The sequence below is a fragment of the Acinonyx jubatus genome, chromosome B3, assembly GCF_027475565.1.
Source record: "Acinonyx jubatus isolate Ajub_Pintada_27869175 chromosome B3, VMU_Ajub_asm_v1.0, whole genome shotgun sequence".
NCBI classification, from domain to species: Eukaryota; Metazoa; Chordata; class Mammalia; order Carnivora; family Felidae; genus Acinonyx; species Acinonyx jubatus.
The window spans coordinates 103,758,080-103,830,168 of record NC_069386.1 but is presented as its reverse complement, the minus strand read 5'-3'; the positions used below and the strand labels follow the sequence as shown (position 1 = coordinate 103,830,168).

Genomic DNA, 72,089 nt, shown 5'->3' with positions numbered 1-72,089 from the left:
TGGCTCAGGTCATGATCTCATGGTGCGTGAGATAGAGATAGCCCTGCATCAGGCTCTGCGCCTGGCATGGAGCCTCCTGGGGTTTCTCTCTGTCCCTCTCCTCTTGCCCCTCCCCTGCTCATGTGTCCTTGTGCATGTACACACTCTCTCCCTCAAATAAATAAATAAATAAATAAATAAATAAATAAATAAATAAATAAAAGAGTAATAGTAGTGACCTGTTCAAGAGGTCAGTGCCTTAATTCTCTAAACGCTCCTGAGAAACTGCAAATACAGAGTCAGGGAGAAAGTGGAAAGTGATACAATGAGGGGAATAATTCAAAGATTTTTTTTCTGTGCTTCCTGATTCCTTATGAAATGTCAGAATAAATCTGGTACTAATATATCAAAACTAGACATGGATAGCAGAGGTGTAAAGGAAGGAGGGAGAAAAGGAATAAAGGAAGGACATTATAAACTGCCTATAAACATAGAAGCCCAAATCTAAATAAAATATTATTAAATGAAATCTAGCAGAGTTATAAAAGAATACATTATGACTAAAAGCATGTACTAACATTGAATAGGAAATCACTAAAAACATAATAAATTTAATATAAATATATATAATAATATAATAATAAAGGTGAAAGCATATATTAATTATTTTAATTAGTACAAAAATAGGTGAAATAATTTTAGGGTAATATTTTGTAAGTTAGAAATAGGAACAGAATGTTTAAATTTGATAAAACAAGTAACTATAACAAACTCCAGCAGCTTCATGTTTAATAGTGAAATATTGGCGGTATTCTATTTCAAATACCTCTAAAAGCAAGGTAAGAATGCCATTATGGGAGTCACAGATAAATCTAATAGCAAAATTAAAATCCTAAAATTTCAGATATTGTAGTGGTTGGATACAAAGTACAAAATATGTTTGATTTGTTTAATGAGACAAAAAAAAATAGAGACAGGTAGGAATACAAGATTATCAAGAAACACCAAACAAATTTAAAGAGGATAAAATAGAACTTCCAGAAAGGGAAAATATAATTCTCAAAATTAAAAATTCAAAACATTAGAAAAGAATATGGAGTCAAAAAGAAAATAAGGAAAGGTATGTCTTATTGTATTACTCAAAACACAGCAAAAAAGACAAAATAGCAGAGAATGTAAAATAGGAGTTAAGAGAAGTCAGAGGAGTGAAATAATAGGTCAATAATATTGGTCATTTAAAAAAAATTAATGAATTTCCCAGAATTGGTAAGAGAAACAACTATGAAGATTCAGGAGGCAAAACCCAAGCAAAATAAAAACAAAAGTTACATCTAGACTGTTAAATTAAAACTGAAAAAGAGCAGAGATCAAAAGAAGCTCATAGAATCAGAGAAAGTAGTTTCTGATGCCAGAGAGAAAAGATAAATTACCTACAATAGTATAGGCAATTAGAATGACAGAAAATGCCTTAAAAGCAGCTGAAGGAAGCTACAAAATAGTGAAATAATTTAGTCTCCCATGTTCTGAAAGAAAACAATTGTCAACCTAGTATTGCATACTCTGCTAAAATACATTTCAAGAAAGAAGATGAGATGAATACACACTTAGGCCAAAACAAAACGAATAAAAAAAGAGTGCTTTCACTAGCAGACTCTCACCAGAGAAATGTATTAAAGATGTATTTCATAGAAGAATTAAACTGGACCACTTTCTTATACCATACACAAAAATAAATTCAAAATGGATGAAAGACCTAAACGTGAGATAGGAAACCATCAAAATCCAGGAGACAACAAGCAGCAACCTCTTTGACCTTGGCCACAGCAACTTCTAACTAGACATGTCTCCAGAGGGGAGGGAAATAAAAGCAAAAATGAACTACTGAGACCTCATCAAGATAAGCTTCTGCACAACAAGGGAAACAATCAAGGAAACTAAAAGGCAAATGGCAGAATGGGAGAAGATATGAGCAAGAAAAAAAGGGGGGGGTTAATATCCAAAATCTATAAAGAACTTATCAAACTCAACACCCAAAAAACAAAGAATCCGGTAAAGAAATGGGCAGAAGACATGAATAAAGCACTTTCCAATGAAGACATCCAGGTGGCTAACAGACACATGACAAGATGGTCAACATCACTCATCATCAGGGGAATACAAATCAAAACTACAGTGACATACAACATCACGCCTGTCAGAATGGCTAAAATTAACAACTCAGGAAACAACAGATGCTGGCAAGGATATGGAGAAAGAGGAACCCTGTCGTATTGTAGGTGGGAATGCAAACTGGTGCAGCCACTCTGGAAAACAGTGTGGAGGTTCCTCAAAAAATTAAAAATATAACTACCCTACAACCCAGCAATTGGGTGACCTACTAGGTATTTATCTAAAGGATACAAAAATGCTGATTTGAAGGGCACATGTACACCAATGTTTATAGCAGTGCTATCAACAATAGCCAAATATTGGAAAGAACCCAAATGTCCATCAAATGATGAATGAATAAAGAAGATGTGGCATATATATATATGTATATACATATATATATATATATACATATACATATATATATATGCCATGGTATACTACTCAGGAATCAAAAAGAATGAAATCTTACCACTTGCAACAATGTGGATGGAACTAGAGTGTATTATGCTAAGCAAAATAAATCAGGCAGAGAAAGACAAAACATGATATGATTTCATTCATGTGTGGAATTTAAGAAACACAACAGATGACCATAGGGGAAGGGAAGGAAAAATAAGATAAAAACAGAGAGGGAGGCAAACCTTAAGAGACTCTTTTTTTTTTTAATTTTTTTTTTTTTTACATTTTATTTTTGAGAAACAGTGAGATAAAGTGTGAGCGGGGGAGGGGCAGAAAGAGAAGAAGACACAGAATCTGAAGCAGGCTCCAGGCTGTGAGCAGTCAGCACAGAGACCAACGCGGGGCTTGAACCCACAAACTGTGAGATCATGACCTGAGCCGAAGTCGGACGCTCAACCGACTGAGCCACCCAGGCGCCCCCTTAAGAGACTCTTAAATACAGACAATAAACTGAGGGTTGATGGAGGGGTTGTCTGTGGGGTGGGGGGGGGGATGGACAAAATGGGTGATGGGCATTAAGGAGGGCACTTGTTGGAATGAACACTGGGTGTCATATGTAAGGGATGAATCACTGGGTTCTACTCCTGAAACCAATACTACACTGTATGTTAACTAACTTGAATTTAGGTAAATAAATTTAAAAAATAAATACAATGACATTTAATATTCATACAACAACAAAAAGATGTATTTCACTAGGAAAATTATCCCTGAAAGAACCCCTGAGATGAAGAAAGAATTAATAAAGAAACCAATAAAATGTGAGCAAGTCAAAACAGAAACTACATGTATAATAATACATATGGGAGTTTTAAAAATGAGACTGAACAAGAACACTCTGCGATGACATGTTAGATGAGAACAGGGTGATGGTAACCAGAGGTACAATACCCCAAGAGACAGACTGTAAGCATTAAGAGAAGGGAAGCAAATGAAATGAGCACAACTATCCAGATGGTTTGGAAGTAATTTCTAGAATGGGACATAGAGAGGGGGATCCCCAAAGAGCATGACGATGTTGCTGAGTTGAGGAGACAGAGATTGGATTTCTGTAAAGCTGAGGTGGCTACAGTTTGTGGGCAGAGTTTCACGGTGGAGGAAGCTACACAGAGAATGAGTTCTAGATATCTACACTGAATCTTTGGCTGGCTGAAAAACATTCTGCACATGAAACAGATGCAACTTTGTAAGGCTGGTCAAAAACAATTTTCTGAGCGTGGCAGACAGACTCTCAAAGTGGCCGCCATGGTCTAGTGTTCATGCCCTGAGTGATCCCTTCCCTTTGACAGTGGGTAGGACCTGTGATTTACTTCTAGTGACACATAATGTATCAAAAGTGGTAGGACATCCATGATCCCAATTATGTGATTAAGATCAAATGAGATTGTGTGTTGCTTCTGCTAGTCTCTCTCTACCTTGTTGGCCTTGAAGAAGGAAGCTGCCATGTTGTGAACTGCCATGGGCAGGGACCTGGAGATAGCCTTGGCAGACAGCCACTGTGAAACTGGGATCCTTGGTCTGACAGCTGAAGGAACTATATGTAGCTAAAAGCTACATGAGTTTGCAAACAGGTTTGTCCCCAGTTGAGCATTGGATGAGACCACACCCCTGTCTGACACCTTGACTGTAGTCTTGCAAAGGACTCCTCTAAGCTGTGCTGAGACTCCTGACTTACAGAAACAGATAATAAATATGTTTTAAGTTTGTGTTACTGTTGTTCTGAAGCAACAGTTAACTAATGTATTGGAAAAAACCAATTACTGTGGCCTGTAAACTGGAACATTCCTAGAGTTCACACTAGGTTAGGAACTGTTTGAGTTTCTCAGCTGGGGTGAACAAGGCTTCGTTGTGTGTTCAGGGCATTCAGTAGAGAACCCAAAAAGGCTGGGACTAAGGAGTGCAGCACAATTTGCTCCTGAGAAAGGGCTACTTTAAGCCTAAAAGGACCTTAAGACAAATCTTGAAAGGATTAAAGTAATGTGTAAGTAACTTATTTAATTGCCTGTCACAGAACGCTAAGGAATTTAAAGGAATATAATAAAACAAAGCATCTCAAAACAATTTGCAATATCTATCATCTGATTTCTAAAAATCAATGGACATACAAAGAAGCAGGAAAATGCAACCCATTACCAAAAGAAAAACTACTTAAGAGAAACCAACCCATAAATAGTAATTCCGTTAAACTGATGGAGTTTGCAGACAAGGAACTTAAACGGGCTAATATAAATATGCCCAAAGATGTAAGGAATCATTAACATAATGAGGAGAGAAATGGAACATGTAAGAAGTAACCAAATGAAATTTCTAGAAATGAAAAATACAATATCCAAAAAAAGAATATTTCACTAGATGAGATTTTCAGAAGAAAAGATTAATAAACTTAAAGATACAGAAGTAGATTTTATCCAAACTATCATAAGCAATGCAAACCAGAAGACTGTGGAACACTTTTAAGGTGCTGGACTAGAATTATATATCCAATGAAAATGTCTTTTTTAAAAAGGCAAAACAAAAACTTTTCCAGACAAATAGAACCTGAGAGGATATATCACCAGATTTTTGTGATTCTTCATATGCTGAGTACTTCTGGATTGTATCATCTACATTTTCACTATTATGTTATGAGACTCTGAGGCTAATTTAAATCGTATGTTGGATGCTGATATTTTCATGTTAGCAGGCAATCCACCTGTTTAGATTCAGGCTGCGAGTTCCAACTCACATTCTATGGAATGTGTTCACCTCCCATGGCTTCTGCAGTATCATTTGGACCTGTCCCACATGTCCATCCCTCGGGGGTCAGTCTGAGACCCGGACTCAGGCCTACCCACTAGCTCAGTGCTCAAAGTCTTTGATGTGCAAATTAGTATCAGATCCAGGCATGTGCATGTCCGGGTGAGTCCAGATCTTCAGCAGTTTGATAGGCTCACTTTCCCAAACAGCTTCCTCTCTGTGATCTCCCTTTCCTATTCCTGGGGGCTCCCCTTGTTGGTCTTCTAGCCAGAAACCAGCTACTACTTTCATGATTGCACCGTATCTGGGGCCAGACGGTGGGGGAGAGAGAAAGAAGGAAGAAAAGGTGAAGGATTTGGCTCTGGCCTTGAAACTACGACTTCAGGGAACAGAATTTCCCTCAGGACTTTGCCTCTTGTGGCTTCCTTGTTGCTTCCACTGTTGCTTTTGTCACCACCCTAGGATTGCCTGACAGCTTGGGTGCAAGACAATGAAGAAAAGGAATAAATGGGAGAATTTCCACACGTTCTCTGAGCCATAAGAGCTCCCTTCCTGCTCCTGAGCCAGAACTAGAGGGTGTCTCCAAGAGCTCCCTGACTATTCACTTCTGACTTTTGAGTGCATTAAGGTTAGTCTGGGGGTGGGGGGATACCAGAGTGGGGAAAATGGTTAATTCGCTGCCAGTACAGTGCTTCAAATTCTGGTGTTCTTCCTCAATATCTTGCTGCTACTATTTACTTTTCAGATTCTTCAAATACCTGATCTATATATTCTCTCTAGATTTTATAGTTACATTCCGGGGGGCAGAAAGCGTGCAGTGTGCTTACTCTACCTTACCCATTACGGGAGCTCGGTCAATCGACTTTGGACAAAGTTGCCATGGCAATCTATGAAAAAACAGATAGTCTTTTCAACAAGTGATTTTGATACAACAGGTTGTGCGCATTAAGCACACCACCACCAAATCTTGATGCATACCTCACACAATTCACCAAAAATAACTTGAAATGTATCATATAGATACATATAAAAACCAAACTATAAAACTTCTGGAAATCTTTGTGACTTTAGTGTAGCCGAAAACTTCTTAAATAGAACACAAAAAGCACAACCCTTAAGAGAAAAAATTATAGACTAGAATTTATAAAAAAAAAATACAATTCTCTTCAAAAGAAACCACCAATAAAATGAAAATCAATCCACAATCTAGGAGCAAATATTGGCAATTCATATGCCTGACAAAGTGCTTTTCCCCAAAATGTATACCAAACACTTATAACTCTGCATTAACAAGACAAATGAAAACAAGGGCAAAAGATTTGAACAGACACTCACAAGAGATGATATAAAAATGGCCAATAATCTCATAAAAATGCTCAAGATAAATAGTCATTAGGGAAGTGCAAATTAAAATCACATTGAGATATCATTAGATGGGCTAAGAGACTTTACAACATCATTTTTTTGGTGGGGTGTAGAGCAATTGAATTTTCACTTTTGCTGAATGGAGTGTACAATGACATAACCACTCTGGAGAACCACTCTGTTTGGCAGTTTCCTATAGAGTCATACATACTCACCCGCATAGTTCATTTCACATAGTAATTTCCATAGTAATTCTTTCCCTAGGCATTTACCAAAACAAAATAAAAACATGTTTCCTCACAAATACTTACATAAAAAAATATTTGTAGCAGCTTCATTTATGATAGACAAACCTAAAAACAACTCAAGGCTCATCACTGTGAATGGGTTAACAAATTTTGGTATAGATATATAATAGAATACTACTCAGCAATAAAAAGAAAAGACATACTGATAAATGCAGTAATGTAGCCTAATGTCAACAGTATGGAGGTTTCTCAAAAAATTAAAATTAGAAATACCATATGATCCAATAATTCCACTATTGTTTACCCAGAGAAAATAAAAACACTAATTGGAAAAGATATACACATCCCTATATTTATTGCAACGTTGTTAATAATAGCCAAGATACGGAAGCAACCTGTGTCCACCAATAGACAAATGGATAAGGAAGATGTGGTTGGTATGTATGTACATATGTATGTATATATGTATGTATGTATCTATCCATCCATCTATCAGCTACATTATAGAATACTACACAGCCATAAAAAGGATGTCTTGTGTTATTTGAGAAAACATGGACAGATCTAGAGGGTGTTATGCCAAGTGAAATAAATTAGATTAAGAAAGACAAATACCGTATGATTTTACTCATAAATGGAATATATAATAAAACAAAAAACAAATGAACAAATAAAGAATAGAATCAGACTATGAACGCAGAGAATAAACTTATGGTTGCCAAAGGGGAGGGGGTGGGAGGTTGGGAAAATAGGTGAAGAGGCGTGGAAGATACAGGATTACAGTTACAGAATAAATAAGTCACAGGAATGAAATGCACAGCATAAGAAATATAGTCAATAATATTGTAATAGTGATGCATCCAGACTGTAGCTACTTGTGAACATAATGTATAAACTTCTCAAGTCACTGTTATACACCTGAAATTATGTAACATTGTATGCCAACTATACTAAAAAAACAAACTCAACCCCCCAACAAAATAAAACGAAACAAAATCATGCCAAATAGAAGAAGCCAGCCGTAAAAGACTGCATTACATGATTCCTTTATACTAAGTGATTCCAGTTTGTCTTTAAGAATAGTCAATATCATCACATAATAGTTCTCCCCAAATTCAAAGAAATTTCAGTCAAAACCCCAGCAGAATCCACCATAAATTTGACAATCTGACCTTGAAATTTAAACCCAAGAATAGGAAAGTTTATTCCAGGACTTTTTGCAAGGCTATTGTAATTTAAATAGGAGGGAATAGAATCAAAAGCCAGAAACAAATTTATGTCCAAATGAGAACCCAGAATACGATAGAGGTAACACTAAAAGTAATGAGAAATAATGAATTAGTCAATAAATTGTTCTGGAACAATGGACTCTTTATAGAGAAAAAATACGTTCAGCTAGATCCTACTTTACACATACACAGACACACACATGCATACACAATCCAGGTTAATAATTTAATTAGAAATTAACTATTTAAATGTAAAAACAAAACCCAAAATTTTAAGACTTTTAGAAGAACGTTTAAGAAGATGTTTTTGTGGGGCGCCTGGGTGGCGCAGTCGGTTAAGCGTCCGACTTCAGCCAGGTCACGATCTCGCGGTCTGTGAGTTCGAGCCCCGCGTCAGGCTCTGGGCTGATGGCTCAGAGCCTGGAGCCTGTTTCCGATTCTGTGTCTCCCTCTCTCTCTGCCCCTCCCCCGTTCGTGCTCTGTCTCTCTCTGTCCCAAAAATAAATAAATGTTGAAAAAAAAAATTAAAAAAAAAAAAAGAAGATGTTTTGTGACATTAAAGTCGGGAAAGACATAAACTGTACAAACGGTAAAGAAAAAGAGTGATAAGAATGCCTACATTAAAATTATATTTACTCTACCACAAAAGATAGCATAAGGAAAGATTTAAGGGGAATGTGCCCAGAATTTAGACCATAACAATCTCTGGAAAAAGTGGAAGGGAACTAAGCCGTATTTCCTGCCAAAGTCTGATCTCCTTTTCGGAACATCTGTCTGCACTTAATATGGAATACTGAAAAGGATCGTTTCAATCAGAATATTTTTAGTTTTTATACTCATGTGGTGATTGCGTTGTAATTTATTCCTTCTCTGACTTCCACCTTCTTCCACCTTCCTATTATCTGCTGCTTTCTTTCCTCTTTCCAGCCTGCATGATTTCTTATTCCTACTCTTCCCTGTCTGGCCCGCAGCTACGATATAGTTTCCTGTTTGGGTAAACTATATGTAGTCTCAACGGAGGAAGTTATTGCACAGAATCTCACATCCAATGGCTTCTCCGCATAGGTAGCAGTCTTATGACTCTGAAAAAACCGTATCTTCATCTCTTACCTGCACGAAGAGTTCCACATCTTCTTGAGTCAAACTAGAACGATTTTCCAGAAACGCAATTTTTGTTTTAACTGCCAGCTGGTGCTGCTGTACTTCCAAGTCTTTCTCCAAGGCTTAAAATATCATCGCCCCAAGCACGAGGTACAGTATATAGGTGAGCAACAGTGTGCCCTTCTGGAATCTGGTGTTTATCTCCTCTTTCTATACTGGAATGAGGGTCAGAGAATTCAAATCACTTTCATGTAAAGTGTAATGTCCTCTCAAAAGAAACCCAATATAACAAAGCAAAACAAAATTCTCAGGCACAGAATGTGAACTCCCTTTTATTAACCTACCTTTAAACAACTAGACAAAAGAGACCAATCCTAAATAGTCATGGTAACAGAAAAATAACTCCACTTTGTTCCTGACTAGAAATCTGCTTACTTAAAAAAAAAAAAAAAAAAAAAAAAGCTGAATTGTGCTATTTGGGGAGATAGGGAAATATGGCAGGGTTGAAGTTCGCCAAATGACTCAGTTATTCAGTCAATTTCCTTAGAGGACATTTTACTATGGAGTATGTCCAGCGAACGTTTTTAAAAGAGTACAACGTTGATGCTTTAATTGATAACATGGATTACGTTAGATCATTCACACTGTACCAGTTACTAGCAGTAACTTACGTATCCTTGCTGTGTTACCTTCCTCTGTAAAATGGAGATAATAATAGCTACTTGATAGGGTTGTTACAATGGTTAAACGAGGTAAGACATGTAAACCCTTAGAATGAAGCCTAGCAAATAGGAAATCTTAGCTAGTGGTTGAAGCCGGGGTGATGTTTGTAGTAGCAGCAACAGTGTGGCAGGAGTATCTAGTCTGTATCCGGATTCCTTTACCCCGAGCTCTGCAAGCACGAAGCAGAAAGGAACGGTATCATTGCCGGCAAGATCAAGGAGACTCTTAGCTGAATAAGGCCAGATTCTGATAGTAAGAAAGGTGAAGCCCCTGTGTTCACGTGCCTCTGGGACATTGCTTTGAGACAGGCATTCGTAGCTTTGAAGAAGCAGTGTTCTCCACTCAAATCTGCCTCTTCCACTTTAGAGAATGGGGCAAACCTCAGTAGCACGGACCCTCATCACTCGGCTGGCCTTTCTTTGCCAATGGGGTTTTAAAAATAAAGCTCCTGGGGCGCCTGGGTGGCTCAGTCGGTTAAGCGACCAGCTTTGGCTCAGGGCATGATCTCGCGGTTTGTGAGTTTGAGGCCTGTGTTGGGCTCTGTGCTGACAGCTCAGAGCCTGGAGCCTGCTTCAGATTCTGTGTCTCCTGCTCTCTCTCTGCCCCTCCCCTGCTCATGCTCTGTCTCTCTCTGTTTCTCAATAATAAATAAATGTCAAAAAAAATGTTTTTAATGAAAGCATGTGACTATATATTTTATATGTGATATCCAGAACTCTTAAGAAAACATGACAATCACAAGCACATTTAAAGCCCATATGCTTAAAACATCTGATATGTACCCTAATAGCAACATTACACAAGTAAACATATCAGAGTCAGTTATTAATATACATTTCCAATGTCAAATAATACATTTAAGCATACTGCATGTAAATAATTCAGAATGACAATAAATCAGTATGATCTCGTCTAAGCAGTCCTTTCACTTTTCCATTTCCACCAGAATAATAATATGCTTTTATGATCTTCTATTTCCATGTTTAAACTAACAATAAATACTGTGACTAAAAAAAAAAAAAAAAGAAAGAAAAAATATCTGAGTTAAATCTACTCTGAGTTTTCCTTAGGTCTGCCTGGCTTCAGTAAAATATTAAGAAGAAGGAGAAATCAAATAATTATGACCTAAAACTACAACAATGTTAATGTCAGTTGTATTGCAATAAAAAAAAAATACTTTCAGGAGCCATTACTTAGAAGAGCATTAAAAACGAATGCATCGGGGCGCCTGGGTGGCTCAGTCGGTTGAGCGTCCAACTTCAGCTCAGGTCACGATCTCACGGTCCGTGAGTTCGAGCCCCGCGTCGGGCTCTGGGCTGATGGCTCAGAGCCTGGAGCCTGCTTCTGATTCTGTGTCTCCCTCTCTCTCTGTCCCTCCCCCGTTCATGCTCTGTCTCTCTCTGTCTCAAAAATAAATAAAAACGTTAAAAAAAATAAAAAAAAAAAAACAAACGAATGCATCTGCTTTAGCCATGTTTTGCACCAGGGCTTTCATTGATCTCTTGGGATAACACACTGGCCTGGAAGATTTTAAACCTTTCATTAGTACCACTTGGAGGTGTATTCTCCGGTCATACTACCAAGCCAAGGCTGATCCCCACCATCTCTGTCACCCAAGACCAGGCCCCCACTCTAGTGAGGCAATTTCAAAGTAATCCTACCGCTAGATCGAAAGTTTTGCGATTCAACTTGTAGGCTGGATTGCTGAAAAGGGACATTTTGAGCCTGTCTAAATGAGCCTTTCACTCCACAGTTCCACCTAGAACCTTGGGGACAGCTAGTTCTAACACAGTCGCCTCCCTATTATTACCACATCCTTCCTGTTGGCCATGCCCAGGAATGTGATTCACAGACATTCTACACCCACACTCCCCTCACCTGCTACATCTTTGCTGTGGCCTCATTTGGCTCACGCTTCCTGTTCTATCAGGCCAGGATAGATCCCTTTCTTGGCAATGATGTGGCTCCCATTGGGAACCTCTTTACATTCACTCCTTCAGACCACTTCAACTCTTGTCCCTTCAGACTCATGCTCAATACTGTCAGGCCTCTGTTTTACCTGTGTTCTTTCTACCTTTGTCTGCATGCTGAAATGTTCTTCAGTCTTCCAGACTTGGATACCTGACATCATCTGTGATGACCTCTCTGATCCTAAGTAGAGAGAAGTTTCTCTACTGTTAATTCAATTATAGCATATATTCAAGCTCTGTCCCCTACAAAAGGTGTAGGTAGACTTTACCTTATTCAAGTTATACCCCCTTTGAATACCTAATAGGGTTTTACACACCCAGAAATGCTTCTTGGATGCAACTGAATAATTTCCATACAGCTTGTATTATTGACAAACTTTGTATTTTCCTCTCTAGATTATAATATCCAGAGACAATATAAACTATTGAAAAAATCATAGGCTTTGGAGTTTGGCAGCATTGGGTTTGATTCCTGGCTTAGTCATTATGTAGTTTGTGACCTTGGATAGCTAATGCCTCTGAATCTATTTTCTCATCTGTAATGTAGATTTCATCATGCCCTTGCATTATCATTTTGGATTTGAGTTTCTGTGCAGACTGCCTGACACAAGATAGCGTCTCAATAAACAGCTTTTATGACTATATAACTAGGTGTAATAATTGTCTTTGCAGAAAGAATCTGCATGGCACATTTGATGGTGACTTCCCTCTAGTGTTATTTAAAAAAAAATGTTTGTTGAGAGAATGGAAATGTGGTAATGAACAAACTTGGGGATGGGGTCTCGACCCAAAGTTTCTGGGAATAAGTCTGTGAGAAACATGAATGGGTCATTTCTCCTTTTCTTGAACCCCAAAGAACCAAGTGGGATTCTTCTTCCACTAATTTATTCCTGGCTGTTGTGAACTAGGAATGAGACAGCTGTTTGAGTGTGTGAACCAAGAATGTGTCTCCCAAACTCTGAGGGAAACATTGGAACTGTTCCAGGTTTTTGTGGACATGAGTGACTTTAAACTTGGACCAACCTTTATGGCTATCCCAAACTGTGTAGAAGGAGGTCACGGTGTCCCTGTATTCAAATGTCCTAGTGGCAGATCACTATTGAACTGGCAGTGTCACCTGCATTGTAATGCTGGGACACACTGAAGGGTAAGATGGGTCAGCTTACTACAGAGGGAAGCTCCCAGATGCTAAATAACAAGTTGGAACTCTAGGGAAGAAAATTATCAATGTTATGCTTTTTACTTCAAAATAGTAACCTAAAGAAGAGGAGGAAAGGGAGGAGGAGGGGGAGGAAGAAGTACAGAGGAAGAAGGAGGAAGAGGATGAAAAAAGGAAGCTCTGCTGTTCTAGACACTTATCATGATTGAATCTTTCTGATCCATTTTAACACCATATAAAGTAATTTTAATTCTGCTGTTTTTATAGATGAAGAAACTGAAGCTTGGACAATTTAAGAAATTTGTCTAAGATCATACAGCCATTGTGACCTCAATAAGGTGAGATTCAAAATAATGTCTAAATAGCCCCAAACTTATGGGTGCCCTTCAATACTATTCATTCATGTATTAAATATCAGTTGAGTACCTATTTATTATCTCTTCTGGCACTGAGGATATAACAGTGGACAAAATAGACAATAACTCCTGTCTTCCTGGAACTTGCATCCTAGTGGGAGGGTTCAAATAACCAATCAATCAATCGGTAAGATACACAGAAAGTGAGATGATGAAGAATGCTCTAGAGGAGAGTAGAATCACGAAGGGAGTGGTGGAAGTGAGGGGCCAGGGGGCCGCCACTTTTTTAGAAAATTGCTTGTTTTTTAAAATTCCAATATAATGTGCATTGTTATATTAATTTCAGGTATACAATATAGTGATTCAACAATTCTATTCATTACCCATCCTCCCACCCACTTCCCTTCTGGTAGCCACCCGTTTGTTCTCTATTATGTAAGAGTCTGGGTTTTTGTTGTTGTTGTTTATTTCTTTTTCTCTTTGATTGTTTCGTTTCTTAAATTCCATGTTTGAGTGAAATTACGTAGTATTTGTCTTTCTTTGACTTGTTTCACTTAGTATTATACCCTCTAGATCCATCCATGTTGTTGTAATGGAGATTTCATTCTTTTTAAGGCTGAGTATTATTCCATTGTGTGTGTGTGTGTGTGTGTGTGCGTGTGTGCATATTCATATATATACTCACATCTTCTTTATCCATTCACCTACAGACGAACATGGGCTGCTTCCATAATTTGGCTATTATAAATAATGCTGTAATACACAATAAACATGGGGGTGCATATATGTTTTTGAATTAGTATTTTCATATTCTTTAGGTAAATACCCAGTAGTGGAATTACTGGATCATATGGTAGTTCTATTTTTAATTTTTTGACTAATCTCCATACCTTCTTCCACAGGGGCTGCACCAGTTTACATTCCCACGACCAGTGCAAGAGGATTCGCTTTTCTCCACATCCTTGCCAATGCTTGTTGTTTCTTGTGTCTTTTGTTTTAACCATTCTGACAGGTGTGAGGTGGTATCTCATTGTGGTTTTGATTTGTATTTCTCTGATGATGAGTGATGTTGAAAATCTTTTCATGTATCTGTGAGCCATCTGGATGTCTTCTTTGGAGAAATGTCTAGGTCTTCTCCCCATTTGTTTTTTGGGTGTTGAGTTATAGAAGTTCTTTATATATTTTGGATACCAATCTTTTAACAGATATGCCATTGGCAAATACCTTCTCCCATTCAGAATGTTGGCTTTTTGTTCTGTTGATTGCTTTCTTTTCTGTGCAGAAGCTTTTTATTTTGATGTAGTCCCAAGAGACATCAGGAGATCTGTCTAGAAAGATGTTGCTATGGTGGGGACTGCCATTTTAAATGGCACAACTAGGGAATACCTCACTGACAAGATAAACGTTGGGCAAAGACCTAAAGGATTAAGGAGGAGAGTTGTGAGGATCTAGGAGTAGGCTTTCCAGGCAGTGGCAGTGACAAATGCAAAAGCCCTGAAACTAGAATATTAGTTCATTTTTATGTGTGTGAAGAACATCGGGGAAGCCAGGGTAGCTGGAGCAGATTTATTGGGGGAAGAGTGGGCACTCCACAAAATCAGAGTGCTGTTGCAAACAAGAAAGAATGGATGCTATGTGATTGAAAACAGCATTAGCGCATACAGGATATGTGGAGGAAATTCATAAAAGAAATAAATGCATAGATAATGTCTGTGATTTAACCCCAGGAGTTGAACTCCTTAACTCCAAGGAGTTGAACAGGAGATGGGATGGAGCTTAGACTTACCATTTAATATGCTTCTCTACTTTTTTTTTAATACCAAGTCTATATTTCATTTTTAAAGTTTATTTAAACAAAGGAATGAGTACTCATAGAAATGTACCTAGGTATGGGCACAAGAATACTTATTTCTTCACTTATAATAAGTAGGGAACTGCTTTTAGAAAATGGACTATGCATAGAAGGCAATATAAAGATAATGATAAAATAGATCTACATACTGGTGTGGAAAGAGGCCTACAGTCTAGAACTCAAAACACTGGAGCAAGAAATATATCTTATGGATGTAATTGAGTAAACGTGTCTGTTTATTTATGTGCCACTGTACAAAATTCCTCCAAAAAGTTGTTCCTGCAATAATAGCAAAACACAATGGAAACTATCTGTTCAAATTATGGAACAGGATAAAAAAAGCTAGCACTCTAATGCTAACCTATTAAACAGTCATTTAAAATTACTGCATAGATCTGTATTTAGCATGAATGATGTGAAGTATATTCTAAATTGATAAAAAGCAAGTTTTAAAATTGCAGATGTGGGAGAATACACTTTTTCTTTTTAAAGAGAGAGAGAGAGAACAAGCAGGGGAGAGGGGCAGAGGGAGAGAAAGAAAATCTTAAGCAGGCCCCATGCTCAGCACGGAGCCTGACGTGAGGCTCAATCCCACAACCCTGGGATCAGGACCTGGGCTGAAATCAAGAGTTTGAAGTTCAACCTACTGAGTCACCCAGGTGCCCCAGGAGGATTCACTTTTTATAAAATATCCTAGAATATAAGCTCCATGAAAGGAAGGACTTTCATTTTAGAACTGTATTTTCTATACCTGGTTCCTACAGCACGGCTTACACACAACAAATACCTGTTAAAGGTTTAAAGAATAAATAAAAATGTGCACCCACACACAAAAACACAAAACCACAGGACCTGTCACAATATGTTAACAGAATTTATCTTAAACTAATAGCATTTACGTGGTTTTTACTTTTCTTCAGACTTATCTACTTTTCCTAACTTTAAACATTAACATATATCACGTAACCAAAATACCACTCTCACTTAATGTTTATTTAGAGGATTCAAAGTCTCAATACATTTCAAGGCTAAGAGTTTAGAAAACACCTAATGTTGAGAATAACTATGATTCATCATTTTCTGCTCAGGACTCAAACAGGGTTGGTTCACTCAGCAGGACCACTGACTTCTATTGCATAGAAATAGTAGACTTCTACCATTTCAAGGCGTTGAGAAGGGGAGACTGAACAAATAAAAGGTAAAACCCAAGCAGAGTTTCTAAGCCAAAATAATTTCATGGTGCTGCTGGATCCTAGAAGGCATGCAAGGTATAGATAGCCCCAATCATTGGGGAACTTGATGAGTATGGTTATTCTTGTTTTACTTTTTGAGGCTGTGCTTGCAAATTAGACAACTGCCTCTTGTGGACTCTCCAGTTAGGGTTCCCCAGGCGTGGGTGTGATGTGCACACGTACAATCAATTACACATTTTCTCGTGAAAAATGATGCCTTCGTGAAAAAAGCAAGAACAAAATATGGACTTGCCAGTCTGCCTGAGCAGGAATAAGGCAGAGGCTTTGCATTTCCACTGGGACCAGGGAAAGAGCAGTTGGAGCTGGACCAAAGTGAGTTGGCTGTTTCTTTAATAGAACGTTTAAAAAAAAAAATCTAGACAGACCTACCTTCATCATGAGGCTATAGGGATACCTCTGTTGTTGTTGTTGATGTTTTGTTTTGTTTTTGTTTTATTTTGTTTTTTACCTCACAGAATTCGTAAGAAATTTAAGAAGACTTTTCCTGGACTTGTATAACTTCTACAGCCTGAAGAGCTGTGAACTAAAATCATATGAACCCCAGGCTTTCTGGAGCTGTTTCTTCCTTTTTTAAAAAATCTTATTTTAGCTATGTGCCTTTAATTGAATTTGTTGTACACTGTGTTTGATCTTTTTGTTGTTCTATTATTTCCTTTTATTCTTTTTTTTTAAATGTGTATTTATTTTTGAGACAGAGAGAGAACACAAGCAGGAGAGGGGCAGAGAGACAGGGAGACAGAGACTCTGAAGAAGTAGGCTCTGTGCTGTCAGCACAGATGTGGGGCTCAAACTCACGAGCCACGAGATCATGACCTGAGCCAGAGTTGGACCCTTAACCAACTGAGCCACCCAGGTGCCCTTCCAACTCCACTTTTTCGGTCTGTGGTCATGGACAAGTTGCTTAACCTCTTGGAGCCTTAGTTTCCTCATATGTAAAATGGATATAATAGTAACACCTCTCTCCTAGGCTTGTTGTGAAAAACAAATTATGCAAAGGCTTGAAATAGGATTTTTGTGTTATTTTCACATTCTCAAATGTAAGTAAAACACTCATCTCTGAAGACATCATTAAACGTCAGTCACTTTTTGCATCTCTGATCATTTCTGGGAATCCTTTCCTAGGATGGGAATTCCTGGTTAATGTCTATTTGTGTTTGATACCTTAGCAGAGTTTTATAAAAATAAAAAAAAGCAGGGAATTCAGGCCTCAAGAGACAATAGTGAGAGGAATATATGCTATGGAAAAAAATTAGTATTTTTCATTTTGGTTGGTCTTTTGGTCACTCTCCCAGCATTATAGAGTAGATTCACCCACTTCCTCTAAAGTTGAAGTCTTCCTAAAGAAGAAGTCTTCCTGTCCTTAAATTGAAGTAATTCGGTCCGTTCACAGGTCAAAATTAGCTAGTAACATATCAACATGTCTATTCTGGGGACCACTCAGATGACCTACTAGAATCATATTTTCTTTTTCAGTTAAGGATTCTCATTTTGCTTTTTGAAGAGAAAAGTGATTTAAACAAAAATCTAGGCTTTTTCCTCCATACAACTTTTGAAAACTCATAGGAGCACAAGGAGTAGGTAAGAGAGTCCTTTCTGGAAGGAGCCTTATTGCAGCCCCCAGGCATAATTTTATTAAGCAGTTTAACTAACTACTTAATTAGGCAATTAAGTAGTTTCATCAACCAATTGTCAATTTCCTCAGGTACACTTTCATTTATCCTATGTTTTGATTGAAAATGTTAGTATATCTTTAGCTGCTTGCTTTCCACAACATCGAAGAAAGGCCATAGGCTTTGTCCTGAATTCTTAATTACTAATCCTAGAATTCTCTACCCATCATAGCAGACAAAGAGAAAATAAGGAAAGGAAGAAAGCATCTTCTGGTTTTTCCCTACTTGGAAAATCCTTTCACAAGACCCACTTCTACATAAATCTTTGAATCTTTAAACTACATATAAACGTTATTTTGGATTAAATTGCATTAAACTCATGAAAAAATATTTCATTGACTCCCAGCAGTTTTAAATGTAGATTCTGTGGTGGGTTTATATCTTGAGACAACGCTTCATTCAAGGACACTCAAGAACTTCCATCTATGCTGCGTTTGCTGCCCTCCTGTGGCTGTCCTGGATCCTAACAACCTGCAAAGCCTTTTTTGTCCCTCTGCCCGTCTCCCCCTTTGTCAATGGCTTTCTCTGCCAGTGAGCCTCCTCCTGACTGACTCTCCTCTACGGTATCTGAAGGAATTCAGTCCTTCAATGACTCATCCAGATTCATGGCTCCATTTTGACCCAAGACTGTAATGTTATCCTCTGCTAGACTCCTATCTCCTTTCCGGCCCGGATTCTCCCACGTGTGACTAAATGCTTGCATCCTCTTTGATGGAGAGTATACATTGTTAGTAATGGTGCATTCGGTGAGGTGATCATTTGTTTCAAAATGATATTTTCAGTCCTTGCTTATCATCTGGCCCTTCATCGGCCAGCTTATCAGGCTGGACACATTTTTTAGCAAAGCTTGGCTTGTTCACTGAGCATTTAATAGGCATTTCTGGGGCTACTTATTCTAGGGGGGTCTTTTCCCAGAAGCCCTTTTCCTATGTTTTTGTCTTTCCCACCATCCAGTTAAATATGCCTTTTCCTGGGCATAGAAACCTAAGGAAGGTTTCTAATTCAGAGTCACTTGCCAAAATGAAATGCCTGATGCAGTTTATGGGAAATTAATCATTTAGCTTTTCCTGGCACTTTCTCAAGTTTTTGGAAATGATTTCCTCTTCTCTCCCAATGGAAACAGCTTTTTAAAATTAAAATTGAAAAATATTTACGAGGGAAGATGCCAATTTCATTAAAAGCTAAAGACAACATTAAAAATGGGCTCATAAATGGGGTGACACAGAGATCTCAGGATAAGGACAGTTGCCTACTCATTGTCTCTTAACTAAACACACCAGTACTAAAAATGCAGGTAAACTGGATACATGACACAATACTAGTGAGTTAGCAATTCAAATGGATACTAAATTCTAGTATTCTCTACCTCTGTGAGCAGGTCACTTAAGCTATCCGTGCCTCAGTTCACTCACCTTTAAAGTGGAGATAATAAGGGGCGCCTGGGTGGCTCAGTCGTGTGGGCATCTGACTTCGGCTCAGGTCATGATCACAAGGTTTGTGGGTTTGAGCCCCACATCAGGCTCTGTGCTGACAGCTCAGAGCCTGGAGCCTGCTTCGGATTCTGTGTCTCCCCCGCTCTCTGCCCCTACCCTGCTCACTGTCTGTCTTTCTCTCTAAAAAGTAAGTAAACATTAAAAAAAAAATTAAAATGGAGGTAATAATACATACTTTTAAGGGCTGTTATAACAAATATGTGGTATTTTTGCAAACTATAAATTGGGATACAAATATCAAATAGTATTGTTTACACCCCATCATTTTGGAGATAAAATTAAAAGAAAAGCTACATCAAAACAGCCAACCAACAAAGATCCTCCTCTAATAGGTTCTTTTCAAAACTTAAGCAACTAGGAACTGATAATTCATACAAATACATCTTATTCCAGACAGTTTCCTGTATTTTTCTGCCATAAATGCAAGAATATTTGTAGTGTGCACAACTGATGGTCTCTTACATTGAAGGAAAACTTCTAAGTACGAGTAGACTTTAGGTTGAAATTCACAAAGCAATGAAATAGGATTTTAGGGAGAAAATAGGGTAATGCCTAGTTAGATACTGTCACAAGAGTCTCTGGCCAGTCTGAGTCTAGTTGATTTTAAGGCAAAAGATTGACTTGATCATCGTACTGGAGAAGTGATCGTCTTACTAGAGGAAATATGATCTAAAAGGCGAGAGCATCATCTCAGAATTAATAAACTTCTCTACATGACCTGGAGAACACAATCGGGAATTGCCTTCCCAATTCCTATGCTATTCGCTTCCATGTGCAACCACCTTGTGTTGTCAGACTTCATTCTGCACAACTGCTAACTTCCGCTCACTCACTTGGGTCTTACGAAGCCTAAACTGTCATTGTAAGAGTTCGATTCTATAATGGCTCGATTTAAACACTGCAGTTATTTTTGGCACAGTAGCCTTGCCAGATAATATTTTAAAAGAAGCAGAGCCCCTTTTACAACCAATCCCACATGGAATTCCAATTTATAAAAGAGTTCAAAGGAAGCTGCTCCAGTTGAAATAGGAGTTGAGGAAGAGTCTAGATCTCTCTGAGATTCTCCCTCAGCTCTCTCTCCCATCTTCCAACAGTGGCTCCCACGCAAACTTCAAGGATCTTTAAGACTCTAGGAAACACAGGTTGGAAACATTGTCTATGCTACAGTCGGGTGGTTTTCTAAATAAGAAATTAGGATAATTTCTAAAATTAGGATAAACTCTAAAATAAAGGAAGGCATCATGAGAGAAACCAAATCAGTCTCTAGAAAGGAGAATGCTTGAGAAGGGGAACAAGGGAACTTTCTAAAGTAATAGTAGTGCTCTGTACCTTGACCAGGTGTAAGTGTAAGCATTTCTCAAAATTGAACTGCACACTTAGGATCTCACAATATGCCTCAATAAAAGAACAAGGCTAGAGCCAGGCTGCAGCTATTAAGTCCCAGATAAATGCTGATTCGTGTTCACTTAACTAAAAAGATGCTCTGTCATTTCAATGGGTTTCATCTATAACGGTCAAGTTCATGTTTATGGAGCACCACAAATTTTTGGCTAGTTAATACTATAATTCCAAATCAAGTAACACAGTCCAGTGCATCAGCTCAGGGGTTGCAGTTATGTACCAGTATTTAATCTCGAGTCTTTATTTCTATTTGATCAAGATAAAGAAGGATGTTACAAGCCCTTATTAAATTTATTAATGCTTTGCATCACGTAATTATGGTGAGAGCTAATACTGGAGCACCCTAGAGAGCATTCCTAGAAAAATGATTCCATAAAAACAGCCTAGTTTCAGGTTAAAGTGAAGCATTAATTCTCAAGTGGTATTAGGTTAGGAGTTTCATTCCAAAACAGTGGTCCGTATTCATGTTGGTTCTTATACACATTTGTGAATCTGATGAGATGGAAACCTTTCTCCCTCAGTTACGTGCACGCATGTGTACACACACACGCACACACACGCACACACACACACGCACACACACACACACACTAAATGTTGGATACATTTCAGAAACTTACATTCCCTGAAGCCTATTCATGAATTCAAAGAATTCCTTCACTGAATATTTTCTCAGCTTCAGAAAGTCTCATTGGAGAATAATCACTATAGTTTGGTAGAATAACAAAAAAGTTGTCCAGGGGGCAGTGATTTGATGCTCTGTTCCTGAGTGGGTTTATTGTTGTTGTTATTATTGCTGAGAAATTTATTTTCTACAAATTGGCTCGTGTCTATTAAAGGAATACCTAAGATGTGTGCAGCATTGTTTGATTTTCAGACACTGGCATAAATGCCGTATGATTTACCTTGGGGATTTTACATAATAGACATCTATTGAATCAAATCTTAAACCCATACGATTTTCCCAACAATGCTAGAAGATTTCAGTCTCATTCATGGATAGGAAACCTTAGGTACAGAGATATCCAAGCTGATATCCAAGCTGAATTAGTGAGTCAATACAAGATTAAAAAAAAAAAAAAAAGACTGAATCCTTGCTCTGGTACTGGCCCCTTTTCTTTTGGCTATGTTGCCAACCAAATGTTTTAAATAAATAAATAGCAACAACAATAATAGAATAGTTACCATTTGTTGAGCAGTTTCAAGCATTAAGCTACAAAATGCTCAAAAAATCCCCTCGGAGCAATAATTTTGAAATCAGAATTTTAAATGTGGATTCACACTGAATGATGATCTTTAAAAAATAATGTGAACATATTCTTCATCATCTGGTGATTATCTTAACACTGAGTGTCGCTACTTCATCTTAGTGTTTGAGCTCACGCTTATCCCCGCCACTGTGCTCATGCCGTGTGGAAACTAAATAATTTCATGGCATCCTACACAAAGAAAGGTTTCTGGCAGTCCAACTGGAGAAATGTAATGACAGATCTGTGTTCACGGAGCACAGAGTAGCTTGAGAAATGTGCTCAAAAAAATCCTTGTTGTTGATTGAATAGTTTTGAAAATAATATTTAACTTTTCTTCCCGAATGCCAATTTAGCAGCAAATGTTATAGTAAGTGTAAGGAAATTCTGTTCCCACTTCCAGAACTAAATGGATTAAATTCCTATTTAATGTGGATTTCAATTCCCTAAAAATATTAACCTTGATGCTAATCTTTAGCAATTAATAAAAATTGGCATGTAAGAATTTCTTGCTTACAGAATTTTGACAAATTACAACATTTGACTAACTCGCACTATCAAACAAATCCTTGGAGTTTTAAATTTCAGTTTGTACAGCATATTTATGCAAGTAAGCCTTTTCTGCACTGGAAACAAGTGAAGCCAGAATGTTGCAAGTTATAGAACCTGACACGAAGCCTCATCATTTTAAAATTAAATTCAACATTAGTGTCAGTGAACCTTATCTGTCATGTTAAATGAATACTATTAACTTATATTGTGTTTTTATTTGCTTTATGTGTTTGTTATGATTTTAATATTTATTGTTGAATAGGCCTGTAAGCGTAAATTACTTATTTCTAGTTTTAGGTTTTTATGCTTGAGTAATACCACAATTAAAATTCTAAATCAATATTTGAGAGGTCTAAGACTAGATTTCCTTTACAAGGGCTCTACATATTACTCAAGTCTGAGAAACATAGGTCCAGGTTAGCACTGGTTAATTTATCAGTATTGTTGAGATATATTTTTGCCACGTAGGTATCTAATTTCTCAAGTTTATGTACAAGGGTACCATGAGAAAGTTTGTCAGGTATCTTGATGAAACCAATACATTTTTGGTGCCCTTTTAAGCATTTTGGGTACATTTCTGGCACTCAGGTGATCTTTTCATTTAGTGATGCTATAAAAAATAATAAATTTTGGAATAAAGCTTGGGGGCTTGGGGGATAACTCGGTCTCTCTAGAGACTCAGGGAAAGCCATATTTGTTTCATGTGATTCACTCTGAAACCCATTCTTCACCACAGAGAAGACAGAAGACAAAATGGAACATAAGGAGCTTTGATTTGGGGTAGGAAAGGGCCACAGAGAGAGATGATCTCAACACTGGGTTAGGGGGTCCACTCTCTCTTTCTCTCCGTCTCTTCCTCTGGTAGGAAGCATGATGCGGCCATGTCAGAATGGCTAAAATTAACAACTCAGGAAGCAACAGATGCTGGCAAGGATGTGGAGAAAGGGCAACACTTTTGCACTGCTGGTGGGAATGCAAACTGGTGCAGCCACTCTGGAAAACAGTATGGAGGTTCTTCAAAAAGTTCAAAATATAGCTACCCTATGACCCAGCAATTGCACTACTAGGTATTTATTGAAAGGATACAAAAATGTTGATTCGAAGGGGCACATGCACTGTTTATAGCAGTGTTATCAACAGTAGCCAAATTATGGAGAGAGCCCAAATGTCCATCGACTGATGAATGGAGAAAGAAGATGTGGTATATATATACAACGGAGTATGACTCGGCAATCAAAAAGAAGGAAACCTTGCCATTTGCAACAACATGGATGGAACTAGCGTGTATAATGCTAAGCGAAATTAGTCAGTCAGAGAAAGACAGATATCACATGATTTCATTCATATGTGGAATTTAAGAAACAAAACAGATGAACATAGGGGAAGGGAAGGAAAAATAAAATAAGGTAAAAACAGAGAGGGAAGCAGGGTGCCTAGGAGGCTCAGTCAGTTAGGCATCTGACTTCAGCTCAGGTCATGATCCCACCGTTCATGATTTTGAGCCCCACATCAGTATCTGTGCTGACAGCTCAGAGCCTGGAGCTTGCTTCAGATTCTGTGTCCCTTTATCCCTCTGTCCCTTGCCCACTCATACTCTGTCTGTCTCTCTCAAAATATAAACATTAAATTAAACAGAGATGGAGGCAAACCATAAGAGACTCTTAATTATAGAGAACAAACTGAGGGTTTCTGGAGGGGTGTGGGGTGGGGGCATGGGCTAAATGAGTGATGGGCATTAAGGAGGGCATTTGTTGGGATGAGCACTGGGTGTTACATGTAAGTGATGAATCACTAAATTCTACTCCTGAAACCAATACTACATTATATGTTAACTAACTTGAATCCGAATTAAAAAAAAATAGAATAAAATAAAATAACCTGGAATCTTAATAGCCAGTTAAACTTATTGCTAACATTTTGTTGTGTATCCCTCATAGGTATAATTTAAACAACAAAAAAGACCTCTCATAGTCTTTAGTAACCATTATTTTAGGATTGTATAATATTGTGCAGTAACAAGTATCACATTTATTTACCTCATAGGGGTGCTCAATATCTTCCCATTTTTTTCCTTTTCTTCCTTCTCCTTCAACTCTTCTTCCTCTTCTTCTTCCTCCTTTTTCCTACTTATAAAGAGATCTGTATTAAGCACCCTTGTAAATAAATCTTTGCACTCGCCCATGATTATTTCCTCAGAGTCCATTTCTAGGAATAAATAATTGTGGCTCAAAAAAAAAAAAAAGAGTATGTTGCCTCTGCTGTAGGCCAATATCTGCCTGTATCTTAATCACCAACTACAAGTAGCTGTAGTGTTCTGCCTCCTTCTGGAAAGCGGTCACATCTACCCATTCTAGGTCCTGAAATGGGGATTCTATTACAGGTTCAGATTCTAGTCTCTGCCAGTCTCTGGGCACAGGCCCCATGGACATGAAACTTCACCTCTGTTTTCTGGTCTCCTTTGAGGCTATGAGTCCCCAGGGAAACTATCATGCATGGTGGCATAGTATAACTGACCCATTGACTTTAATTCTTCCCAGCTCCTATCCCAGCCTGTGCTATACTGTGGCTACTCTAAACCTCAGAACTAACAAAATTCCCATATTTGGTCTCTCCTAGCCATAAGACCTGCGAGGGCAAGAACCTTGTTCCTTTTGCTTATCTTATTATTTTGAGCATCCAGCTTGGTACCCAGCATATAGTTGGCTTTCAATAAATACTTATTAAATGAATGAGTAAATGAATGCACGTCTTGAAACATGTCCGAACTTACCAATTAAACAGAGACCTGAAGCATTTTTTTCCCACTTCAGAAACACAGATGATTTTTTTAATGCCCAGGTTATTTCATTTGTGTGGTCTCTGAATCCAACAACTCTTCGCTTGTGGTCATTCTAGCTTCTAAAGGACTAAAACAAAGGCTTTCCTCACACCTTTCTCAGTCGTGGAGCAGGAGGAAATGCAATACTCCCAGGGCCTGGAAGCCGGCACCCTGTCTGTTCCAGGAGGTTAAAGAGAGGGGGTTCCAGCTGTCCAAATAGTGGAGGCAGAGACCTCTCCTTTACCTCAACACTGGAGGGAATTTTACTTTATTCTGCTCAGAAGTCCAGAAGTCCAATGTGAACACAAAATAGGATTTAAAAATCTGTTCCCAGGAAGACTTGTGTAGTTACAGTAACCATACCACTTGTTCTCACTCTCTGCTTCCATAGAGCTACCCCCCAACCCCTTGCCCATTGTCACACTTGAGCAAAATGTACCCATGTACTGAAGTAATCTTATTTTTGCCTTTGCTTGAAAATGCATCCGTAATTTTGCTCATTTTCATTCTCATTTCAAATAAATTTTCCAGAATGAAAGGGCGTGATTATGATCTAACTCTCAAATCTCTACTGGAAATTCAGATTACTCACCAGGAATCCAGGACCTTCTCACACCAGAAAAATCTAATTTCTTGCTATAAAAAGCCACATTGTCGGCTGGCTCAGTCAGTTAAGCATCCAACTTTGACTCAGGTCAGGATCTTGTGGTTCGTGAGTTCAAGCCCTGCATGGGGCTCTGTGCTGAGCCTGCTTCAGATTCTGTATGTCTCCCTCCCCTGCTGGCTCTCTCTCTCTCAAAAATAAATAAACGTTAAAATAAATAAATAAAAGGCTACACCGTCATTAAAAAGTGACATATTTGAGGAAAGTTTGCCTAACCAGAAATAGAGTGATTAATCACACCTAGCCAACATCTCATCTTAACATAAAAATTATGTCAAATTTTCAGTATCCCATTGTGCGTCAGGATGTTAATAGTATTTTCAAATAAAAGGCCACAGCCATATTCCTGGTCCTGCACACCACTTTTCATCAAGCAGTAGAGTCTACTTTCCTTCCTCTTGAAGTTGAGGTGACCACTGTGAATGTCGCCTAAACAAAGACAACACGGCAGAGGTAACACTGCAAACTTCCAAGGTAAGATCACAGGAGTTCTCTCTGGCTCTCAGTCTTGGGACATTCACTCTTCCAACCCAAGGATGACATTGTGAGGAAGCTCAGGCCACAAGGGGAGGTCACATGTAAGTGCTCTCGCTTGACGGCCCCCCAGTCAGACTCAACTGACGGCAGCATCACCACCAGAGCTAAGAGTGAGCAAGCCTTGAGCCTGCAGGTGATTACAGGCCTTGTTTTCAAACCGCCCCACCTGAAGCCTGAATGAAGCAGGAGCAAGCTATTTCCACTGCGCCCCGCCTAAACGACAGGGCAAAATAATAATTGTGGTTATTTCCGGCCACAACACCTTGGGTTGTTTGTTACACAATAGACAACCAGACCAGTCAAATACTATATTATCTCAATCCTGTGTTCATTTAATCCTCCTAACAACTGAAAGGTAGGTATGATTAACTCCATACTGCCAGCGAATAAACAGGCATTGTGCTAAGCTCTGGAAATACATTAGTGAAGATGGCTGACATGTTTCCTGCCGTCACAAGCTTGCAGGGCACACTGACTATGTTCCTTTCCTTTAGAACCATAAGCCATTGGGGGCGCTCCTGACCCTTCACCCCTTCACTATACATACGAGAACAGAAATCATGTGTTTCCCTAAACATTGTCTTAATCATAATACTCTCCCACAGGAATAAATTAGATCATGTGTTTCTCTTGGCTTCAGATGCAGCCTGTGTGTGTGTGTGTGTGTGTGTGTGTGTGGTGTCCTTGCATTAGAATTTTACAGACTGAGTCTTAAATGATAATGGTTGGCTTCCTATTTTTCATTTGATCCTCTTAAATATGTTTTAAACTTTCTTATTATTCAATACGAATAAATACACAAATAAAACTATATTTATAAAATCTACAATATAAAACCTAAATACATGCTTATTGAAGGAAAGTTAGAAAATACAATTAATACAAAACTAAAATTATACAAAAGTGACAATATGGACATAGGCATCCAGAAATTTGTTATGCCTACCTACGTATATCTCTGTCAAATGGTGGAATATTGCCGAGGGACACAAGACTTGTAATTTCTTGCATTTTAACCTCATTCACATTAGTACTAGAAATGAAATGATGGACGCTTAAAATCAATGCAAGTAAGGGGCGCCTGGGTGGCTCAGTCGGTTGAGCGTCCGACTTCGGCTTAGGTCATGATCTCATGGTCCGTGAGTTCCAGCCCCGCGTCGGGCTCTGGGCTGATGGCTCAGAGCCTGGAGCCTGTTTCAGATTCTGTGTCTCCCTCTCTCTCTGACCCTCCCCCATTCGTGCTCTGTCTCTCTCTGTCTCAAAAATAAATAAATGTTAAAAAAAAATGTTTTTTAAATCAATGCAAGTAAAATCAACTTGACTTTGAAAAGTGTGATGAGTCTAAAGAGGACTCCCTTCAATTATTTTTTATTTTCTTTCACTTCAGGAAAGTAAGATAATTCAAATAGAGTATCCCTAATGTTACAGGACTCCTCAACCTCTTGGCTTATGTGTATTCCTGTATATTTACAATTATCTCAGATTTCCAAGTTCATTAACACATCTGCTGTGACTTTGAAGCCTTGGCTATGGAAGTTGTACTTTACCCATTAGCAACATCCCACATTCTCAGATGGCAACCTCTGGATTCCGTTTTAGCTGATTGTGGCAATCTGGGTTTCATTATTTAAGAGAGATAAGATGACAGATTGGGCTGGTTCCCACTATCTCAGAATAGCAGCCTTAAGTATTTGGAAAATGTGAACGCAAAAATATTTAGGGATTTGAAGAGCGAATGCTGTTTGCTGTCTGAAAGAGAAAAAGCAGAAGATTATCACCCACACAGTGTTGATATTGGGTTTTATCTTCCTGAAACAAGCAGACTATGGGTGAAAGAGTCTGGTGCCATTTTCCGTGAGACTGGGACTTAACTCATATCTCCAGCATCTCCCATTTGTTTCCAGCTTCATGTTTAGTTAATAACAGTAGAATCTGGGTACCAACATGTTTTTAGTAAATACTGTCCAGATCTGCCAGCGATTTCAGCTGCTCATGGCCATGTAGAAATAGAAAGCAGGAAAAGCAATGAAGAGGAAAAGAGCTTTCAATGAGGGAATGTTCAGAAAGGTTTCATAGGTTACAGTTCAACTGTGAATTTCAACTTACTGCACCTGTTCTCTTACAGTATTCACACATTAATGAAGAAATGATCCTGGAAAAGAAATCATTTTGGATTATCTTTTTTTTTTAATCACATGGAGGGTTATTTTTATTTTTATTTTTTTAATGTTTATTTATTTATTTAGAGACAAAGAGAGAGAAAGCGGGAGCAGAGGAGGGGCAGAGAGAGAGAGAGAGAGAGAGAGAGAGAGAGAGAAGAAGAGGGAATCCCAAGCAGGCTCCACACTGTCAGCACAGAGCCTGACACGGGCCTCAATGTCGCCAACTGGGAGATCATGACCTAAGCTAAAATCAAGAGTCAGACACTCACCCGACTGAGCCACCCAGGCAAACCTGAGTGATATTTTTAATATCCAATGGCTCATATCTTACAATCTTTATTTCTAAAAAGAATTCTATTTTCAACTACTAAACATGGCTCTACACTTAAGGGACTGTCTTCCTTCAGCAGTGAAGGGAAGCCATGCACGTTAGGTCTTAGCTCTAGCAAAGATCAGTCCTCAGGAAGCCTGCATTCTTGCCATCCCTCATATGATACTCCGCATTTAAATTAGACCACCCAAATGGAATAGAAATGTGACCAGCAGTCATAAGCGTAGTAGAAAATATAAAGCCAAAATTGAATGACCCAAGAGATAGTTGCCGTTTATACTCTCTGCTTCCTCATGGTGTTACATGTGCATAAATAAAAGTACCAAAGATAGGAACAGAAGGCCAGATTGAACAGCTGGCAAATGTATGACAAATCTATAGTCAACTCACCTTCTGATTTCATTTCAGTTCTTTGCACCGAACGGTTCCAGTTCTATAGCAATTCATAAGCTTATGGGAGAGTCATTATCTTGCTCTGCAACACTAACTCATTTTGGGGTGAAATAGGCAGTGAGATTGTAGGTTACAACAGTTGAACAAAGGAAAGCCAATTCAATATTATTTTTATCTGACTGGGCATTTTAATGTCACTGGGAACAAAAGAGTTCTCCTCTTCCCTTTTCTTAACTGTGACCATCAAGGAAGACTTAGAAATGCTATTATAATTATGGCTTACATTTCATAATTTCTTGATTCCCTGGAGTATATAGAAAATGAAAAGATAATGTTTTACCTTGAAAGGCTGAAATGGAAAAACCTCCTGTTCGTGAAATCTCTCTGGAATGGAGTGATTTGTGTGATTGCAATCACAGAGCCAGCTAAAATAGCATACGAATTCTCCAATGTCTTCCTTCTGTCAAAAAGAACATTTCGTTGAAACTACCTTTATAGCCTGGAATGGCTGTCTGCTTTCCAAAAAAGAGTTCTAAATGGCTATTAAGCAACCAGTAACTCTGCCTAAATGTGGAGCAATTAGAACCATTTTCAAAGTTTTGAAAGATTGTTCTAACCTCACCCCTTCCTTTGCCAAGACTTAGATGGAATCAAGAAAATAAGGGGCTTGGGGATGAATAAGACTGAAGACGTAAACGAGTCAGCGCGATGTTTGAAAGGGAAGTGTGTCCACACCTTTGGAGCAATTTTTGAATTTTTAATTATTATGATTAACTCTGGAAAATGGGATGTCATACATCACAGAACATTTCCTCCATTAAAAAAACAAAAACCCTCATCGCATCAACCTCAACCCACATCATTACGCGTCTATGCAAGGCCCATCCTTTTTAAATCATTTTTCTCCACTTTCATTCTCTGTAGTGCGGTCATCTTCTCCAATGTGCTTGATATGTGTTCATATGGATGAATAGACACTTATAAATATACTTTGTGTGTGTTAATTTACATAATGGTATTGTGGTATAGATACTCTGCAACAAAAACAACATTTTGCTTTTAAGATCTACCTCTGTGGCTCTATGCATATCAGATGCTTTGTCTCTATCACTGCGTAGTAGTCCGTGGTGTGCAGTCACTGATTTCTTTATCATTTTATCTTTTATCTTTATCATTTTCTCTTTACCATTCTCCACTATGGCCTCAATCTCCACCACAATAAGCAACACTTGATGAATATCCTTGTACAGTCTTTCATGGATCTGTAAGAGAGTTTTTCTTTTTCTTTTTTTAACTATTGCTATTTTTTAAGTATGTTTATTTATTTTGAGAGAGAGCGTGCAAGTAGGGGAGGAGCAGAGAGAGAGGGAGAGAGAGAATCCCTAGCAGGCTCTGCCCTGTCAGTGCAGAACCCAATGCAGGCTCAAACTCACCAACTGCAAGATCATGACCTGAGCTGAAGGCGGACACTTAACTGAGCCACCCAGGTACCCCGAGAATTTTGCGAAAGTATGGATCCAGTGGGGCAACTGGGTGGCTCAGCTGGTTAAGCATCTGACGTCGGCTCAGGTCATGGTCTCGCGGTTCGTGAGTTCAAGCCCCACATCGGGCTCTGTGCTGACAGCTCAGAGCCTGGAGCCTGCTTCAGATTCTGTGTCTCCCTCTTTCTCTGTTCCCCCACCTCTCACTCTCTCTCTTCCTCTCTCTCAAAAGTCAGTAAACATAAAAAAATTAAAAACTTAAAGTATGGATCCAGGAGTAGGATTCCATAATTATATATGCCAAGCTAATTTTACTAAGTACCTCGGCCCTACCCCTCTTGCTTCTCCAGGATAGCCAGGCCAGTTTCCTCTTCCACCGACGGTACACAGTTTGCCTCCTCACATTCTCATTAATATTTGATGTCCTTCTAATTTTTGATAATTTAATGGGAATAAGGTAGCACCTTGCTGTTTTAACAATGCTGAGATTTTCCAGGGAGGTTGAGTTCATCTTGCTTGTGTGAGGATAGTTACATTAAGTACGGGCTTGCTGTTGCTTCAAAGTTTGAGAATGGGAAAGAGAGTCTGTATGAGTGTTGAGCCGAAGGAGGTGCTCCAGACAGATGTGGATGCCCAGCTTAGACTGTTCCATCAGTCCTCCCAATGATTCTGTAAACTGCACATACCATTTAATAAACCCCTTTCTGCTTAAAATAGTTAGAAGGCATTTTCTTGTTGGCAACTAAGAAGGCTGGTTTATATAGTAATCGGTACCATAAGTGGTTGCAAACCCTCAAGGAATAAAATGGGAATCAAGGATAGGTTATTCAGATAGGTTAAGTGTGAAAGCAGTGAGGGTCTGCTTCCCATTATAATATAGGTCACTACAGAATTTTATCTGTGGATTTTCATTTTTCCATATACATTTTGGAATAGATTTGATGATAGTATCAAAAATACTCTTGGATTTTTAGTAAAATCATATTGAATTTATAGAACAATTTGGGGATAATTGACATTATTACAATATTTTGTCCATCAGTGAACATCGTATGGTTTTCTATTTGGGTTTTATTTTATGACCTATAATAATATTTTTAAAAGTTCTCCATAAAAGCTTTGTGGATTTTTGTTGGATTATTTTCATTTCTGGGTGATGTCCATTTCTCCTCTAGTCCAATAATAATCCTGTTTGATATACAGGAAATTATGAACCCTATTTTGTTAACCATTATAACCACATTATATGACAACTGTAAAATAGAAAGGGAATGACAAAGAAAAAAATTTAAAAACTTATGATGTATAAATATCTACTTACAGATTTTTTAATACTCTTCTGGATGATGCCTGGATTTCTAATGCATTTTCTAGTTGGTTGTTGCCTGTATAAAGAAATAGTATGAGCTAAGGATACTATCTACACTCTCTTATTCAATCAGCTTCCCAGTTTATTCAGCTTTTTAAAATGTAGATTGATCTTTTCATTTTCAAATAATGACTTTCTTTTCTTCCCTTCTAACCTTTAAACTCATTTATTTCATTGCCCTATTTCCCTAAAACTCTAATGCTGTGTTGAACGGGGTCAATGATAGAGAAAGTCTAGTCTTGTCTCCAGTCTTAAAGGGAATGCATAATAAAAGAAGGATGAATAACTTTGCAATCTGGCCTCTCCATTTGCCACCCTTTTCCAAGAATTGTCTCCCTCAGTTGTAACCAGCTGTCCTTGGAGTGTGCAGTGCTAGAGAAGGAGGGAAGGTGGGGAAGCCCAGGCCCTGTTTAGTTGTTTGCACTCATTTTATTCCTCCCCATCTCTCCTCAGCTCAAAGATCACCCTTGCATTAATCTCACTGATCTGGGCTTCTAATCTGCTGCCTCAAGTTTAGACGGAGAAGGCAAGAGCCAATCAATGCTCTCTTTCTATACCCATGCTATCTTCCATCGCCTCTTCCCTTCCGAGGCTCTTACTTCAGCTAGGACTCAGAACGGAGTCAACTTCTGTCTCTCCAGGGACTTTTCAGTTTTTCCAATATTTTCTTAGATCCACCATTTTCTTTCTCCCTTCTGTGACATCTTCAGGATTGGGTTTAGAGTAGGGCTCCAGAAATTCCTTCAGGTAACATCTTAAATTTTTGCTATCCTGGAATGTTGTCTAAAAATGAAAAGATAAGAGATAAAACTTGGTTGACAATGCAATAAGGAGGTAGCCACAACCTGCATGCCTACTGCATTATCTGTGAAATGCTATGAAAGTTGGCCTCAGGTGCCTGGGTAGCTTAGTTAAGTGTCCAACTCTTGATTTCAGCTCAGGTCATGACCTCACAGTTCGTGGGTTCAAGCCCTGCATCGGGCTCCGCACTGACAGCTCAGAGCCTGCTTGGGATTCTCTCTCTCCCTCTATCTGTCTCTGCTCCTCTCCACACCCCCCGCCCCATCAAAATAAATAAATTAATTAAAAAAAAATAAAGTTGACCTAAGACTAGAAAGGAGACTAGAACTGACCCAGACCTCTGTATACCTCAAACTAAAAATAGATTTCCCTAAAATCTTGAGGGTTTTCATAAAATCTAGTGTCACAGTGCTGAAAGACACATCTTGATCCTTTGCACAGAGTGAGAATAACAGAGAAAGTGGCTGCAGCTGAAGAAGATGTACTCATATTGTATTTCCATGTGTCTAAATTCTAATTTTCAGTCTATGGGGTTAGATGTTGTGAAATTGGGTAAGAGAAAGAGGGAAGGTGACAATGGGCAGATCATACACAAAAAACTTTGGCCAGAGGTCTTTGCCCTTGAACACCAAAAACTGAGAGAGACATTTCCCAGGGCAAAAGAAACAAACAAACAGATAAGATGGCATTTGTGATAAACCTAAAAGAGCTTTGGACTGCCCATCTTGGGCCTCCTCCTTCTTCCCCACAATATTCTCTAGTAGGAAATTAGCACTCCTCCAAGATAAGCAATCATCAGACAAGTACTGATACTGGACCTGTGCACAGATATTAGATCTAAGTGGAAAAGAGGAAAGGAACATAAACAAAAGACAAATTAAAAACTCACATCACAAAGAAGATTTATTTTTTAAAAATATTTACTTATTTTGAGAGAGAGAGAGAGAGAGAGAAAGAGAGGGAGAGAGAGACGGCGAGGGGTAGACAGAGAGGGAGAGAGAGAATCCCAAGCAGGCTCCGCACGGTCAGCACAGAACCCGACAGGGGGCTCAGACTCATGAGCCATGACCTGAGCCAACGTCAAGAGTCGGGCACTTAACTGACTGAGCCACCCCGGCGCCCCATAAAGAAGCTTTTAAAATGAAAATCTAAATGAGGAAAGAGTTCATTATCTCAAAGCAATTACAAATCATGTTCACTCCACACAGGAACTGCTGCTGTTGGAGTCCCTCATTTTATGTGACTCCAGGTCTTTTCTCATACCTACTCCAGGGGAAATACCTTCCTCGTCTAGCTCTTGGTGAGAGTCTCATCCACCTCCCAATCTCGGCCTTTCTAGTCTTCCCAGGCTGGTTTGTTTTTCCCATGTATGAGCCAGTCACCACACACTTGAAAGGTCCCAGTGATGCTCACCTCCCACAGCCTCCATCAAATCTCTTTTGGAAGCAGAAAAATTACCAAGTAAATATACTGTATGAAAGAAAAACATAAATGTTGTAAAATTTGATTTTATGTAAGCAAAAGATAACATTAATTGCATGGATTCAAAAACCAGAAGGATGTTTATATAACTATAGGCAAAAAATTATTATTTTCAGTAGCATTTATTTTTATTGTTTATTGTTTATTTATTTTTTTTTCAACTTTTTTTTTTTATTTTATTTTTGGGACAGAGAGAGACAGAGCATGAACGGGGGAGGGACAGAGAGAGAGGGAGACACAGAATCGGAAACAGGCTCCAGGCTCTGAGCCATCAGCCCAGAGCCTGACGCAGGGCTCGAACTCACGGACCGCGAGATCGTGACCTGGCTGAAGTCGGACGCTTAACCGACTGTGCCACCCAGGCGCCCCTATTGTTTATTTATTTTTGAGAGAGAGAAAGACAGAGACAGAGACAGAGCATGAGAGAGGGAAGGGCAGAGAGAGAGGGAAACACAGAATCTAAAGCAGACTCCAGGCTCTGAGCTGTTAGCACAAAGCCCGACATGGGGCTCGAACTCACACACTGTGAGATCATGCCCTGAGCCAAGGTCGGGGCTTAACCAACCGAGCCACCCAGGCGCCCCTCATTTAGTTTTCTTTTTAAAAACTTGTGTTAAAATTTACATAAAATTTTACCATTTTAACCATTTTAAGGGTACAGTTCATTGGCATTAAGCACAATCCCATTTATGTGCAGTCATTACCACTGTCCATCTCCAGAACTTTTTCTTCTTTCCAAACAGAAACTCTACCCATTAAATAATTACACCTAATTTCCTCTTCCCCTCAACATTTTTTGTGTCAATGAATTTGACTACTTTAGGCCCCTCATATAAATAGAAGCATTTAGCATTGTTAAAATGAAATAAATCACATTTTAGGGGTGCCTGGGGGGCTCAGTTGGTTGAGTGTGTGACTCTTGATTTTGTCTCAGGTCATGATCCCAGGGTCATGGGATTAAGCCCTGGGTTGTGGGATCAAGCCCTGGGTCAGGCTCTATTCGGAGTGTGGAGCCTGCTTAAGATTCTCTCTCTCTCTCTCTCTCTCTCTCTCTCTCTCTCTCTCTCTCTCTCTTTCTCTGCCCCTCTCCCCTGCTTGTGCTCTCTCTCTCTAAAAAAAACTAAAAGAAAATGTAATTTAATTTAATTTAAAAATCACGTTTTATTTTTCTATTAACCTCTACTTTGCACACTCACCATTCTTGTTGTTCTCCAGACTGATTAGAAAGAGGTTTGTTTTAAGTCCCAATTGTAACCATGTTACAGGGGGCTTTTCTTGGTACCAATAAGCAAGTCTCTCTGAGCTTTAAATATACTAATACTAGAGAAAATTTATTCTGGATGGAGAAATAAAACTGAAAGAGAAAGTTGAGAGAGTTCTACAGAGAGGAAAGAATCACAGAAAACACCCAGCTAACAGAAGTCAGTGTCTCTCAGTGGATTGTGTAGGTTTAATTTAGTCATTAAGTAAGTGTACCAGCTGCCTTGAAACCACAGGGCTGGACATATCTGTCCTGGACTGGAATAGAAGGCAAGGTATCTGGCTTTCGTTCATCACAGGAGCTCATTCATAATTCAGAAAAAGAAAACATAGTCAGGCGTTTGTTCTTATTCTTGGTTAGGAAACTGTCAAATGCTGCAATTGTGAAGAAATAGTAAGATGATGGACGCCTGGGTGCCTCAGTCAGGTAAGCGTCCAACTCCTGATTTTGGCTCAGGTCATGATCTCAGTTCAGGTCGTGATCTCACATTTTATAAGATTGAGCCCCAAGTCCAGTTCTGCGCTGACAGCACAGAGTCTGCTTGTGATTCTCTCTCTGCCCCTCCCCCACCCCTGTGTGAGCGTGTGCACACACTCTCTCTCAAAATAGATCAGCGTTAAAAAAAAAAAAGAAATAGTAAGATGATCTTTCTGACTTCTAAAATTGATTCACTGGCTTTTCATAATAGATAAAGACTTCACATTTCAATTTTTTTATGTCTATTTATTTTTTGAGAGAGAGACAAAGTGTGAGTGGAGAAGGGGCAGAGAGAAAGAGGGAAACACAGAATCCGAAGCAGCTCCAGGCTCTCAGCTGTCAGCACAGAGCCTGACACGGGGCTCAAACTCACAAACCACAAGATCGTGACCTAAGCCAAAGTCAGATGCTTAACCGACTGAGCCACCCAGGTGCCCCAAGACTTCACATTTAAATGGTATTCCAAGATGGCCTTTTATAACTGAGCTTTGTTTAGGTAAAATTCTGAAAGGCATCATTCACTAATCATCAATCATTTCATGATTCTCTCTGATGTTTCAGACACTGTGCTGGGCACTGGGGTAAGAAATACTACACTCAAATGCTTCATGAGAAAACAGTTGATAAGTGGGTAGGTAGGTTAAGTAGTTAGCTACATAGATGAAGATCAGGGTGAAGAAAAGAAGAGAGAGAGAGAAACAGAAAGAATAAAAAAACAATGTGGCAAACTAAGAAATCTGGGTAAAGGGCAAATAAAATTTCTTTGTACTATTTTTACAACTTTAAGTTCGAAATTACTTTTTAAAGGTGCTACAAAAAGTAAGAAAATAGAACATATAAGTGGTTATAACTAGTTCATTTAAAAAGTCACGTTATAAAAGGGACTTCCAACGTCATTTTTAAAAGGAATGATTCCTCATCACACTAATAGATATTTAGAGGAAAATGGAGCTCCACAGTTATAAGTTCGCAAAATATATACCATGCACCTCTCCCAGTCGAATGTACATTTTAGCATACTCAAAGATCAGAGAAGTCCCGTAGGAAATAAAGCCAACTGCTGTATAATGTTTAATACAAAATATCCCAACGCATTTGACCATTGACTCCCCACCTCTTTTTTTTAGTGACATCTACTAAAATAGAGATTTCAGAAATGCCATTGTGAGATAAGGAACATTATCTCAATGTGTGCAAACTCACTTAGAAGAAGGAGTCTGCTTGCAATGCATTATATGTTCCTGAGTTTACACAGACGCAATTCCACTTGGTTCTCAGAGATCATTGTGTGAAGGTATAGACATGTGGTTCCTCTTTTAATTGGAAACTCTTATGCTTAATGTGGTATTTATTGAATTTCATGCTGAGATAAATAGCTTTTTGTTTATGCAATTTCCCAGGACTAATTGCTGAGTTTTTAGAACAGTCTTTCACTAAGCGTTAATGATTACAATTAAATGAACCACTAAGATAAAACAAATTATCAATTCAGCCACCTATTGTGAATCTGTTGATCTTGAACTACCTGATGTAAATATGTAAGATGGCTGGCTTTTTCCCATGATTGCTAGAGGCAAGATGATCCAGGTCATTTCTGCTTGTTCCCTGGAATCTTTTTCCTCAAAATTCCCTAAGAGTAGAAGGTGACTTCAGAAATATAACATCAGGTTTTTCTCTATATCAATAAAGAAATCTCTGTTATATGAATTCTCATGGTATGCTTTGTTAGTGGAAAAGGCTACGAGTGAATACTTTGAGAAATTTTAAGAAGTAGTTGAGAACAATTTTTCTTTCATAAAAAAATTCTAATAAAAATCTTGAATAAGATGTCTTATTTCTTAAGTGATAAAGACACATCCTCCTGGAAGTGAATTCAGAGAGTGCTAATTTTTAAAGTTCACAAACCATTGTGTATTCAGATGTTACTGATTAATTCTAGTATTCTATTATCATATATATATATATATATATATATATATATATATATATATACACATACACATTTAGGGCAAATGCCCCAATACCTGATCAAAAAATGGAAATACAAATCCAGTTTTATAAGGCATATAATGAATTGTATCCACAATAATAATGTATATTGCTAGTAATAATGTAATATTATTGCTAGTAATAATAATGTAATTGCTAATAATTTTAAAAATATTTCCTAATTAAAGTAGGTTTTCTTCATAATTATACATGTAAAGTCATAAAACAGAACACAGTGATTCTTTTTGTTGTTGTTGTTTTTAAGTTTATTTATTCATTGTGAGAGAGAGAGAGTGCACCTGCGCATGGGAGAGGCAGAAAGAGAGGGAGAGAGAATCCCAAGCAGGCTCCACACTGCCAGTGCAGAGCCTGACTCAACATACAAACCCACAAACTGTGAGATCATAACCTGAGCTGAGACCAACAGTCAGATGCTTAACTGACTGAGCCACCCAGGTGCCCCCAGAACACAGTGATTCTTAAAGAACAAGTAAAATCTATTAATGGACCAATTCTTATTTAATTAATTGACTACACTGCTAAAAAAGTAAGTGTATGATGTAAAGCATGGTATTATTAAGTAGATAAAGGGAAGAAAGGTATAATGCCAAACAGACAAAACTTCAAAACATCAAATTGTCATTTTTCAATGATATTCCTAATTTGCATTCTTTTGAGAGAGAGGGAAAGAGAGACAGACAGAGAGCACACAAGATGGGGAGGGGATGAGGGAGAAGGAGACAGAATCTTAAGCAGGCTCCACATCCAGCAAAAAGCCTGACACAGGGCTCCATCCGAAATCAAGGGTCAGTCCCTCAACCAACTCAGCCAACCAGGCACCCCCTTTATTTTTTTTTTAATTTGAGAGAGAGAGAGAGAGAGAGAGAGAGAGAGAGAACACTCAAACAGGCTGCACACTCAGCATGGAGTCTGATGCAGGGCTTGATCCCACAACCCTGGGATCACAATCTGAGCCAAAATCAGATGCTCAACCAGCTGAGACACCCAGGTGCCCCTACGTATTTCTTCACTGTTCTCTACAGTTATGCTCAGTACACTATGTAAATTGTCATTTAACCATGTTAATTACCATCTTGATTTCTTTGCTTAACCTTGTGCCTTGGATTACGTGAAATAAGAAGAAATAAGAAAATAAAGATTAAGGGAAGAGAGACAAAGAAGAAACCAACACTCCCTGAGACAGTTCTGTATTAAAATATAAAACGACATAAATTTTCTTCCTGAGGGGGAATTGTTATGTGTGAAATGCTAATTCCTTATTTTTCTTGGTTAGACCAAAGGTAGAGAAAACGGTGGGCTTTAATTATTTGCAAAAGAACTACAAATTAGAGTTTAGTTAATTCATTGACTCACTTCATAACCACCTATCACTCATTCACTTAATTCAGAGATTTGTAAAGCACAACCCATGGGACAGCCTCCAGGTTCTATAAAGTTGAACTGGAACCAATCCGTGCCCATTTGTTATATTTTCCATGGCTGCTAAGAAATCAGAGTGAGTGGTCACAAAAGAGACTTTCTGGTCCGTGAAGCCTAAAATATTTCCTATCAGGCCCTTTACAGAAAAAGGTTGCTGATTCCTGATTTAAGCAGGCCTTTAGTCATTTGTTTTCATTCAACAAGTATTTTGCAGTAGAAGTGGCATTGGCCTCAGTGCTAGGACCACAGCCATGAACACACAGCCCTAGTCTCTGCCCCTGTGGACTTTACACTCTTCTAGTGGAAGAGACAATTAAACAGCAATGACATCAACAGTGTGATCAGGTCTAGAATACGGAAAGATGTAACAGGTGATGGGAACCCAGATCAAAGGCACCAAGCTGGAGTTGAGAGGAGCAAATGTAGTAAGGGTGATCCTGGAAGGAAATGATACCTAAACTGAAATCTGAAGAGTGAACAACAGTCAGGAAAGTAAAACCGGGGCTGGGAGGGGTGAGGCAGAGAAGGAAGGAGTCTGAGGTAGGTTGTGAGTATTGCAGGGAGAAAGACATGTGTTGAGTCCCATGGGTAGATGAAAGTGTGGCATGAGCAATGTCTAGTCCAATGAGAACAAAGGCTTATTGGGAGAAGTAGTAAAAGGAAAGCTAGAAAAGCAAGCAGAACCCAGATTATGCGTCTTATAAGGAGCTTAATCCAAGGAAAATGGAAAGCCATGAAAGGATTTAAATTATGAGAGAGATACAATCATATTTATATGTTAGCATGATCACATACTCTTCAGTGTGGAGTTGGAGGGGAGAAAGGCTAGAGTCAGAAATAAGAACTAAGAAGCTATTGTAGATATTTGGGCTCTTTCCATAACTTGACTTTCGTTGATAATGCTGTTATAAACACCAGGCTGCATGTGCCCCTTCAAATTTGTAGAATTACTAATTTGTAAAAATACTGATTCAAAGGGATACATGCACCTCAATGTTTATAGCAGCGCTATATACAGTAGTCAAATTATGGAGAGAGCCCAAATGTCCACCGACTGATGAATGGATAATGAAGATATGGTGTGTATATATATATATATATATATATATATATATATATATATATATATAATGGATTATTACTCAGCCATAAAAAAGAATGAAGTATTGCCATTTGCAACAACATGGATGGGGCTAAAGAGTATCATGCTAAGTGAAATAAGTCAGAGAAAGGCAAATACCATATGATTTCATTCATATGTGGAATTTAAGAAACAAAACAAGCATAGGGGGAAAAAGAGAAAGAGAGGCAAGCCAAGAAACCAACTCTTACCTGTAGAGAACAAACTGATGGTTACCAGAGGAGAGAAGGGGTGGAGGGATGGGTTAAATAGGTGGTGGGGATTAAGGAGTTCACTTGTGATGAGCACCGGGTGTCGTATGGAAATGATGAGTCACTAAATCCTACCCTTGAAACTAATATTACATTGTATGTTAACTAACTGGAATTTAAATAAAAACTTTAGAAAAAAAGCTGTAGGGGTGCCTGGGTGGCTCAGTCAGTTGAGCATCTGACTTCAGCTCAGGTCATGATCTTGCAGTTTGTGAGATTGAGCCCTTCATCCAGCTCTGTGTTGTCCATGCAGAGCCAGCATCATCAGATCCTCTGTCCTCCTCTCTCTCTCTCTCTCTGCACCTCCCCCACTCACACTCTCTCTCTCTCAAATATATATATATATATATATATATATATATATATATGTGTATATATATATATATATATATACTGTTTTAGAGATGAAATTCCCAGTTATAGCCAAGTGAGGAGACTGGCAAATCTTCTACCTGAAAAGCAACTATAAAGCTGGAAAAAAAAGCAAACAAAAAAAATCACCTTTTAACAGTCTGAAAATGAACAAAAGCACGCAACAATCCGAGAGCATTTATATTTGAAAATCTGCTTAACTTCCCAAGTAGGAACATGGGAATCTGTGGTGCTCTCTGGACTTGGCCGCCCCCATCCCTCCTCCAGCTCGGTGGACAAGGAGGCTTTCCAGGGCAGGGCAGGTCCTAAGGACCAGCAGCTTCTCCCCGACTGGGGGAAGGGGCTTCCTCAATGCGGTGTGGTGGGAAAAGCCTGCACCCAGCAGTGTTATTGGTAAGAGTGACAACACAGCCCTAGTTGAGTAGGAAAGGCTCACAACTCTGCCAGCCTGAGTTTGTAGTCATTGTGGGAGAAGGCATATTTCTTGTGTGGTTGTGTGTGTGTGTGTGTGTGTGTGTGTGTGTGTGTGTGCGCGCGCGCGCGTGCCGCTTCTAATGGAGAAAACCCAAACCAGTTACAATGCCTCGCTCACACTGAAGCTGAACATAAAAGGGCCCAGCAAAGGGCAGAAGCCTGGGCATACTTGAACATGGCATGAGCTTTGAATGTCGCCCCCTGTACTCTCATATACATTTATCGGCAGAGAACAGAAGCCTTACGGGCTTGAAGTGGTTGAGTACGACCTCGATCCACCCTCTGTCTAACCAAAGCAATGCAGACACAGGGGTGACTTCACAGAAGCAAGGTTAAAAATAAAAACCAGAAGATTTTTAAAAACAAAACAAACAAACAAAAAACCCATGAAGCAGAGACATCAGCATTCACAGACCAGAGAGGAGACCGATTTCACAGATCTTGCCCGGGAAAGCACGAAACAAAGAAATAAGCAAAACCGTAACAACAACAATCTTCATGAGCGGAAAAATGAGAATCCAGAGTTGCACTAATATATTATATGAAATGTCCAGATTTCAACAAAAACTGCTGGACACACAAGGAGACAGGGAGGTGTGGTGCATGCTCGGGAAATAAAGGCGCTAGTAAAACGTGTCACATGTAGCTGAGTTGTGCTCTTCGGCAGTTCACGTCCTCTAAGAAGCAGTCCGAAGTGAGATTAGACACACAAGAGATTTGGTGGTGGAAATGCTTGTGAACGTGGAGAAGGCAGCAGAAATGGGTAGGGAGAGAGGCACCTGGGTGGCTCAGTTGGTTAAGAGTCTGACTCTTGATTCTGGCTCAGGTCATGATCTCACAGTTCATGAGTTCCAGCCCCAGCCCCGAGTCAGGCTCTGTGCTAACAGCCTGGAGTCCCCTTCCTTTTCTCTCTCTCTCTCTCTCTCTGCCCCTCCCCTGTGCTCACTCTCACTGTTCCTCAAAATAAATAAATAAAATAAAATAAAGAAATGGTAGGGAGAGACTTCAGTCCATAGTGCAGGACTTCAGTCCATAGTGCAGGGATCTATGAAATGAGAGCAGAAAAGGAAGGATTGGCTAGGGGACCCTAAATCGCAGTGCAGTTCTGAGAAAGTCTGGGCTCTGTGTGGTAGAGGAGCCTCATGCTGGGCGGGTTCAGCTCAGGTACCCACGCTGAGTTCCAGCCCGGGAGTGACCCGGAGAAGTGTGGTCTTGGTGCGAGTAGATAGATTAGATAGATGTGAAGATGCCGCGCTCAAACTCGAAACCTTTTGGCCTTCCACGACACATCCACGCCGGCACGCTCCCTTCCAGCAGCTTCTTCCTCCTGTTTTGCTCCCCTTTTCTGCTGGCCAGAATAACTCTGGCCTCTCCACTTGACCCGGCATCAGCCATCTCTAGTCTTCTAAGAGCCACCCTAACCGTGAGTTTACCTGATCCTCTGCGGCCTCACCAGAGCCCCCCAAATCAATGAATTCTCACTTAACCATTCTTTTGTTCCAACCCTCTTGATCAAGCACCCTCTCGATCTAATTCAAGGGGTAATCCACTCATTCTTAATGGTACATGCTGGTGAATTCTTATAATTCTTTTAGGGTGTAATTTCCTCCTTTCTCTTATCAGGCCCTGTACATCCCTGTCCAGGTCACGTGAAGATTTATTTAGCCCTGCTCATCACTCTGGTAGCCAGGAGAGGAGGCAGGAGTAGCTCCTGAGCGGGAGCACCTGTTTCCTCGCAGGGGAAATGTCTCTGCACTAGCAATCACAGGCAGGAGGGGGGATAGCTCCCTACTAGGGAAGGGTAGCCACCTCTGAAAGCCCTGAGTGTTCAGGGTCCCAGGGGTTCCCAGCCAAGGCCCTGACCTTAGCACGAAAGACCTGTCTGGTCTGAGCATTTAAACATCGCTGGAGCTCTGTGATTCTGTCATAGCTTCTTTCTACTCCTGGGCTGTTTTTAACTCTTCCATTTTAGAAGATAAAGATCTTTTCTTAAGCTGTCAGGGCCCTCTGGCTCACACACTTAGCCTTTAATGGTTTGTTAACTGCCCTCAATTTCTCATTATCCCATCAAAGGACATCAATATGGCTTGTTAAAAATAAGGCAATTCCACTCCTTGTAGGCATTACTCCCTGATATCTTTCACATGTCAGAATCACTGCATTTCTCTCTAATGGGACATTTTCTAAGGTCACCATTGGGGAAACCTTCAGCAACTGGGCTCTCACCTCGTGCCAGAGACTCTATCACGGCCCCCACATTCTATTCAGGATAGAGCCCTTTGTGCCAGCTAGCCAGTGAGGGTGCCAGTCCCAAGCCCCATCTTTTTTTTTTAATGTTTTATTTATTTTTGAGACAGAGAGAGACAGATCATGAGTGGGGGAGGGGCAGAGAGCAAGGGAGACACAGAATCTGAAGAAGGCTCCAGGCTCTGAGATATCAGCACTGAGCCCAACGCGGGGCTCGAGCCCATGAACTGTGAGATCATGACCTGAGTCAAAGTTGGACACTTAACCAACTGAGCCACCCAGGCACCCCCCAAGCCCTGTCTTAATGTCCGTTTTCCCAGACCCAACACTTGGTACCACCTATGTTAGTCTAGGTCCTTCAAGAAGTACACACTAAGTTGTGTTAGCCAAGCAAGAGGTTTCCTGGGGGGAGGAGGGAGGAAGGGAAGGGAGCAGGGGTAGGTATGGAGAACCTTCAGATTGCAGTGCAGGTAACTCCTGCAGAAGGAGAGAGGTAGGGAAGGATTGGGTGGGAAGAGGCTCAGCCGACAGTGTAGTTCAGAGAAAGCCTCAGAGGGGCTGGTGGAGGGCCCCAGGGAAGACTGCCTTTAAGGAGTCCCGCAGGAGGGAGGCATGGCCCAGCTCAAGTCATTGGCTTAGTTAGGATACCTTGCTTGGTCACTGGCTTAGTCATTGGACGGGAGCAGCCTGGGAAGCGTGGCTTGGGTGCGAGTGCCATGTGGCTCTAGGTGAGGTGGCTGGAAACTGTCAGTCAACTGTGACCCTCAGCAGTCCTACTGAATGATGATATGAGAAATATAATTCCATCCTCTATATGTGTCCTCTGCTGGTGTTTCTGAGGATCCCCAGACCTGACTGTTTGCACAAATGTCTCCTTTTGTTTTGAATTCCTACTCCTGCTTAAGTGATCTGTTTCCTTTAGTGATCTTACCACTTCTGGCAACCTTAATTCTCTCTTGGCATCGATGGCCCCAATCTGAAGATCTCACTTCATTCCCCAAAGTGGCACTATCACAGTGTTGTAAGCATCTGACATATGAAAGATTTGGTGGTGATGGGGAAAATTCCAAGAGAGGGAAATGAAACACTTGATTTTTAATTTTAGATGCTCTCGTGCCTAAAGTTCACTGACCCTTGTCTGTTACGAGGAACCTCCGTCAAGGCTTTCCCACCCCCTCCTCCATTTCTTATTTCAGTCTCCATTTGCAAAATTCTCCTTCCCCTGGGTTGTTTGGAAGGGGAAAAAATAATCAAGATTCCTCTGTTTTGCATTCCTTCATGTCGTTTGTGGACAATTTTTTTCTTTTATCTCAACTGCTACCTAAGATGAGGATCTGGGATCTAATTGGGCCTAGCCAGAAAATAAGGTGTTTTTAGTAAATATTATAGTCAATGCCAGATTTCTGGTACATTCTCATATCTTGGTTTTGGCCACTTCTCATCATATTTTTATTTGCTAATAAATTATTAAAGACTCAATCTCAGATTAAACAGAAGGTTATGATAGACCTAATGCAAAGACACAAGACAACAAATAGCCACAAGCCACAGACTTTTCTATGCTATTTCTCATCTTAAGTTTACTTTCCAATCTATTGGTATTTTCATCTTTGAAGGAGGTAACATTCAGTAATGGCAAATGTACACAAAAAAAGATTGCATATCAATTTATGAACAGATGTAGGCATGTAGCCAACATGTATAAAAGGAAAATGTTTTAGGGAGCTGATTCTTTGATGTGCATGTTCTTTTATAAGAATTTTTCTTTATCTCTCCCATAAAAAAAAGGAGCCTAGTTCAAAGCACAATCAGTCTTTCATGGTAAGGACAATGGATGGAAGCAATTTGAAGTAAATGCCCTTTGATTAAATAGATGACTGTTTGACTTCTTAATAAATAATCAACATCAAAATAAAAGTCTAGATCTTTTCAAGTTCACATGGCTATGGTTTATTTTAGCAGAATTAAATTGTATATGCACTTTGAACTCCGTAGCTTAAATATTTTTAAAAGACTCCTTGGAAATGATTTTAAATAACCCAACATCATTCATGCACCAAAGCATGGAAAATTGAAAGCAAATCAAGATCCCCAGAATATATATTTGCTTTTCAGCATCACCTTGTACTTATAGCTTTGATTGCAAAACGCCCCCTGCAGGTGTTGGTTTTGAAGCCACGTTTTGATAGGGGGAGGTATGTGCTGCAATATACAGATAAGCAGGAAATGAACCATGGAGGAAAAATCTATTAGTTCCCAAACTCAAAGAGAACAGTGGCCTCAGCACTGCATGTGTGTCCCTTTGCCAGTTTAAAAGTTTCTCTGTTCCAAATGATGCTGCACGATCGCCCCAATTTTGAATGAGCCTATCCTGCATTTCTACTAGTTTACGAGTACGGTGAGTTGATTTTTATACCTACAAATTCCTAAGAAAGGTGATCATTTTCACACGTGTTTCCTGCTAGGATGCCCCAGCGATGGCAGCTATGGTTACACCACAGGGACGCCGGGTGCTCTTCCGTTGACAATGCCAGCTGCCTTTTGCTTCAGTTATGGCCAGCTTTTAAAAGCCAGAGTTTTGAGGCATCTGGGTGGCTCAGTCAGTTAAGCCTCCGACTTCAGCTCAGGTCATGATCTCGTGGTTTGTAAGTTCAGGCCCTGCATCATACTCTGTGCTGACAGCTCAGAGCCTTCATGATCCTGCTTCAGATTCTGTGTCTCCCTCTCTCTCTGCCCCTCCCCTGCTCATGCTCTGTCTCTCTCAAAAATGAGCGAATTAATTTTCAAAAATTAAAAAAAAAAAAAGTCAGAGTTTTATTTTCTTCCCCACGGTTGGGACAATGTGCCCTCCCCAGTGAGTCGGAGATTCTTTCCCTTCTACACACACAAATAAAAATACAAAACAATGGCTCTTCACCAAAGCGTAATTCTAATTACATAGTTCTCTGAGTAGGCATTAGCCGAGAAAAAAAGACCTCGGTATGTCTGCTTACAAGCTGCTTGGCCCTTGCTTATGGCAGAGAGATTTCCTAAATGGTTATAGTTATTAAACTAGAATAAACGGGAGCACCTGGGTGGCTCAGTCGGTTAGGTATCTGACATCCGCTCAGGTCATGATCTCACACACAGTTTGTGAATTTAGAATTATTTGAGGCAAGGACCTTACGTTGTTATTCAAGTGAACACAAACCACCATTTTAATATACATAATGTTTTCTGAATTTTCAAAAAATAAGATTACTATAAAGGGAGAGAACTTTGCATTCCTTTTGTTTGGAATCATATCTATGCGACTTGTCTGCATTTGTAGCTATTGCTTCAAAGCATCAGATAACACTCTTTTACCTGGTAATTTCATTGTGCCTGAACATTTACATAATTAAATAAGATATTGTATTCATCAGGGTTCTCCTGATTAATGTAAAGAGATTTATTGTAAGGAATTGACTCACATGGTTATAGACGCTGACAAGTCCCAAGAGTGACTTGGCAACCCAAAAAAGCCAATGGCGTAGTTCTTGTCTGAAGGCCAGCAGGGTTGGGACCTAGGAAGAGCTGACATTTCAATTCAAGTCCAAAGGTGGGAAAAACAACAAGAGCAACAAGAATAACAACAACAACATGTCCCAGTTTGAAGGCAGTGAGGCAGGAAGAATTGCTTCTTACCTAGTGAGAATCAGCCTATTTATTCTATTCAGGCCTCCAACTGATGGAATGAAGCTCACCTACCACAGGAAGGACAATTTGCTCTATTTCGTCTGCTGATTTAAATGTTAGTCCTCTCCAGGGGCGCCTGGGTGGCTCAGCAGGTTAAACATCCGGTCTTGACTTGGCTCTTGACTTTGGCTCAGTTCACGATCTCACAGTTCGTGGGTCTGAGCCCCACATCAGGCTCTGTGCTGGCAGTGTGGAGCCTTCTTGGGATTCTCTCTCTCTCCCTCTCTCTCTCTCTGCCCCTCCCTTGCTCATGTGCTCTCTCTCTCTCTCTCAAAATAAACAAATAAACTTAACAAAAATTTAAACAATGTTAATCTCATCCGAAAATACCCTCACAGACACACACAGAATAGTGACTGACCAAATAAATATCTGGGCACTCTGTGCCCCAATCAAGTGGACACATAGAATAAATACATCTCAGATATAATTGCTTTTCCTTCATTTCTACCTCATATTTTAGTTAAATGCAATATTGGTTTCTAAAAAACTAATTACCTAAGGATATATTATCTGTGCATTTTGTTTTGCAATAGTAAAGGGGGAATTACAAAATATTCATTACAAAGAGGAGTCACTGGCTGATAGAAGATCGAAAAGCACTCATCTGGATATGCTGCATTCTACTGTAATGGTTTAATCGCCCACCATATATGAACATACAATAATATATTTATTTTTCAACGTGTTTTTTTTTTTTTTAATTTATTTATTTTGGGACAGAGAGAGACAGGGCATGAATGGGGGAGGGGCAGAGAGAGAGGGAGACACAGAATCGGAAACAGGCTCCAGGCTCCGAGCCATCAGCCCAGAGCCTGACGCGGGGCTCGAACTCACGGACCGCGAGATCGTGACCCAGCTGAAGTTGGACGCTTAACCGACTGCGCCACCCAGGCGCCCCACAATAATATATTTAATTAATTAACACTTCTGTTGTTTTTTTTTTAATTTTTTTGAAATATCATGGAGAACACCCTCATACGTGTATCTTTGTACATTTTACAATATTTCCGTATAATGGATTCCTCAAAATAGAATTCCTCAAAAGAGTATGCACATTTAAAATGTTAATAGACACTGCAGCAGTGGGGTTCAAGACTAGAACTCCCCTTTCAATGGAAATTATATACCAAAGGGTATAAAACAGATATAAGTAAAGTTGCTTTTTAAACGAGGATGGAAATCTAGAAGTTGCCTCCATTCCTTTGTTGACCAAGGCAGTCCTGGGGGCATCTCCACAAAGCTCTTCAGGCATCCTCACAGAGCTCTGCAGGGGTTGGAGCCTAGCTTGAAAACCACAGGCCTGAGATTTACTCCTTTCTTGGTGGCTTTGGCTTTGTGAGGCTATGAGGTTGCTCAATACCCTCTCCTCGTCTCAGGTGTATAGGTTAACCAGCTAGATTCCTCCATGCTGCCTTTATTATTATTATTTGATATGCAAACTAAAAAGTACATAAAATGTAAACATTTTATAAACAAATGTCAAAGCCTAATAAAATAGCATGATGCACATACCTCTATAGGCACTACCCAGATGAAGAAATAGAACCCTACTAGCATCCCATGCCAAACACAACCCCCTCATCCCACCCCAAAGGTAATCACTGTACTAACATATATAGTAGTCGCTCCCTTGTTTTTCATTATACTTGTACTCTAGAAAGTATTATATATAAGTCAGTACACTATAGTTTCTTGTTTTCCTTTTGGAGGGACTTCATATCAAAGGGATAATACAGCAGCCATTTGGTCCAATACTGTTTTTGTGAAATTTTTAATTTTTTTGTGCTATTGCATATGGTTATAGTTTGTAATTTTTATTGCTATAGGGCATTCAATTAAAAAAATTTTTTTTAATATTCACTTGTTTTTGAGAGACAGAGAGACAGAGCACGAGCAGGGGAGGGGCAGAGAGAGAGGGAGACACAGAATCTGAAGCAGGCTCCAGGCTCTAAGCTATCAGCACAAAGCCCAATGCAGGGCTTGAACTCACGAACTGTGAGATCTTGACCTGAGCTGAAGTCAGATGCTTAACCCACTGAGCTACCCAGGTGCCCTGATAAGGCATTCAATTTTATGAATACACCATAATTAATTTATCTACTCTATTTGTTGATGGGCATTTGGCTGTTTTTAGTTTAAGGCTGTTATAAATAATGCTGCTATGAACTTTCTCATACCTATCTTCTAGTTCACATAGTCTTACATTTCTATTTCACAAAAAGCTAGAGATAGGATTGTTCGGACATAGGACATGAACGTGAACTTTCTATTCTAGGCTGTTTTGCCAAGTAAACAAACAGCTCTACAAAGTATTAAAAAAAAAGTTTGTTTTAAAAAAGTATTTGTTCTGTAGATTACCTGATATCCACGTGTAATTGCAATAATCAGTTCTCAGATATTTTTCATAATATCTATAAAATATGCGATTGTACAGGGTTTCTTTTGTGGTAATGAAAATATTCAAAAATTAGTGGTTATGATTACACAACACTAAATATACTAAAAAACCTCTGAATTATACACTTTAAAAGAATAGACTTTATGGCATGTGAATTATTCTCAATTGTTCGTATAAATGAACAAACAAACTCCCAAATGACAATAAGAATTCAGGATTGTTGGGGCACCTGGCTGGCTCAGTTGGTCAAGCGCCCGAATCAGTTGGTTAAGTGCCCAGCTCAGGTCATGATTTCACAGTTTGTGAGATTGAGCCTGATTCAGACTCCTTGCTGACAGGGCAAGCCTGCTTGGGATTCTCTCTCTCCCTCTATCTCTCTGCACCTCCCCTGCTCGCTCTCTCGCTCTCTCTCTCTCAAAATAAACATTTAAATATAGATTTAAAGAAAAAAAGAGTTCAGGACTGTTGAAGACAAAAGCCATGTAATACGAGACTGTTTCAACCTCCAGCCAACCTACCAGGAATTATGTGTTGGGGGTGGGGTGGGGAAAGGAGTGGAGAATTGGGGGCAAGCTAGGGGGGGATAGGTAAAGGAGAGAGGACAGGGATAGGTTTAAATGGTAGCTTAGAAAAATGTTTTGGTAGCTTGTATTATTTGTTTATGGGAAATAAGGAAAAGAAAATGGAATAACGTTGGTGGTGTGCTTTAAGCAATGATCATGACTTTCTGATCTGCAGATATCAACTCTCCACATCCCAAGGAGTGTTGTTATGTTCACAGAATACATGAAGAAAATTGAGTTTTAGGGATAGAACTGGGGGTCACAGGGTTAATATATATATATATATATATATATATATATATATATATATAATTAATATATAATAATATATAATATTAATAATATAATTATATAATATATAATTAATAATGATGCTCACAATCACAGTTAACCCTTATTATTTCATATTTATTTTGTATTTGTTATAAGATTTCAAGTTCTGTTATAGCACTTACTAACTGTGTGACCGTGAGGAAGCTACTTAGCTTCTCTTGACCTTACTGTCTTCATTCAGTAAGCTGCTATTGTGCATTTCAGTTCTGGAAAGTATGTCATGGGAATTGCATTGTCCCTCCTCTGCTTTACTTAGTAGTAGATACACCAGTGAGAAGGAGCATACACTTATCCAACTCTTCCCCTTGCACACTCCCAACATAATCCCCTTAATGAGGTAAGGCTGCTGACAAGAGTCAGGGACATCTCCTGGGTCAAGAGAACACCGAAAACTGCCTCGCTGCTCGAAACTAGAGAAAAGAGGAACATCGGAAAAATAATGCCTCAACAAATCATCTTGTCACATAAGCATCGTGCTAGCTGAAGAATTCTAAGCAGTGGAATTACTACAAAAGCCCTTGTTTGAATTGTATGGTATTCTGTGCCTCTTAGGCTCTGGTATGGGAAATAATCTTTTTAAATCCATAAATGACTCTTTGAAATACATCTTTTTACCTTTTTTAAAGTACAGTTGGGGATAAGCTCATTTTTGTTAAGTATAGGTAAGTAACACAACTCATGTCAGTTTTGTTCATTTAGAAGGTTTAGGGACCTGTAAAGCGCCCAGAAAATTCCAACAGGCTGTTGCTATCAAATGAATCAAGATGGCTTCTTCAGCAGTTGAATATCACTCTAACACTTTCCTTCTATAAATGAAAGCCTTGTTTTATAACTGGACTGGATGCTTCTGATTTTATTGGAACTATACTAAGAAGCTGGTTTGCTGTGAATTCCTGCCTTGTGGCTAAAGGTGCACAAAGTCAATACAGTGCCTGAGCTGCCCCTGGGTCTCACGCCACCCACGTCCCAGGTGGAATTAAATGTCCTCAAGTAGGCTACTTTGAAATTCTAGTTTTTAAAGCATGCTTTTCAGAGCAGCAAAAACACAAATGACTGTGTGTATATTTACCGCACTTTATGCATCTCATATATAAAAGCTGTATTGAACATTTATGAGGGTTCTCCTCTGAAAAACTGCAGATCATAATAGAAAGTATGTTTTTGCATTTTTACTCAAACCTCAGACTCCAATAGAATGAGGGCCTAATGGAGCCAAGAAAAAAGAGGGAGTTGCTTACCACAACATACTGTTTTCCTGGCACAAATAAATCTGTCTCACTCACTCAGCCCTTGAGGCAAAGGAACAAAAGAACCCAAGAAGTTCCAGAGAATGCTTTGCTCACATCTACCCATGCCCCTGCTCTTTTTCTGCACAGGGAGCCAAAGGGGAAGAAGTAATACAGGCAGTGAACATGAGCTCTGCAAGATGGGGTGAAAGGGAATACTGGGAGCCCTTCCATCTTTCTCTGTTGCATATCTAATACATTTTCCTTGACTTTCAGATTTCAAAACTATTTTACATTGCTGAGACGGTAAAGGTCTAATTATGAGTGGCTTCCAAATGTTTGTGTTAAGCAAGTCAGCTTGTTTCCAAGGTAATGTAGTAACAAATGTTCCCTGTATTTATTGGTTGAAAAGTATTTAAATATACTTGCTTTCTTCCCACCCATCTACTTGTAATAGTCAGGGTCCAACAAGGAAACCACTATTTTTTTTTAAAGAGAAATCCATGCTGGCAGATAGTTACAGGGGTGATAGAAGAGCTGGAAGCCAAACAAGAGATAGTGAAGCCAAGCAGAGATAAACAACAGCAGAGAGACAAAGGGATGTAAATGGAGGTCCCGAGAACCCAGAGCCAAGGTCACCAGACAGTAGCTGGTACCACAGCCGACCTGTCCAGTGGGAACTGAGCCAAAGGAAAGAAGCAGTCACTGCTGGAGAAGCCATTCAAAGCAGAGAGCTGTCCTGTGTGTACCCTTCCTCCTGCACCCCTACTCCTAACCCCACACTATAGCCTCTGGCCAGTATCTTGCAATGCTCAAAAGCCAGAAGCCAACTAACATGAGAGTCTAAGAATCAGCCTGCAGGCAGGTTCAGCCTCACTACCTTGGAGAGCAGAGAAGAGGATGGGAAATGAAGCTGAGAGCACGCCGAGTTTGCATTTTTCTTGATCATTCTCTGAATTCTCAAAGCTAAAGAAAAAATATTCCTGACAGAAAATCTCTAGCTTACTGGGGAATGGGGAAGATTGAGTTCTGAATGGCTGCAGCCACCAAATAAACTCTGCCCTGCGCCTACCTGCTAACTCGGTACCACTCACCTGTGGTATTACCAGCCTCTACAGTTCATCCGGCAAAAAGTTGTCCAGTGGGACCCAATGAAGACGGATCCAGGGGACCAGTTGCCTTTTGCTTGATTCTCTTGACGTTGTTTCAGTATTTTCTCATACTCACACAGGAACTATTATGCAGCATTTTATGAGCTGTCACAAGGGGGAAATGGCTGTGGGATGTGTCCGTGGTTGACAGGGTGCTTTTATCATGTATATCTTCCAGAGCTTTGAGGTATAGGGAGAGAAAAAGAGGAAAAAACTGATGTAAATGAGTGGTGAGTTACCTCTCCCGTCCTCTTTACTAGAGTGAAAACACCTTTTCCTTTTCTTATTTTTTTCCTCCTTTTTAAGAAGAAAGGATATACCTAAGAGAAATATTTGGATTATCTAAGGGTGGGGAACAAGGGCAGTTCAGCCGAAAACAGCTGGAATGTATCTGCAATGGGAGTGGACAAAAAACACTCTTTTTGTGCCATCAGTGAATCCTTGCTGTGAGTAAGCCAAAATAGCAACTTCTTTATCTCCAAAACAATTCTCCCTGAGGCCAGTTCCCAGCTTTAGATGCATACCCAGGACACTTCCCAGCTGTGTGGCAGTGCTGAGCTCTTCTCCACTGACCAGAGCCTTAGATCACAAAGGAAGCTGCTACGTCCAAGGACACCACATGCTTGCAGTAGAGGGGGACATCACATGCAGTAGAGGGGGACAGCAGGTCTGGGCCAGTCATGTGGAGATAAGACACTACACTGGTCAATCTGAATACAGAAGGAAACTATTGTCTTTAATATAAGTGACATAACTGGCATCTATTGGGCACTTGCTATGTGCCAGGCTCTCTGCTGTCTTATTGAAACTTCACAACAGCACTTTTTGGTCACCATTCTTATTTTCCCCATTTCCCAGATGAAGATGTTGAAGCTTTGAGGTTGGGTTGTCTAGCATCTCACAGCTAAGAAGTGGCAGATTTGAGACTCAGACCTATGTCTGTCTCTCCCCCAGATCCAAAGTTCTTCCCCTTTATACTATCCTGCGTATCAACTCTAAGGGAAACTCAATGGACAGTTTGTATGTTCAGTGCTAGCCAGCATCGCAAACAATCGCTGATCTCATTACCCATGGTTTATGGAAGAGATAGTAAACAGAATCGTTGCTTGTTGGTTCTCTCCATGAATATCTGAGTGCAAATGATCAGTGAACTCTTGTTACCTCTCTAGTCCTAATGACTGAGTCATAGCATATCTGCTGATGTTCTAGAAGCTTCTATGTTCTGAATCTCTTCAGCTACCCAAACCATAGAGAATAAATGCTCCATTTCTGCAACTTTTCTTCCCAGAACTTCTCAGCTGGAATCCCAGAGATTGGAATCTGTAGGCTGAGATCCTGGCCAGTTCTGGAGTGACTCCTAATCTCATCTTCAGGGAAGGTCATTTATCTTAACAGCTTTTTGCCCAAGATCTTTGTATCTGTGATGGATACTATGGATTTCTATTCTACTCCAACTGGTATAGCTAGACTTTGTTATCATCTCTGCTGCATCACTAGAGCCCAGATGGCTCATGACTAGTGTATAGACTCTTCTCCCTAGAAGTTGACCCTGTCCCTTGAATTCTTATATTTATAGAAGTAAAAGAGCACAGGATGACAAATACATTGCACATACATTGCTACTTCTCTTTCCTACACCCATAGTTAGGATGACCATTTGATTTATTGTCTGAACCAGGATGCTTGGAGAATGAAAAGAAGGGCTAAATTACATGAAGACAAACAGGTTTGTAAACCAGGGCAGTCCCACAGTAGACAATGCTCATTGATCCTACCCTTCTCAACAGGGATCCAGGCAGCCCTTCAGAGATGGAAACTATGAGTAATCATATAATTGGTACCTTAGGACACTTACTGTTTACATGTGCATGCATCTCATTTCATTTTTTCAGCATAGGTTTGAGTGTTTACTCTGCAAATTTATAGATGAGGAGCTATTCACTTTATAAAGAAAAGGAAGATATAATCCTGTTTACAGATTAGAATCTAGTTATGAAGAAAAGACAACATAAAACAAATAAATAACTTTATGAGTACAAATATTCTCTTCCATGAATGAATTTCCCTGGGTAAGAAGACCAGGTAGCAATTTACAAGGCAAGTTAGGCTTGAACTTGAATATTCCATTGGGTTTCACTTAGAATTGATATGAAATATATTCAAGATTTTAGAGTCAGAAAGTCCTAAATTCAAGTCATGAACCTGAATTTACTAGTTGTGTGAAAAAAAAAATGGAATATAGGAAGTAAGTCCCAAAGAAGAGGTAATTATGCTTTGAAAGTGGAGAAAAGGAGAATAATTCTGTTTAGAGATGTCTGTCTTACTGTGCTCCTTTATATAATTTCTTCCTAAAAATATTTATTGGGTTAAAAAAATAGCACAGAGGTACAAACAAGAAACAAAAAAAAAAAAAAGATCCACAATCCTATCCTAGATCACCATTGCTGATATTTAAAAACAACAAAAGAAATATAGATACATGATCACAAAGTTCAAATAGTATAGAAAGACACAAGAAAGTCTCTTTCTCCACCCCCAGAATCACTCCCTGAAGTGCCCACCTCTAGTATTTTTTTACATAGTTTTCATAGGAAAAAAAAGGCATTTATCTGCATTACATACTCTATACCTTGTTTTTTCCCACTTAATAGTATATCTTGGAGGCCTTTCCATCTCCACACATACAAATCTTTATTCTTTTACCAAGAGGAAGAGTCCATCGCAGAGATTATAATTTATTTAACCAGCCATTTTTTATTTGTTTGTTTTTGTCATGGTAAGCAATGCTGTGGTGCATATGTGAGCCTCTTTAAAAGAATATAGCTTAACCTTATAGGCTTATTAAAAGTGAACCTAACTAAGAATATGCACTTTGTCTCCAGAGTCCATTCATCATCTCTCATTGTCCATTCCTGCCAGCTTCTCCTCATTTCTAGTTTCCTGTGTCCTTAATCCCCTGATTTTTCACAGGCCATCTTATCGTCCATGGTTTGCTTAACCCCCTTGATGATTGAACTTCCTTTGGACTTGCTCTCCTGGCCTTGCCCTCAGCATCTTCCCAGGACCCAACTGTAATATCACCTTTTGGCTCCATAACCATCAAATGTGATTGAGAAGCACTCCCTTTGGACACTTGTGATATTGTGATTTATAAATTAGAAATATATATATTTGATTTTCATCCCAGTTCTTGCATAGAGCTACTAAAATCCTTGAAATTTCCTAAGTGACAAGAGCTTTGAAGGTGCCTTTTGTTATGTTAATGAGTAACTTTGGGAATCTTCCTAGATCCCCTAAGGAGAGGTCTGGTCACCAAAGGCACAAACTGTGTGATCAGAGGGTTGGAATTTTCAGTCTCAAAGCCTCTTCCCCAACTCCAGGGAGAGGAGAAAGGGGCTAGAGATTGAGTTCAGTCACCGATGGCTAATGATTTAATCAGTTGTGTCTGTGTGATGAGGCTTCCATAAAAACTCAAAAGGATGGGGGTTCAGAGCGATCTGGAATGGTAAACACAAGTAAATTTGGGGAGAGTGGTGTACTTGGAGAGGGCATGGAGCTCTGTACTCTTTCCCCATGATTTGCGCTATGCTTCTTTTCCACCTGGCTGTTCCTAAGTTATTTCTTTTTATAATAAATTGGTGATCTAGTAAGTAAAATGTTTCTCTGAGTCCTGTGAGCTGCCCTAGGAATTAATTGAACCCAAGAAGGGTGTTATGGAAACCTTCTATCTATAGCCAGTAAGTCAGAAGCACAGGTGATAACTTGCACTGGCATGAAGTCAGGGGAGGGGGTCAGTCTTCTAGGATGGAGCCCTTAACCTGAGGGATCTGGCACTTTCCAGGTAGAGAGTGGCAGAATTGAGTTGAATATAGGACACCTAGCTGCTGTCTGAAAATTGCTTGGTGGTATGGGGAAACCACACACACACACACACACACACACACACACGTGCACACACACACACACACACACACACACACACACTAGAATTTGGGAGACCAGAATCATTAGAACTTGAACCTTGCCAAGTACTCCTATTAGGTGAATGTGTATTTGACAGAAACGTTTCCAAGAGTGAAACTCTAGTTGTCCTTTAAAGGACTGATGGATTTTTAAAAGCAGGACAAAGTCCTCTGGGGAGGACTAAACAATTTCTCCAGATACTCTGCAATGCATGACTCTGTATAAGGCAGGTATTCTGTGAAAAGTCAACTAGTTTAGCAAGATTCCTCTAAGCACCACATTAGTACCTGGAGGCCAGTTTAATATAAATTAAATTGCAATGTATATTCTCAAGCCAGACAAACTGTCTGCAAGATTATTGAGGGCCCACAGAGTGCCATAATGACCTAGAAACAGAGGCCCAGCGGCACTGACCAGGAGCTTGTGTAGAGTTGATCTCTTGGGAGGATTCAGATGGAGGGTTAAGGATTTTATGAAGAATTATGATTCTCAGTGATGAATGAAGAAAGCTAGAGCAAAACCACCCTGCCAAAAATGAAAGTGTCTTAAAGACTCGACAACAGTGGCAGTTCTGCCTGCCAATGCTGTAGGATAATTTATGAACCACACAGTTCAGAGCGGTTTAACAACCATTACTGAATGATGAATACATACTTGGAAATGTTATTATTTCTGCAATAGCATAATGATATCAAATTCACAAATTCGAGTTTAGTCTTCTATCTGAGGGTATGAGGAGGCAAATCAATCAGTTAAATATGTATAGGCAGAACCCTACTTGTCGAAGATTCCAATGTTCTATAAAGAGTGAGAACCTCCTACATTTGGAAAAATGTGGAATCCACATGACCAAAGATGGTTTGGTCTAGTTTTTATATTTACCTCATGTGGTAGGAAGACTAACGGCCCCCCAAAGATATCCAGGTTCAAATCCCCAGGACATGTAAATATGTTACCTCATATGGCAAAAGGGGCTTTGCAAATGTAATTAAGTTGAAAACCTTGAGATGGAGAGATTATCTTGGTGAGTCCAATGTAATCACAAGTGTCCTTATAAATGAAAGAATGATGGAATAAGAGAATTAGAGTCAGAGAAGGAGATGTGTGTGATGACCAGAGAAGCGGAGGTTGGAGTGATTTGAATAAGGGGCCATCAGCCAAGGAATGCAGATGGTTTCTAGAAGCTGGAAAAAGGCAAAGAAATGGATTCTCCCTTAGAGCCTCAAGAAGGAATATGATCCTGGCAACATCTTGACTTTAGCCCACTGAAACCCATTTTGGACTTCTGACCTCCAGGACTGTAAGAAAATAAATATTTTAAGGCACTTAAATTTGTTACACCAGCAATATAAAATTAAGACACTTAATATCTTTCATTATTGTTTTCTTCATTTCTTTGTCTCATAAATTCACAGAGAGGCCAACAGCCAAGTTCAATACTGAAGGAAAATTCAACAAAGTGTGAGAAAGATATCACATAGATCCAAATGAAAGTAAGAGAAATATAGAATAATACTATAATTTTTACGCTATATTAGCCTAGAACCATCCTTGGTTACTTGTTAATTCAATTTATTTAAATATTTTCAGTGCCTCTTACAGATTCATATGTGCTACAGTTCCCGAAATCTCTTCCATGTATTTCTTGGATATCTGAATATTTTAAAGGCAATAACTTTAAAATTTTAGGATTTCAAAACTTGAATTCAGATGTTGTGATACATCTTTTTTGGATTCTCCTTTAATTTCCCTGATAATTTCCACCTCTTTGGGAATTGCCCCTTGATCTACAGGGTCTAAATTTAATCCTTCCTTCTAGTCAGTCTGAATTGGGACAAGGAAGGGCCAAGAGGAACTCCTGATCCAAGTTAGGCCAATTATTTCTCCTGGGAATCTAAAATCTGAACTGCAAGATTCAGAGTCTGGGAATTGGAAACAGAGTTACTTTAATGTCAGGATGTAGACAGAGGTTCCGTAAGTTCCATAGGTGAATGTTAAGTCTTCCTAGGTCTGGTTGTTAAAGTCTTCCTTGGATTCCACAAGACACTCTATGTGGCAGAATGATTTGTGTAAATAGCAGCAATTCCCACCCCTCCCCCTGTCCGGTACTCTTGCCACACTCTTGGGATTTCAGCTCCTCTCAGTGGTGGAATAAATTAACCTGTCCTGAGTCTGGGATGGCCTTCTGACTTGCATTAAACAGTGGAATGTGGTAAAAATTATATAGAAGTCTCCACACTTCCTCAGTCTGTTTGTCTGTCTGTCTCTCTTTCTTCTCTCCTGCTTCCTATGAGAACAAGCTCAGTGTAGCCTTCAAGGTAAATAGACATGTTACCCACTCACAGCCTTTGTGCCAGCCAAGAGCCACTCAACCACTGGACATGTGAATGAGGCATTGAAGATATCCTAGACCTGCCAGTCCTCATTTGACCCACTAGGCTAATCACAAATTTATGAGCAAACCCAGCCAAGGTTAGCCAAATCTTGCCCAGATCAGTAGACCCATCCATCTGACTCATAGATGTACAAGTAATTTTTTTTTATCATTGTAAGTCAGGGTTCGGGGTGATCTATCATGAAGCAATGTGTCTGATTGATATACCCTAATTTGTTTGTGTGTTTCTTCTCTTATTTATTTTAAGAAATATTTGTTGAGCATCTAGTAAATACAAGATAAGTTCTTATGTTAAAAATATGAGACTACTATGACATTACTATAAAACAAAGTTCCCACCCTCATAAAGCTGACATTCTGGTGGGCATCGTGGGAGAGGTGAGAAGACCGACAATGAACAAATATAACAAATGGAAAATTAATAAAACAGGATTAGGAAAATAGGGAGTGTCCTGTCAAGGGAAGAAATTGGTATCTTATAAAGAATGCAGATGAGGGGTGCCTGGGAGGCTCAGTTGGTTAAGTGTCCGACTCGTGATCTCAGCTCAGGACTTGACCTCAGGATCATGAGTTCAAGTTCTGCATTTGTGTGTGGAGCCTACTTAAAAAAAAAACACAAAGAATTCAGATGAAAGGTATATTTATAAGATGACATTTGAGTAGATACCCAAGGGGAGTGAGTGAGTAAGTCATAGAAATGTCTGAAGAAAAAGCGTACCAGGTAGAAGAAACAGCAAGTGCAAAAGGCCTGTTTGTTGTGTTTGTGAAATAGGAGGTGAATTTCCTGGAGTACAAAGGGGCCAGGGATAAGTCAGAGCAGTGACCAGGGCTCAGGTCATGGGACACTTGAAAGTGATGACGACAATTTTGGATTTTACTCTGAGCAAGATGGGAGGCAATTAAAGAGCTTCAATCACAGTAACTAACTGAAAGGAATCACATTTTAGAATGCTCACCCTGATGACTGTAAATAAACTCTAGATGGACAAGGGAGACCAATTGGAAGGCAGTTGCAATACTTTGGTGGATATGATGATGATGTGGACCAACATATTAACAGAGGAGCTAGCAGATTCTGGATGTGTTCCAACAGGAGTGACCACAGAATTTGCAAATGTTTGGTAATGGTCGTGAATTAATGAGGGGGAAGGGAACGCTGTAAGGTTTTGGTCTGATAACTGAAGGGACAGTCATTAATGGGCATGGAGAAAGAAGAGGATTAAGGAAACTCAGGACTTTGGTTTTGGACATGCCACATTTGAGAGTGGTTTTAGTTGGCCACAAGGATAACATCCAGTAGATAGTTGGCTGTATGAATATGGAGCTGAAATCAGAGCATTGAATTACAGACATGAATTTGGGAGTCATATGTGTATAGTGGGACTTGAGATGTCTGAGTCTGAGAGAAATCCTCCAGGGAGCACAGACAGAGAATGGAAAAAGCTCTGGGGCTCCCTAATGATTATATCCAGGGAGACAGGAAGAACGAGCAAGAGTTGACAAGGTACAAGAATCAACGGGGATTTCTGCCAATAAACTCCTTTCTTTTCTCTTTAACCTAGCTTAAGCTGGTTTCTGTTATATATGTAATTAGATAATACACAAGGATTTTAAGGAGAGGTTTTCCTTTCTGAAAATTATCCCTGTTGCCCCGTGGCTCTCCATGTGCTGGGTCCAGAGCATCTATGGCTGCATGGATGGAGGGCAAACACAGACAAAGACTTCCACTGACTCAGTGATTTTTTTTTTTTAAGTCATGGAGGCTTAATAGTCTAAAACCCAAGCATTTTTGATTTGTGAGAGCTAAGAGTACGAGAAAGAAGTGGTTTTGTTTGGATTTCTAAAAGGGTTTGATGGAAGAGTAAGCCAGAGCCTAGGGTAGAACATAAAGTCCTGAAGGAAATAATGTAGGACAGGGATTGACAGCAGTTTCTTGTGTCCCCACCCCCAGCCCCACCCCTACCCCAGGAGGGGGACAAGATCACTTCCTGGGCAGGAAAAAGGCTGGAGAGAGAAATCAGCTCTGAGATGCTGGTGAGGAGACTTCCCAGCCTGCTCTTCAACCTCTTCTCTACCTTCCACTCCCCCAACCTTGAAAGCCCTGCTGGGGTGGGGCAGACCAAGACTCTCAGGCAAGTTTGAAAATCTCCCAGCTAAAGGGTTTTGTTCCCCACTTCCCATCTGTGGTGCTAAAGGGACTAACTCAAAGTCCATCTCACACCAATTCAGGAGAGTGACAGCAAAGTGGACAAGACGGCTCCGTGTATTTAAGCAGAGAGAGCCTAGGCCAGTGAATGGATACCTCCCACGGTCCCCTCTGATTTCTTCAAGCCAGCATGCAGCACAGATGAGATTCAAAGATTTCCACATCTCCCAAGATGTTGGATGTTGAAGGTGGCTGCAAGTTGAGTGCCTCCAGGCCTGCCAAAGAGCCACCAAGGCCAGGGGCAAAGTCCCAAACCAAAAGTCTCAGGGTGGAGAGCTCAAAAGCCCGAGCCACATGGAAGCGTGAGCTGAGGCTCAGAGGAGCAGTGGTGACAATGGGAACCACAGCGGTCGACTGCACACTGCCTGTGTGGGAGACCAGCCTGAGTTAGGTGAATTCAGCTAAAGGGAGATTTGGTTATACCTTAGCTTAGGGATACACATTTAAAGCATTTTTCCATTACACTTGCAATGGAAAGATCCCTGCTTGATTTAGATTTCAAAATTCTAGTTGTACATCCTGCATCTCTTGCTCAACAACTAACCAGATATTCTGTAAATTCTACTAAAAATATTTTGGTGATGTTTTTGCCACTAATAATAACGAGCACTCCCCAACTGGTGGTTTAAAATTTATCTTTCCATATAAATGATATAAATAGTGGTTAGTATCCCATATTCATTCACCAAGTCTATGTAATTCATAATATAATTGAATTCTAACTAGTCTAGTTGGTGCCAGAGTTGTATAGAGAAAGGGTGTTTCAAATCCCAAGCACCATTACTCACAGCAGATCCTCAGCTATATACTTAGCTTTCCTGGGCCTCAGTTTCCTTATATGTAAAATGGGGATAAGAACATCTTTTCTTGGGTTTGTTGTAAGAATTAGTAGCAATTTTCCTAAGTCACCCAAATCTTCAGATGTGAGGATTAGTATCATTTTTATAAGGCACCCAAAAAATTTCTATAAAATACTTTAAATCTTAGCAATTGATCTTAGCTTAGCATTGGAAAAAATAATCTGACTGAACAAATCTATTGTAAGCTATGGACTGTTATGCTCCCTTAATCCTCATAGAAGTATTTCTGATCTAACTAAATTCTAAATAAGGAGATTTTTTAGTAATTCTTTTAATAACAAAGCCAACTAAAATTTAAAGTACCATGATGATGGGGCACCTGGGTCGCTCAGTTGGGTTAAGCATCTGACTTTGGCTCAGGTCATGATCTCAGAGTTTGTGAGTTTGAGCCTTGCATCAGGCTCTGTACTGACAGCTCAGAGCCTGGCCCTTGCTTCAGATTCTGCGTTTCCCTCTCTCTCTGTCCCTCCCTTGCTCGTGCTCTCTCTCTCTCAAAACTAAACGTTCAAACAAATTAAAGTACCATGAGGGTAATTTCAAACTTTAGTTTGAAGAGGGATGACCATCTTTTAAGCAAGATAGATCTACCTGTCCAAGCTAGCCTAGAGTCATCTGCCTTAGGATTAGTTTGGGCTGCATATACGAGAAAAGCTGTAACAGCTTAAACAAGATAGAAGTTAATCTCTCTCATATACATAAAAGGAATCTGGAAGTTAGCAATCCAGGATGAGCATGGTTACTTTGCAGAGTCCACAGCTCCTTTGCCATCCTTGAGAGTAGTTCTTGTTTGTTTTGTTAAATGTTTATTTATTTATTTTGAGAGAGGGGTAACAAGAGAGAGTACATGCACGCACACAGAGGGAGAGGCAAAGAGAATCCCAAGCAAGCTCTGCACTGTCAGCATGGAGCCTGATGCAAGGCTAGATCTCAGAATCTGGGAGATCATGACTTGAGCTGAAATCAAGAGATGCTTAATTGACTGAGCCTACCAGGTGCCCCCTTGAGAGTGCTTCTTGTCCTCATGTCCAATATGGCTGATAGAGCACCAGCCATCATATCTACATTCTGAGCAGGATGGAAGAAGGAGCAAAAAAATAAAAAAAATAAATAAAAACAAAACACTTCTTGGAAGCCCCCACATAAAATTTTCACTCTCCTATATGAGTTAAAATATGGTCGCATGACTATGACCATATCTAGCTGCAAGGAAGGCTGAGAAACATCCTTTAGCTGAGTTTTGCCTTCCTAATAATTGAGGGTTCTTTTACTAGAAATGAAAGGAAGAAGAGAGGTTAAAAATAAGCAACGAGCAATCTCTGTCACAGCTCTATTGAACTTCTCATTTAGCTCTTGCCTCTCAGTGGCAATTTCTCCTTTTATACTCTGCTTTGTGCTGATGGAGATGGGGGCTTTGCACACCGCATTCTGCTTTGCCAGGGGATTTTGGAGGGAGACTAGAAGACTTGAGGAGGAAGGATGCCGTCCCTTTCTGTGTTACACAGCTCTGCTTCTTCCACGTTGGCATTGGCAGTTCTCTCCGGGAACAGTTTGCTGGTTTTCAGCACTCATAGACCAGCCTCCTCCCTCCTCACTTCACATACACGAGTGCCAGGCCAGCTGGCACCCCTACGATGGGCTGAACGGTGTCCACTCAAAGCACATATGTTGATGCCCTGACCCCCATGGTGACTGCATTCAGAGACTAGGCTTTTAGGAGATAATTAAGGTTAAACAAGGTCATAAGGTCGGGGTCTGAATCCTAATCTCTCTCTCTCTCCACTATCATGCTCTCGGGAATGGCCACGCGAGCACACAGCAAGAAGGTGGCCATCAGCCAGCCAGGAAGACAACCCTCGTTAGAAAATGACTCTGCTGGCACCTCGATCCCGGATGTCCAGTGTCCAGAACTGAGAAAATAAATTCCTGTTGTTTAGGCCACCCAGTCTGTGCTATTTTTTCATGGCAGCCCAAGCAAACTAGCATGGCACCCTCCTCAGTGGTTGGTTTTCAGTCCGTGGGACCCATTCTCCAATCCTTCCCTTCGCTCCTCCAGACTACCGCCGTTCTTGTCAGTTGCCACCTTTCTGATAATTTATGTTCATTTTTTGCCTTTTAGGTTCTTCAATAGCTAGTCAATTCTTCATATTAATTCTTTTCTCCTGAAATAAGTGGTTGTGGTTTCTGACCCTTGACTGGACCTGGACTGATATAATATGAACAATTCCAAGTTACCCCCAGCTGTGGCTACAGATACTTTATAGAAGTGCCAATAGCACAGTTCCCAACCTTCATCTGCCCCAAACGCATCTCTACCAAATCCCATCTGTCGCTTTACATTTCTGCTCATGGCTGGTCTCCACTTTTGCCCTGCAGTGGTCCTCTGTCTGGATTCTTTCTCCCTTTACCCAGCTGGATAATGTTGCTGGCTTTTGGTTCTCTTTGTGTATAAAACACAAATTCTTGTATTCTTGCCTCAGAACTGGTTGCACTGATTCCCTAAGTCCCACGTTTTCCCAGATGGGATAAGAGTCATACTCTAAAATTATATACTCAAACCAACTCCCTTTATCAAGCTGTTGTTTTTTTCAAAGTTGTAGAACTTTCTACTCTTGTAGCTTGCGAGTTCAGAAAATAGTTCCAATTTGTTCTCCCGATGGCAGCAGGGGAATTCTTTGGAGTAGGTGGGACATTTAATATAAGAAAACTAATTAATTAGTAAGGCAGGAATTTTATGCCTGAAATAACTGTGCACTTAGCTGTGTAGTCAAAGATTAATTTCCAGGCAATACATCATCTTCACACATTTCCAGGTTGCTTTCACAGACTCAAGATTTCTTTTCTGCCTCATCTATTCCATGCCATATTTAAATTGTTTGTGTGTTCGTGAATGAGAAGCCATGGAAAATAAAAATTTTTTTGGAGACATATCTTTCCTTTCATAATACTCTTCCATTATCTCTGCTTCTCTTCTTAGGCTGTCTGGTTTAGTTTAACAGACTTTCCTTTACCTGTCACCATAAATCCCACAATCACTAAAAAATGCTAGGGAATAAATATACTCTCTCAAAGTGCTCTCTTATCAGGTTATCCTGTATAAGATAATAACGTTTTAGGTCCTATTCATGTCAAGAATCTTGTTTGTGTGAAGAATACTTCTGGTAAACGTGTTTTTACAGCCTTAGGCATCGGCAAAGAGGGAGGCTGGGGAACTAGTCACTGATGTAAATTCTCTTGCTTTCTCTGTGGCCGAAAAACATGAAAATTCTCATATATGTTCCAACATGAGGAGCTAAATTGCAGGATGCGGGTATTTTAAAAATACCCAGAAGTCCTCAGGACTGATGATGGTCATATTGATTCAACACAGTGATAACTGTAGCCTCTGTCTGTTCTTCTGTGTTCCTAGAGAACCCTGGCATCCATACCCGTGGGGGATATATTTGTTAAACCAAAGAACAAAATACACTATCAAATCAGTATAAATTCCCTCATGTATACATTATGAGGGCAACAGAGAAATGACCCTGGCCAGGACTGTCCCAGGAAATTGTACTATGGCTTCTGTATCCTTACCAGCTAGGTAAAACACACCTGGCAAGCCCACAGAGACTTTGCAGAAGCTTCGCTCTACTTTAAACACACGAGTTGGCACGCTTCTTCTATAAGGGGCCAGAGAACAAATATCTTAAGCTTTGTGGTCCACACGGACTCTGTTTTAACGACTAACTTTCGCTGTTGTAGCATAAAAGCAGTCATAGATAGTATGTAAATGAACCAGCCTGTGTTCAATTAACATCAAAACACAAAGAGAGCCATTTTGGCCCATGGATCATGGTTTGCCAACCCCTGTTCTAGGATATCCAAGAATGCACTTTTATATAAAAAGAAACATGCCACCAAAAAAATCTGTGCTCTGTTTTCCCAGCCTTCTACTTAATAACCTACACATGTTATACCTATAAAAACACAAAATGTTGTCCTTCTTCTTTCAGCTTCCTGAATTGAGACAACGAATTTTTATGCCCATACAGAAAGGAATTTAGTGCCATTTTGTCACTTCCTATTTGCTAGGGTTGTATATCAAGGCAAGACGTTGTAACTAACGGGATCATTTATGGGCAAGGCCTGAGTTCTAACTTAACCTCTTCCAAAAGGGTAAGTGTAAGAGCATTCCAGGCCATTACAAACCAAATAACCCAGCAAAGACAGGTGAAGGCTAATGCCTCTAATGGTACTCAGGAAAATCAATCAGCCAAGACAAACAGAGAAGACTGTCAATGTTATGTTGACGAACTGGTGGGTGGTTAAAGGGAAAAAAAGGGAGTGGGTGAAAGGAATATTTAGAAGAGCAACAAAGGAAGAAATTCTTTCTAGACCCTTGAGGCAAAGGTTCAAGTTCAGGGTTGAAGTTAATGGGGTTCACAGAGAAGAGGCTTCATCTACTAGATCATAATGATCCAGTTCTTCTGGGATTTTTTTTGGGTAAATCACGAAGTTTTAAAAGCCTAACTTTAAAGTAATTGTGCTTGAAGTCCTCAGAGTGGGAAAAATAATAATAGCTAATACTTGAGTGTTTGCTTTAGTTTTACATATTATCATTTTTAGAATTTATTATTATACCCAATTTTTAGTTGAGGAAACAGGCTCATAATGGTTAAGTAATTTGTTCAAGGACACATGGATATGAAGAGGCAGGACCAGAATTTGTAAATGGGTCTGGCTGACTTAGAAGCCCATATTCTCAATCTTTACATTATACTATCTTCCCTCCTCACTCTTGTTGATAGCTAAACCTTCAGGTCACAAAAGATTCTGGAGTCATTTTTAAATACACATTATAAACTAACACTCATGTTTCAAAGACACATGATCAAAGATCAAATTCTCCACCTACCGGGTTTTGCTTGAAGTTCCGTTACTGAGAGGATGATATCTTAAACTTGGAAATATTTATCCTGGACCATAAAAAAAAAAAAAAAAAGGAAAGGAAAGAGATGGCAAGAGGAAGAGTTTAGTAAGTTTAATATTTAAATAATTTCATCAAATATTTAATTTAATCATTTGTTTCCATATAGGTTTGGACAAAATATTTTAAGGCCAGCACATTGATAAAATTAAAATAGAAAATGCCAGGTTGGGGCGCCTGGGTGGCGCAGTCGGTTAAGCGTCCGACTTCAGCCAGGTCACGATCTCGCGGTCCGTGAGTTCGAGCCCCGCGTCAGGCTCTGGGCTGATGGCTCGGAGCCTGGAGCCTGTTTCCGATTCTGTGTCTCCCTCTCTCTCTGCCCCTCCCCCGTTCATGCTCTGTCTCTCTGTGTCCCAAAAATAAATAAAAAAGTTGAAAAAAAAATTTAAAAAAAGAAAATGCCAGGTTACATAAAGTGCATGATGGTAGTGAGGGAACGTCAGGCAGACACAAATAATGAACAATCTGAAAAATGAATGTGTGTGTGTGTGTGTGTATAATATATATATATTATATATACAGATTTTATAAAAGTATTCCCATTATTATACCCAGCTAGTCTCTTGAAGGAGCATTCATTTTTTTTTAATTTTTTTCTTTTTTTTTTTTCAATATATGAAATTTATTGTCAAATTGGTTTCCATACAACACCCAGTGCTCATCCCAAAAGGGAAGGAGCATTCATTTTAATCCGGTGTTATTTCTTCCTTTCTGCCACCTAACACGTGTCTTACAAATCCTAGCCTTACAAATTTAAAAATTAATGTGGGGTTGTATCACCTCATTCTTTGAGATGGTTTTCATCTCTGACAGATATATTCTGCTTCTTCTTTTTTAGCATAGAATTTGGCATGTTTATGTAACACTGATCCTGAAGTCCAGGGTTATTTTCCTAATTTGTCTTCATTACTTAATCCTGTAGGTTTGGTAGGTGGAAGCCTTCCCTCCCTCTCACTACAGCACATTACAAAGCTCGGGAGCTTGGTTGCTTACATACTAGTTAAAACGAGTAGGCATTTATTTGTTTGTTTGCTTATTTGTGTATTCATGTGTTTATTTATTTAATTTTTTGGTTAAAGAAAGGCAGAAAAAGGAAGTCTGAGGTAAGGAAGCTAAGTTCCCCTTGGGGAACTGCTTCTCCTTGTTTTAATAAAATCACTTCTGATTCTAAATGTTTTGTCTCCAGAAAACCATCCAGAACTGAGTTGATTTAAAAATATTAGTCATATTCCAGGACCCAAGACCCCAAGGAGTTAAACTGGCTACAGATCATTTAGACCACCCACCTGTAATAGATGCACGGTCTGTCTAAACTCCACAGAAATGCAAAAGCCTGCCTCTTGCTATCTCTCCAAATAGTGCCCAGGAGGCTTTGCTCCCCTTTAGAACTGCTGAGCTGGACAAGAATTTTACTCCTCTGGCCCAGTGTCACTTGCAGGTGGGAGGGGAGGGGAAATTAAGACACAAATTCCATTGCTAGTGAATACATGTGGGACCCAGGAGACCAGTTTATCTAAAACTGAGAAGGGAATTTTGGGCTTCACATACTTATGCACTGTGCTTCCATTCAAATATTTTTCTTTTTTTTTTTTTTCTTCCAACACATCAGTTCCCATAAAAAGCATTCCCTTTTCAGTAGCCTAATCAAACATGAAATAAGAAAACTTCCACGTTGAAATTACTTTTAGATCTTGTTTATGGGTCATGCAAACAAAATGCACCTATTTCTTTGTATTCAAATCATAAAATGACTTTTGTGCACGTCCAGAAGAGTTGATTCACTCCTGGCGGCCTATAAAAAGAACATTGGCTGTGAAAGTGTGGTAGGCAGAATTCTAAGAATGACCCCTAAAGACTCTCACTTTTGTATAAGACCCTTCTCTGTGGATATGATGGGACATCAAATGTCACATTGCATGGCAAAAGGGATCTTGAAGATATAATTAAGGTTTGACCTTAAAAGAGAGGTCACTTAGGTGAGCGAGGTCTAATTACATGATCCCTTAAAAGCAGAGCATTTTCTCTGGTTGGTGACAGAAGTCAGAGAAATTCCCACCTAAGAATGACTGGACACCCTACTGCTCATGAAGATGGAGGGACCACGTGATGAGAAATGAGCACAGCCTCTAGAATTTGAGAATGGTCCCCAGCTGGCAGCCAGCACTGAACTCGACTCTTTTTTTTTTTTTTTTTTTGGAGAGAGAGAAAGTGGGGAAGGGGCAGAGAGAGGGAGACACAGAATCTGAAGCAGGCTCTAAGGCTCTGAGCTGTCAGCACAGAGCCTGACACAGGGCTGGAACCCACGAACCGTGGAATCATGACCACAGCCCAAGTTGGAGGCTCAACCCACTGAGCCACCTCACCACCCTAAACAGGATTCTTAAACAGCCTGAATGAGTTTGGGAGCTGATGCTTTCCCTAAGCCTCCAGATAAGAACACAGCCAAACCTCACAAGGACTTCTGACTTACAAAATAGTGAGCTAATCAATGGGTGTTGCTTTTAAGCCAGTAAGTTCATGGCATTATGTTTTGCAGCAAAAGAAAATTAATATAGAAGGAGATAAAGGGGACCTTTAAAGGAGATGAAGAGCCCCAAAGGCATTCAGAGTAATAATTGCATCCCTGGAACGAGCATCCCCCTTATAAGGGGAGAAGATGACTAGAGCTGGGAATAATGTTCAAGCAGATGTATAAATTCTGGTGTAATTCTTTTCTTTTCTTTTCTTTTTTTTTTTTTTAAGTAGGCCCCACGCCCAGCATGGAGCCCCAAGTGAGGCTTGAATTCACAACCATGAGACCAAGACCTGAGCTGAGATCAAGAGTCAGACACTTAACCGACTGAGCCACCCAGATGCCCCTGAAGCAATTTTTAATATGTTATTTGATAGCCATATTCCATCTGCTGTTTTTGGATCTGCTGCTCAGAATTTACTCCTCCACTCCAAACCCACTCTAGGAAGAGGACAAGGAGATCGGTGAGTGTCCCTGACCAGGCCAACAACATATGGTAGCGGCACATTGGGCACATTTCTCCCTTCCTATCCCACATGTGTCCTTCTGCCTTTCAGGATGAAGGATGTGACCCTGTATTCTCTTGGAAACCTGCTCTTGCCACACCGTTGGTCAGTCCCCACAGGCTCCTCTATCCCCACTGAACATGCTGCCCAACCCCTCTGCCAGTTGATGAACCCATTTTCTCCCTGTCCAAGGAGGTGGAAACCAGAACAGTCCAGAAAGGTCCTTCCTAGACTACATGGAAGGGGTGTTACTGGTACTCCCAGGGGGAGCTGGGATCCATGACCAGGGATCCCAACAGAAAAACAGCAGGCTCTAGCCAATCAGATAGTCACAGGAGATGGTGGGTGAAAAGTAAATAAACAGACTGGCCCAATTTCTTTTTGTTGGAAAGAATCATACTGGGTTGAGTCATTTTAAAAGATTAGACACATACCTATTGGACCTGCACTGTGTTCCCACTTACCACTTTGAAATCTCATGCATTTGAATTTCAGTGTTTTCAGCCTTACTATGTTGACATATTTGTAGCACTGACACTGTCACTCGCTCTATATGTCAAAACTTCTCTCATAGCTTTCCTGATACCAGCCTCTCTTGCTTTTCCTACTATATCTCCGGTTTCTTCTTCTCTTTCTGAGATTGCCTGCCTCTACTC

General features: G+C 39.8%; 1 long non-coding RNA gene across 1 annotated transcript; it reads right to left on the bottom strand.

The window, feature by feature from the left end:
- Positions 1-11,490: 11,490 nt before the first annotated feature.
- Positions 11,491-68,409, bottom strand: LOC113601322 (uncharacterized). The gene is made up of 8 exons (XR_003422512.2): positions 68,344-68,409; positions 53,969-54,205; positions 33,299-33,482; positions 32,652-32,715; positions 24,981-30,309; positions 19,664-19,864; positions 13,547-13,627; positions 11,491-12,142 (listed from the first exon to the last, which is right to left on the bottom strand). It is a non-coding gene; the product is annotated as an uncharacterized LOC113601322 (long non-coding RNA).
- Positions 68,410-72,089: the final 3,680 nt, after the last annotated feature.